This window comes from Grammomys surdaster, unplaced genomic scaffold, assembly GCF_004785775.1.
Source record: "Grammomys surdaster isolate TR1022 unplaced genomic scaffold, NIH_TR_1.0 660, whole genome shotgun sequence".
NCBI classification, from domain to species: domain Eukaryota; kingdom Metazoa; phylum Chordata; class Mammalia; order Rodentia; family Muridae; genus Grammomys; species Grammomys surdaster.
Genome location: NW_021605079.1, coordinates 1 through 51,218, shown reverse-complemented (window position 1 = coordinate 51,218; position 51,218 = coordinate 1). Strand labels below are relative to the sequence as shown.

Below are 51,218 nucleotides of genomic sequence, written 5' to 3'. Positions count from 1 at the left end.
AGTTTCTGTAAGGCAAAGGACACTGTCAATAGGACAAAACGACAACCAACAAATTGGGAAAAGATCTTTACCAATCCTTCATCTGATAGAGGGCTAATATCCAATATATACAAAGAACTCAAGAAATTAGACTCCAGACAACCAAATTACCCTATTAAAAAATGGGGTATAGAGCTTAACAAAGAATTTTCAACGGAAGAAACTCGAATGGCCTAGAAGCACCTAAAGAAATGTTCAGCATCCTTAGTCGTCAGGGAAATGCAAATCAAAACAACCCTGAGATTCCATCTCACACCAGTCAGAATGGCTAAGATTAAAAACTCAGGTGATAGTAGATGCTGGTGAGGGTGTGGAGAAAGAGGAACACTCCTCCATTGTTGGTGGGACTGCAAGATGGTGCAACCAATTTGGAAATCAGTCCGGCGGTTTCTCAGAAAATTGGACATAGCATTACCTGAGGATCCAGCTATACCACTCCTAGGCATATACCCAGAAGATGCTCGAACATATAACAAGGACATATGCTCAACTATGTTCATAGCACCCTTGTTTATAATACCCAGGAGCTGAAAAGAACCCAGATGTCCTTCAACTGAGGAATGGATTCAAAAAATGTGGTATATTTACACAATGGAGTATTACTCAGCTATTAAAAACAATGAATTCGAGAGGTTCCTAGGTAAATGGATGGAACTAGAAATTATCATCCTGAGTGAGGTAAGCCAATCACAAAAGAACACACATGGTATTCACTCACTGATTATTGGATATTAGCCCAGAACCTTGAAATGCCCAAGATGCAACTCACAGGCCACATGAAGCCCATAAAGAAGGAAGACGAAGTGGGGGTGATTCAATCCTTCTTAGAAGGAGCAACAAAACACTCAAGGGAGCAAATATGGAGACAAAGTGAGGGACAGAAACTGAAGGAGGGGCCGTCTCAAGTCCACTCCACCTGAGTATCTATCCCATGTGCAATCACCAAAGGTAGATGCTGATTTGGAAGTCAGGAAGTGCATGCTGATAAGAGCCTGATATGGATATCTCCTCAGAGGTCTTCAAGAGTCTGACATATTCAGAGGCAGATGCTCACAACTAGCCCTGGAAATGATCATGGGGTTCTCAATAGAGGATTTAGAGTGAAGACTGAAGGAGAGCTGAAAGGATTTGTGGCACCATGAGGAGAGCAACAATACCAACCAACCACAGCTCCCAGGGTCTAAACCACCAGCCTGGGAGCACTTAGGGAGGGATCCAGCACTTGAGTTGAATATGTAAGAATGGAGGGCCCTGCTGGGCATAGGTGGAAGAAGAGAACCTTGACCACATGAAGGCTGGATGCCCCAGGGGTGGGAATTTTGATGGTGGGGAGGTGGGAGTGGGGGGGTAGATAGAGGTTACATCCACAGAGAAGAAGGAGGAGGGGTGAGGGGATTGGTGGTTCCTGGGTGGGTGGGGGATGGGGTAAGGGGACAACATAGGAAATGTAAATAAAACATCCAATAAAAATTAAAAAAAAAGAGAAATACTGGAGCTAATAGACATTATTTATCATATAGAGCTAAGAATATTTATAGAAAATTTCACCCAAGCAAAAAAGAATATTAATTCTTCTCTACACCTCATGAAACTTTCTCTAAAACTGAACACATACCCTGACACAAAGCAAGTCTCAACAGATATAGGAAAATTGAAATAACTCTGTATCCTACTAGAGCACCATGGATTATACATAGATATCAATGACAACAGAAACCTTATTCATGAAAACTGAGTACCTTTCAGTTTAATGAAAATGGGTTGCCGGGCAGTGGTGGTGCATGCCTTTAATCCCAGCACTTGGGAGGCAGAGGCAGGCGGATTTCTGAGTTCGAAGCCAGCCTGGTCTACAGAGTGAGTTCCAGAATAACAAGAGCTATATAGAGAAACCCTGTCCCAAAACACAAAACAAAGCAAACAAACAAACAAAAAACAAACAAACAAACAAACAAAGAAACTGGGTTAAGACAGATGGAAAGAAATTCAATCTCTTCTTAATTCAATGACAATGAATACACCACATATCCAAACTTACAGGACACAATGAAAGTGGTGGTAAGAGGAAAGGTCCCAGCACTACTACATACCTATGTGAAAAAATTGGAGATCTCATACCAGCAACTTAATAGCACATCTGAAAGCTCTAGAAGAAAATTAACTGAGCACAACAAAAATGAACACATGGCAAGGACTGAAATCAATAAAAGAGAAATAAAAAGAATAATACAAATAAAATCAATGGAACAGAGAGTTTATTCTCTGAGAAAATCAACAAGATAAACAAACCCTTATCCAAATTGATTAAAAGGCAGAGAAAGACTATCCCCATTAGCAAAGTCAGAAACAAAACTGGAAAATTTTGCAGAATATTTGATCACACTGTGGACCCTGATATTGTATTATTTACTGAAAAAGTCAGTTTCTTGTTGTCAGCCCTTAGCACAAACCTTTACTCCCTCTGGCTAGAATACAGGCTTGCCCTTAGCATGGATTTAGTCTCAAACAATGTAAGTCAAGTAAATTTGTAGATGGAAGCATGCATGTTTAAAAATGATGCCTAATTGAATGGCAAAGTGACAAATCAGAGAAAAATTTGACAATAGGATATGCCCAACTCTCTAGAGAAGAAAGAGGGAAAAGGGTTCCTTAACAAAGAGCAGGGAGAAAAGAGAATGGAGAAGAAGGCATTTTTACTGGAAGAGTTTTACAGATACAGGTTGAGAACAAGCTAGACACAGGTAAAGACAGAACAAGGCAGAGAGTGAGAAAGAACCAGATTTGGACAGATTGCTAGAGTTAATTTCAGGTCAAGTAGATCAAAAAAGACAGAAGCTGAGAGAAGGCCAGATTGAATCAGTTAGCTTGGAGTGGAGTTTGAGCCAGAACAGCTAAATTGAACCATGCAGCCAAAGCTCATAAAGAACTAGAAAGGTTGATCTTATTAAGCAATAAGTCCACAGGCTGAAAACATTTCTAGGCCTAGATAAGGTTCTCGGAAGGCTAGAAGCTTCCAGGATGAGGCCTCCGCAAATCAGCAAACAGAGGCAAGAAGCCTTCATAGACAATAATTATGTCAGGGAAATAAAAGTTACTTTTATGGGAATATAACAACAGACACCGAAAAAATCCAAAGAATCATACTTTAAAAGCCTACATTCCACCAAACTGGAAAATCTAAAAGAAATAGATAATTTTCTTGATAGATACCACTTAGCAAAACTAAATTACAATAAGATAAACAACTTAAGGACTGGTGAGATGGCTCAGCAGTTAAGGGCACTGACTATTCTTCTGGAGGTCCTGAGTTCAAATCCCAGTAACCACAAGGTTGCTCACAACCATCTATAATGGCATCTGATGCTCTCTTATGGAGTGTCTGAAGACAGCTACAGTGTACTTACAAATAATAAATAAATAAAAACCTTTGGGTTCAAGCAAGTAAGGCTGGAGCAAGAGGGAGAAGGGAAGGAGGAAAAAAAAAACAACTTAAATAGACCTTTACCCACTAAGGAAACAGAAGCAGTTATTAAATGTCTACCAAACAAATAAACTTAAGGTAAGCTGGTTTCAGTAAAGAATTCTACCAGACTTTAGAAGAAGAGTTAATGTCAATGCTCCTCAAACTATTCCATAAATTAAAAACAGAAAAACATCACCCTATTTATTTTATGTGTCCACAGTTACCAAGCTACCCAAACTCCACAAAGACTCAACAAATAAAGAGAATTACAGGACAATTTCCATTATGAATATAGATGTAAAAAAACTTAATAAAATACATACCAAAATGCAAACCAAACCTAAAGTCACATTAAAAGTCACATTTCTACCACTGCTGCAAAACTTCCACCACATGAGCTGTGCCACTGAGGCCCCCACGTGGTGCTCTGTTGTGTGGGCTGGGTAGCCAGACAGGTCCACATAGACCCCCCCAGTTCCACCTTTCCTGATACCAGACTGTACAAGCTCTCAAACACACACCGGCATATTAATTGGTAAGGAGTTTTCATTTGGTGGGAGGGACTCCAGATACCCAGTTAGTGCCTGGCCAGCATTTCCTGGACTAAAGGGTTAGCTTTTCATGGCCCCAGTCCATATGACTGGCCTCTACGACTTAGGACATTGACCCGTTGGGTAATTCCCCTCTCGGAAATAGCTCCCACCCTCCCCCCAAGCTCTCGGAGCTGCTGGAAATCCTAGTACCAGGTGGCTATTTCCTGGTAGACTAGTTTCTGGTGGAATAGCTCTGCAGAGGCCCCTATATATTCTTGTGACGACTGGATTATCTAGGCTGAGCCTGATTTTCATTGCCAGTTTTTCTTTCTGGATGCCGACTGATAACTGATAACAGCCCTGTCACCTAATGGGCAATACATTGTCTTTGTTTGTACCCACAGACACCCCACTGGGTTGTCTACTGAAAAACCTCAAATCTTTAAGATTAACACCTGAGTTGATGCCTTCCAAATTGATACACCTCTCCAATAATGTCTGGCTTCGATACCCTCTAGATAATGAACTAAAGTGGCCACTTAATGGGACGCTAGACCCGATCATTTTAAAAGGTCTTAACATATACTGCCAGCAGTCTGGTAAATAGAAAGAGGTTCCCTATATTCAAGCATTCATCTAACTTCACTCTAATACCTCCATGTGTTCTGCCTGTTCCCCACCCCAGGTTCTCTTAGCCATGAAACCTGCTCAACCCCATACCTTTTTCTAATTTTTCTTTTTTAATTAAACCAAAAAGGGAGACTCTAGCAGATGTCTGCAGGTTTACATCAGACCAGCTAGACTTGCTTCCCCACATTCACAACCATCCACACAAAAGGCTTGGCTACCCGAGCATGCAAGGGAGGCATTCCATCTCCCTCTCTGTCCAGGACCTGTAAAGTGTGTGCTAGCGGTGCTTTCCACTTCAAAAACAACTAACATGAATGTTGCTGTGATATGGGACACACTTGCTTTTCCTTGCCCACTGCAAACTCTAGCTGCTAGAGACACTGGGCAGTGACTTTTGGCCTCTAGCAGGAAGTCCCGTCCTGCTGCGGCTGCCACCCAACACCACCCCCACCCCCGCGATCAGCCATACAATCCAGCTTTCTTATTCTGGTCCTAGCCAAATGTTTCTTTGCTAATACAAAAATGTGCTTTTCCCTGCCTATACAACCCACCAAAGTTACTTAAGACAGGATAGGACTCTGTCATAATAGATTTTTACTACTGCTATTAAATTCTATTCAGTTACAACTAATCCTTCTGGCTCTCAATCTTATCAGAAGTCTGCTAATAGTTTATTTAAGTTTATGGTCAACAGAATTCCCAAAGCCTCTAACAGTTGACCCAAGATGGTTTCAGAAGACGTGGACACCAGACACCTAGAAGATACAGCCTGGATTGTATGTGATGAAATAGTCACTAACAAATGCAGTGGGCTACACTGGATGCTCTAAGTCAAATGACTTAGCTAAGTCAAACCAAGGTAAGTCGTTTCTCATGTCATGTATATCCATTCCACAGAAAAAAGCCCTGCATCTTTTGTGCTTGGAAGCCAAACTGACTTCACCCAAGAGACTATGGAGATCATGGGAACTGTTGGCTAGTGAACTCTGTCATTTTTTAAAATAATATATAACTGGTAGATTATTGTTTACTCTTTCTCAGACTTCTGACTACATTTGCAGCTAAGCTTTCACAGATTATCTGTTACTTCATTACCTAAACTCGATTGCCATCAATTAAATGCTTCATATTTCCTCTTCTTGCTATGACTCTGTCCTAATATTATCTGAGTTCCTATAAACTTGCCTAACTCTAATAAAACATTCCACTATATGATCCAGCAAAGGTTCATCTTAAAGACTGCTTGTGTTGTTAACTCATGCTGTTATCTCTTTTGTAAATTTATAAGCTACAGGAAACCCACTCAGATCTACTCATGGACCAAATAGACACCATCCAGATCTTGTCAAGTCCAGGCACATCCAAAACAGCTCCAGAGAAGCAATCTCCAGATGCTCCACCTCCTGTCACACACAGAGCTGCTTCTACTGGACCTGTTCCTTCTGACCTATCCTCAGATGGCTCGCTCCCTAGACCCTGGATAGCAGGAAACAGCCAACTCTCCTAAGACCAAACAAACATACTCCATACTCATTCTTCTAGGTTCCCCCTAAAGACATGTTGCCCCCAATGCAAGCAGGAAGTAGCCAGATATCACGACAACCCTATTCCTGCTTCGCCGTCACCTCTTTCTAATTTTTCTCTTTTAATTAAACCAAAATGGGGGAATGTTTGTGTTCTGTCTAAACTCCACCTCCACAGTTATCTGGCAAAACCCATGTATGCTCCTCTCCACAGTTACCTGGCAACAGCCAGGTAGGCCTGCCCACTATAAAAGGGGCTGCTTGCCTCCTCCTCTCTCTTTTATGTTCTCTTGCTCTCTTGCCTCTAGCTTCTCTCTGTCCCCTCACCTCTCCCCTCTTCCCTTACCCCTCTCTCCACGAGGTCATGGCTGGCCTCTACTTCTCTTCTTCCTCTCTCTTCTTCCTCTTTCCTCTTTCTCTGCCATCTTCTCCCATTTCTTTCCCCACCTTTGCCCTCTGCCCTGAATATACCCCCCCCCTCTTTGGAACCATTTGGTCTGGTGTTGTCTGTTCTAAGCTGCGAGCCAAAATCTAACACCCATAGTCTACAGCAATCTCTAAATGTTAAAAGTCTAAAGTTAAATGTCTCCTCTGAGATTTATCTAATCATGTAACTGTAATTCTCAAAGCAAGACAGGAAGCCAACTGACCAATCTCCAAACTCTGCGTCTCCAAGGCTGATGTCAAAGCAGGCTTCAGATCTCTAACTCTGTTTTCATCTTTGTTACCTACAACAAACTACTTTCTTGTGGGCTGGTTCCATTCCCTGTTAGCAGCTTTCTTCAGCAAATAGCCCACAGGTTTGGCATCTCGAATATCTTGGAGTCTCCAGGGAAACTTCAGTGTTACATCTTCTTGTTCCAATGTATAGGATCAACACATGACTTTCTGGGCACTTCCTAAGGTCTGGCATCACTTCTTCAGCTCTGCCCTCTTTAGCACTCTAAGCTCAGGTTGGTCCACTCCACTGCTGCTGTTCCCCCTGGTGGCCATCCATGGTACTGGCATCTTTAATAGTCTGAGGTCTTCAGCTGCAGCTTGGTGTCTCCAATAGCCTCTCATAGACACTCTACATGGTGCCAAGCCTAAAGTCCTTTGCATGATCCCTTCATTCCTGGGCTGTCAACTGCAACTGAGGATGCACCTTAGCAGTGGCCTTCCCTGGCCTCTCACAATGCCAAGCCTCAGCAGCTTTTCATGACCCCTTCATGCCTTCAAAACCAGTACCACTTGGGTGAGTCTTACACATTATCAAGTACAGCTGCAGCATTAGGTACAACATTGGCTATCTCTGGAACACATCTTCTTTGTGTTCTCAGAAGATTTCATCTCAGTGATGCTGCTCTCTTCTTAATTAACACTAATTTCTTAGCTCCAACTAACCAGCATCAGTTGTCCCAGTAGTACCTTCTATTCTAGACTCTAAAGCTGGAACCACATGGCCAATGCTGTGAGTTTCTTCTGCTTGCTGGGGCTGGAACATGGGCCCCCTTATTCTATTACCAGCTTTCTGTTTTCCTACTTCCTCACTGCCTAAGCTTGGCTGTCCCAGAACTTGCTTTTTAGATTTAACTTTGAACTCAGATCTGCATGGCTCTGTCTCCTGGGATTAAATTCCTGTACCACCACACCTGGACCGAAGTTTCTCTTCACCTAAAATTTGCCCTGTCTCAGGCTGGCCTTGAATTTAGAGATTTCCTTAATTTTATCTCCTGGGATGAAAGGTGTACACCAACATGCCTGGATCTAAACTGACAGGGGTACAATTTTGCCCCAAAGTCCCACTCCCTTAATTCAATTTAATATCATAAAACACAGGATTCAGCTCCATTTTACTTCCTGGTGACCCTTTAATACTCAAACCATGTATTTTATATTTTTGCTTTCTCAGCTTACTATGTTTGCATAAAATCCTCCTCATGATACTTAACCAGAGAACAAAGTCTACAAAGGTTCTCTCTTACACTTCCTTTGTCTGTGCAGTTAATCTGAGTCTTTTCAATTTAGCCTCAGGCATACTCTTCAGACAATGGCAAAAATTAGCCACATTCTTCACCAAAATACCACAAAAACAGTCTCTAGGCCACATACTGAAATATTCATCTCCACTGATACCTCTTGGATCAGGTTAGCACAGTTCAAATCACTCACAGCAACAAAGTCATCCATATTCTTTCTAGGATAGCCCATTAAGCCCCACTTATGGCATTCCAAAGCTTTTGAAATCCAAAGTCCCCAAATTCACATTTTTCCAAACAAAAGCATGGTCAGGCCTGTAACAGAAATATCTCAGTCCCTGGTACCAATTTCTGTCTAAGTTAGGGTTTTACTGCTGTGAACAGACATCATGAGCAAGGCAACTCTTATAAGAACAACATTTAATTGGGACTGGATTACAGGTCCAGAAGTTCAATTCATTGGCCAGGCCAGTGGTGGCACATGCCTTTAATCCCAGCACTTGAGAGGCAGAGGCAGGCAGATTTCTGAGTTCGAGAGTTCGAGGCTAGCCTGGTCTACAGAATGAGTTCCAGGACAGCCAGGGCTACACAGAGAAACCCTGTCTCGAAAAAAAAAAAAAAGTTCAATTCATCATCATCAAGATAGGAACATGGCAGCATCCAGGCAAGCATGGTGCAGGAGGAGCTGTGTGTACTACATCTTCATCTGAAGGTTACTAGCATAATACTGGTGTCAAGACAGCTATGATAAGGGTCTTAAAACTCACACTATCACTTGCAAAGCTACTCCAAAAAGGCCACACCCACTGCAACAGAACCACACCTTCTAATCCTGCCACTCTCTGGCCCAAGCATATACAAATATTACGGGATGTCTTCTGTGGAGGAAGGTCAACTGGTATTTTCTCTGCTCCTCTGCACTAGCAGGCTTTCACTCAGCATCTGGCTGCAGACCCTGACACTGTTATTGATGCCATGGTATACTTGCAGACAGGAGCCTAGCATGGCTGCTCTCAGAAAGGCCCAACAAGCAGCTGATCAGAGAAGAGAGGCATTCCAGCTGAGCAATTCTAAGATCCTGAGTCCAATTACAAACATAACGTGAGATGTTATAATGTTTGCATACTGATAAATATACAGAGACATGTTGGGCAGAAGACAGATGAAACTAAGGTGATGAGAAAAGGCTAGCAAGAGAGAGAAGAAATCTAGAGAAAAGAGAGAAACTATGATTGGATGGCTTCCTTCTGATGTCACAATTACTTTATTCAACATTAAATGTAGAAATTAGGGAACAAGCCCCTCACCTAGTTGAAGTAGAGATGGGGGGTCCCATGCCTCAGGGTTGCTGTCAAGCGGACATTCCAGTTGGAAATGGAATACTGGTATGTTACATAAATCGGCTTTTAACCCAGGTTTTCCAATTTAGCATCCTTCTTCCCTCACCATTAACACATACATTCAGCCTGTTACTCTGACACTTTGCCAGCATTAACTGTCCTGGTTCCTTTCCTTTCTGTGTTCTCAACACTACTTCAATGACTCTTGTGACCCACTGCCTCTACAATCTCTCTGACACTCTCTTTTTCTGATGTCTATTATCATTTGATGATACCATTTCCTGAAAGGTAGCTAACCAGCCATTTTCTCATCCCTAATCAGGGGTCAGAAGTAAACCAAACTTTTGGCTGACCTCATTTTTCTGATCTTTAGTCTCTTTTGAAGTCATTTTAGTATATTTGCATTCTGTTTGTACCCTTCCTGCAAGCTGAGCACTGAGATCTTCTGTTATCTTTTCTGAGGGTGGAAAAGGCTGTCCTTTAAGTTTAATGTTCACCTCATCTTTGACCCTCATTTCTCATATTACACGTCAGGTTCTTTCTCATCTCATATCCAAACCTTCAGAAGGCTGCAATGATTCGGCAATCCAAACCACAGCTGCTTGCCACCTTTTCCAGCATTCTTCTAGCTACTGTATAGAGAGCATCCATATTTGACTAAAGGCAATGTTCTTTCTAAAACAACAATCAGATCACTCCAAAGCCTCCCTTTAAACTTAAAATCAAAATTCAGACTTCTAACAGCAGTATCAAAGTTGACATGATATAGTTTTAAACTTCACCTTCCTTCATGGGAAACCTTCATCAAGAAGATAAATGTTAAACTAGCACATGTAGACTAGGCAACCCCATGTTGACAGATCACCAGCATCACAAAGAAGCAGACAAACCCACTGAAGGCCCTGTGAGACCATGCTTTCCTGGTGATGGTACTGAAAGACCCCCAAGAGGGAAGACCCTCCCTCCAGTCTCAGGAGATCATGGCCACCCAATGACTCACTAGACACCATTCTCAATGCAATCAGGAAGAGGTATACATCAGGAAATCAGTAAGCTGAGTTTGAGACTTGTAACCCACACAGGAGCAGAAGCCCTTGACCCACAGCTCAGGGAGAGTGGGGTATTTAGAGGAAAAAACCACAAACCAAGGGGAGTGAGGGGGGCACTGGAAAGTACCAGAGGAAAGTCCCAGCCCATTATTCAGCATGTGACAGGGTTCAAGGAACAATCACGGGGAAGTACAGGCCCTTTTTCTCAAGAACCCAATCTTTTTTTTTTTTTTTTTTTTAATTGGATGTTTTATTTACATTTCATATGTTGTCCCCTTACCCCATCCCCCACCCACCCAGGAACCCCCAATCCCCTCACACCTCCTCCTTCTTCTTTGTGGATGTAACCTCTATCTACCCCCCCACTCCCACCTCCCCACCCTCAAAACTCCCACCCCCTGGGGCGTCCAGCCTTCATGAGGTCAAGGATCTCATCTTCCACCTGTGCCCAGCAGGGCCCTCCACTCTTATATATTCAGCTAAGGCCCTGGATCCCTCCATAAGTGCTCCCAGGCTGGTGGTTTAGACCCTGGGAGCTGTGGTTGGTTGGTATTGTTGCTCTCCTCATGGGGCCACAAATCCTTTCAGCTCCTTCAGTCTTCACTCTAACTCCTCCATTGAGAACCCCATGATCACTTCAATGGCTAGTTGTGAGCATCTGCCTCTGAATATGTCAGACTCTTGAAGATCTCTGAGGAGACATCCATATCAGGCTCTTATCATCTTATTCAACCGTATCATCCACCTTGTGGTCAGTCAAGTTCCTGGAACACAAAGCCCCAGAACTAGCTGACCCGCTCTCTTGGCTCTATTCTATCTGCTAGTCTGCTAGGGGGAAAAGTTCTAGTAACCCTTCAGTACCAGTGTGCAAGTCTTCAGATGAAGGAGACAGTGTGATATGGTGAATAGCCAAGAAAGCCTTTGATTTCCTTCCGAGTATTTTCTAGGAATCCCCTAACAAAAGGAAAATATAAAGAGAGAGTACCTACTAATTTTATATTGGAAATGTTTGTTGGAAAGTTAAATAATATTGTACTTTTATTTCACTGAACTAAAAATGTTTTCATTAAATAGATATTCCTCAGGACCCACTTGGTTGAAAGAGAACAGCCTACTTCATTTAAAGGAACAATAATACCTGTTATCCCAGACACTCTAACCAACCCCCCATTTTTGGGAGTTACAGTGTCAGTAATTAGGATTCAGTAATACTTCTGTGCTAAAATCATAAACCACCTTAGAAATGGATTCTAGAGTCTTGCTAGTCCTTTTCAGTACATATTATCCACCATGAAGAATTATTTTTCTCCGAATCTAACAGGCTTATCTAACTGCAAATAATTAACACAATTTTTCTGATGATTAGACGATAAAATTATAACAGACTCTGGATTTGACCTTGAAAAATATCTGAAAAGATCAAGGAAGGAAGGAGAGAAAAGGAATAAGGGTGATCAAAGTGGGATCCAACAAATTGGGATGTAGCTGACTCAATCACTGCTTTTCATTCTGTACAAAATCAACTGTGTTCAATGCTACCTATCCTAAGCTCCAAAATACGTAATCTGCCCTCAAAAAACATAGTTACCAAATTATTATTTACTAATAACAGAAGAGTAGGTTTAATTTTGACATTTGAAATAGTAAATTTCTCTAATATTTCTGGATCTAAAGGAACAGAGCAGATAAAATAACATGTAAAGTTAACAAGGGATTTATTAGGTTGGATAACAGTATGTGACCAGCGTAGTACAACAATAGCTGTCTCACAACCAGAAAGCTGAGAATCTAGTAGTTGTTTAGCCCATGAAATTGGATATCTCTGCATTAACAGTATGTCCCTGGGGTCCTGGGTGATTTCTAAAAACTTCGTTGCCCTCAGTCCATGAGCTAATCTTAATGAAGTTGAATTTAATATTGGCCACACCAATAAGATAAACAAAACTGCCAGATGTGAAGGCAAGCAGGCATAAAGCAAAAGCTTCTTCTATTTCCTTTCATGTGAGCTGCCACCAGGTTTGATCCAGATTTAGACTGAGTATGTCTTCTTCAAATTATCTGATTAAGAAAATTTCTTACTCAGCTAGGTGTGGTGGGACAGGTATTTGATCCCAGCACATGGGAAACAGGCAGATATATTTTTGTGAATTGAAGGCCAGCCTGGTCTACATAGTGCGTCCTAGAACAGCCAGAGGACAGGAAGGGAGAGAACTCCTTACTGGGGTACCCGCAAGCTTAGATTAAACTGAACCAAGAATCACCATCACAGAAAGTTTCTTTGAATTTATTAACACCTCATCGATGAAAGGACCTATGCTAGACCTACATCCTCCATCACACAACAGAAAAATAGCCAGAAGACTAAAACTACAATGAATGGGCCCAGAAGGCTAGAGGAGGAGTTTATAAAAGGTAATTGAATCATGAAACTATGTAAGGGCTCCACCTTAGGGCGGGGCTTCCTGTTCTCCTATATAAATCCTTCCGAACTGAAAAATGCATTCAGTTCAGAAGGACACGGTGGTTACCTACTTTGAGCCACAACTGTTATCTAGAGAGTCCAGAATATACAGCATCCCTGAAGCAAGGGGCAGATTTTTCTGCAGGAATTGAGGAGACCAGGGGATCTGGACGTAAGTTGAAATCCTGAGTACACGAATTTATACTTTTTCTAACTTCAAAGATTCTCAAGTGAAAGATCTGGTTATAGTTAATAAGGAGGATGTTACTGTTTTCAGTGTCTTGTTGAAAACAAAATTTAAATCTATTATCACTTTAAATCTAAGATTAACATGTTTTTTTCTATTTATTTTATGTTCCTTGTAAATATGAATTTTAAATGTATGGCCATACCGTGCATTTCTATTTCTAGCATGGTATCCAAACGATGTACATTATTGGATTCCTAGAAGTCTGTGTGTATAAAACCTTCCACAGTAAAGGAAGTTATAGACTTGTATCTCATATGCATGCTTAAAGTTATTTAAAAGAATATTTTATTGGTGTCTCATTTTGCAACACACTTGTCTAGTGATATTGTATATTTAGTCAGCTCCTTCTGGTGGGCTCAGGTCACTAATAGGTTGCCTAGCACATGCTGTTCTTTGTCCCAGCACTAAGAAAGGGAATAAAAAGTAATCAAAACCACTCAGTTTTGCTACTTGGATGATTCAGGCAGGAAGATCCTGAATATGAAGTAATCTTGATGATAATGTTTATTTTGACTCAATTTAAAAATTAAAGGTAAATTTTCTATTTAGATCCACATGATGCTGAAATCAGTTCTCCTTGTAGGGGGCTTTTAAATAACAGGTATTTTTATAGTTTCTGTATTCTTTTACTTAAAAATAACTCACAGCAATCTTCTCAAATATTCAGAAGTTTACTCTTAAGATTTCTCCCTCAAGAGAATGAATCTCTCCCAGGGATGAGCCCGCTTATAGGTTCTCCAACACAGAGCATTTTTACCTGAAACTATTTATACACAAACAACAGACTCAGCAAATTACTTATAAGTTGGATTAGCTAAGTTTCAGAGCACAGCTTTTGAAAAAAATAAAACAAAACAAACTATGGGAATATTCAGTGTTCTGTTGACCTACATTTCAAGGAAATTACACTAGAGACAACAATATTAGTGCAAGAATAGCAGCCCTCAGACTCTTGCTATGTGTTCAAGTTCTAGGCTCCAGTTCCTTTACAGAATCTTTACAGAACAGTTGATGCTTTTAATGAGGCTTATGTCTGTAGAATGAGTGACCAAATAAAATTTCAAATGCATGTTTGAAACCTACTCAAGATGATTCAGCATAAAGCTCTTATAGACGTACAGAGCCCTATAGACTATATAAATCCATCCTTTGTTATAGATTTCACATTCAAACATGGAAATGCCACAGGTGGATGTCTAGGGAGTTTAGTGTCTTGCCTCCTGTTTTCAGCTCATGTGAATGTAAATGATAAACATCTTGGTTCTATTCTTTTCCTTCCAGTCATAATCATTTTCTTCTTTTTATTTTGAGCTTTTATTCCATCCTCAGGGCTACTTTTTTTCTTTTCTTTTCAATTGTTTTTTTCTATTTTCTTTCTTGTCAGCCTGGTGTTTATTATATTTTCTTTTATTTTCTAAGTCTCACTTTGTAACCCTGATAGTGTTAGAATTTGTGACATACACCAGACTGCCCTTGAAATTAGCCTTCGTAGTGCTGAGATTAAAGGTGTGCACCAGCAAAAACAACTTCATTCCTTTATTTTTTAGGCAAGTTCTAGTAAGATTTCAAAAGAAAGTGAAAGACGGTATAACTGCATCATATATAAGCAAACAACTTTTATTTGAAAAGGAGAAATTATCCATTTACACTGTTAATAGTAAATTTATTGTATAAGCAACACATTGTAAAGTGATATTTGTTTTCTTTTCAAAAAGTCTAATAATGAAGTCTAACATTCTTTTAGTTTCACCTCCAAAATACAGATTCACACAAACTGTGGAATTCAGAAGCTATCTACAAAGTGCTCTCTCTCTGTGTGTGTGTCTAATCAGTTCAATCGGCTGTGGACCTGTTTGCACAACTGAGAAATTAGTGGACACAGAAGTTAAGCTAGTAATGGAATCATCTGATAACCAAGCTCCATGGTCTGAAATAGACATTCTGAACTTACTGAAATACATGCAGTATAATATACCATCAGATGACTTCAGAGAATTCAAAATCAGCCAGGCCGACCTAGACTGGAGTAAAGTAGCTTTTGGACGGTTTTCAGGAGAAATGTGCAAACAGAAATGGATGGAGATTTCTTGTAAGTTAAGGAAGTTCCGCACACTGACAGAGTTGGTGCTTGAAGCCAAGGAACTTATGAAAAAAACTCACAAAAATAATCCAGTCAAGAAGCATCCTGACCGACCCAAAAGACCCTTGACTGCCTATCTGCGCTTTTACAAGGAGCAGCGACCCAAATACTGCCAGATGTACCCTAAGTACAGCAATGTGCAGCTGACCAAAATCCTGGCTGACAAATACCGTCAGCTACCAGCAGAGATAAAGCAGAGATATATCCAGGACTTTAAGAAGGAGAAACAAGAGTTTCAGAAAAAGATGACTCACTTCAAGGAAAACCATCGTGTTTCAAGGCATCCTCAGAAGTCTGTGGTGCCCGGAAGTCATCAAACCAAAGTCTCTAAGAAGTCACAAGGAGTTACGAAAAACATAAAGTCTCTTCGTAAAATGGAATTTCACAAAACATTTTCCTCAGAGATGACATTTCATGGAGAACCCAGGAAACCCCCTATGAATGCATATCACAAATTTCACCAAGATTCATGGTCAAGTCCAGAACTGAGGCATCTGTCCTTTAGGGAACGCTTCATTAAGATTAGCAGGCTTTGGCATCAAGTCCCAGAAGACATGAAGGAGCAGTATACCAGACAGGCTGTGGAGCTACAGAAACAATACTGGGTGGAGCTGGACCTCTGGCTCAAGACATTGTCTTCCGAGGAATATGCTGCATATCAAGAGGCCAAGGCCATCCGTAGTAAGCGAAAGAACATGAGCATGTCTGGAGGCAGAAGCCACAAGTTTAGACGAACAGATGATCTTCAGTCCTCCTCAGAAGAAGAGCTTCAAGTGAACCCGGGAGAGGGAGAGGAGCTGCTGGACCCTGGAACAGATTCCCCATACACTAACCAAAGTAATCATGGTGGCTCCCAGGCATGGTGGCATCTGACAGATGATAGCGAAGAGGAAGACTCTAGCACCTCTTCAGATTCTAGCAGTACAGATGAAGATGATGAAAATCTTCCTCTTGGGGAACCCACAAGTTTAGACTCTGTTTAATCCACTTTCACATTGTAAATCGTTGTTTACAACCATCCAAGCAAACCCCAGAATATTCTAGACAGACAGGGAACTGTCCTCTCTGTTTTTGTACTCCCTTGCTTTTCTCTCCTACACTCTTTACTTTCTATATACAAAAGAGTATAGTCTGGAGAGGAGGGAGGTTGCCATAGTACTGCCTACATCAGCTTCCTAGGCTTAGGAAGAGACCCGACTGAATAGCATGTACCATCTATTTACGTTTTTTGAACTAAGTATAATGTCAGTATTACAAATTAAGCACTGCATATACAACTGGTATAATTTAGTTTTAGGAAGGTCTCTTATTTGCTGTTGCGAAAGAAAATCTCACCTCTGATATTCAGAATAAGTAGAAACACAAACACGTAGATATAAATAAGTCCTAGTTCATGACCTTATCTGATTTGCTTTCAATTCAACTTCAATACCACAGTCCTGCAATTAGATTGATTAGTGGAATATTAAGTATATTGAATGTTATCTTCTCACCATTTTGCTTGTAAATATTCTAAGCTGTTTTCATGAGTATTAGCTATATAGCTGTTGTTGTAAACTTTTTGAGATTTTATATTTGTACCTAAATATTCACTTTGGTTGTTTTAGTTCACATATAAGTTTTAAAATTTGTACATATTAATAGAGCATTATGATGGTTTGATAGATATTTAAAACGTATAATGTATAAATCAGGTAAAATTTGTGCATCACTTAATATATTTTTCATTTATTTAAGTTGAAATTTACATTTTAAAACTTACAGTACATTATCACTCTTATTTTAGTGCATCATTATGCCCCAGTCCCATGGGGCGTTGAACTGGGATCAGAAGACCTGGAAGTGACAACTGGAGGACAGGGGCACACAAAGAACGGCAGCCTGTCTGGAAGTCTGATCAGGCTGTAATTTTATTTTTTTTCATACAGACATTAATATACATAGAAGCAGGATGTGGAGAGGGGGATGACGTAGGGTCTTCTTTGTTTCTGGGGAGCATAGGTGTTCCCAGGGGGAGTACAGATGTCTTTCAGAACAGGATATTGAACAGTTCACAGAAGAATCAGGGCAGAACAGGTCACTATGTACCTGTCCATAAGATCTATTATTCATTTATTCTTATCTAAGTTAGTACTTTCCCACTAAAGCTACCTGTCTATAAGATATATTGTTCATTTGTTCTTATCTAGGCTGGTACTATCCCACCAGGGCTACCTGTCTACACGATCTATAGCTATCTGTTCTAGGGTTAGTGCTTTTCTACAAGAGACCAAGACTTTGTGTCAGCAGGCATGAATGGTTGACTTAGGCTTTTAGCTGGCTTAGGCCTATGGCTGACTTAGGCCATTAGTGTATAAGCAAGATTGCTTATACAACATTATTTATTTGTTCTCCCAAGGAAACAATTATCTTCATGAATATTTTGCAACATTTCCTTTTTCTGTACCTCTCTGGTTTACTTAGGTTTCTAAGGATGTTGGAATAAGTATATGTAACAATATCCAGCACTTGGGAGGCACAGAGGCCTGAATTCGAGACCAGCCAGGACTACACAGAGAAACCCTGTCTCAAAAAAACAAAACAAAACAAAAAAGATAGTAGTGATAAATTTGTGTCTTTTTATTAATATTAGCGAAAATTTTCAGGATTTGCTACCATACATTTGTGTTGATATATGATTCTGATTCAAGCTATAGCATCTACTTACAGAATTTAGTTATATAATTTACTTATTTAACAACTTAAATGAATGATGTTTCTTAATTTTGTCCTATCATTAATCATATAATGATGGAATTTCTCTGTAGTGTACTCTAGAGATACACAGAGATTAAAAAGTCGATGGGTACATGCTGAGAACTGTAATTATGGAGGTTGAGAGACTTCTCTATCTATTTACTAGTGAGAGTTGGTAGTTGAGTGTAGTTTGAATCTAAAGGCCTGGGAATGAGATTGTGGAATAAATTCCAGCCTAAAGTCAAATAAAATAAAATGTCCATGCTGTATTCTGGGTGTCTATCAGCTGCCAGCCTCGGATGGACCCTGCCATCCTTGAGTCACACTAACAATAGCTTTTATATCCAATGTATACTAAGAGTTTCTAGGCTTCTTTCCAGAATTTGGAAGCTTGGCTAGGTGAGGTCTTACCTTGAGCTCATCCTTCCCTTTATTCCAGTGCAAAAACAGGCTATTTTTTTTTTTTTTTTTTTTTTACTATTGAGAGTAGGTTTATTTCCCCTCACATACTCTATTGTGAATGTGGTTTCCTCTCTCTCTACTCCTTCCAGTTCCTACCCAGATCCACTCCCATCCAGATCTACTCCCTTTGTTTATGATTAGAAAACAAGCTTCTGAGGGACAATGACAAAATACCATAAAATAAAACAAAAACTATCACATTGGATTTGGACAAGGCAAACAAAGGAGATCAAGAGAAGACACAAAAATCAGAGACTCACTTGTGACCACACTCAAAAATCTCATAAAAACACTAAAGTGGAAATCACAACATGCCTGCAGAAGACACATGCAGACCCATGTAGGTCCTGTGCATGCTGTCACAGTCTCTGTTAGTTCAGGTAAACTTTGAGTATGTTGATTTAGAGGGACTTGTTTTCTTGGTGTCCTCTACCCACCCACTCTTGTTCCCATACTCCTTCTGCTTCCTCTTCTGTTCTGCTCCCTGAGCTCTCAGGGGAGGGATTTGAGAGAGACATCCAATTTAGGGTTGAATTTTCCAAGGAGACAACCTTTTCTTAATGATGATAATTTCCTTAACAAATACAACTTCTTTTCTAGCACATGCCTTATCTGTGTCATTAAATTTCCTTGTACTCCCAACCAAAGAATACACATGGACAGATCCATGGCTCCAGCTGCATAAATAGCAGAGGATTGTTTTATCTGGCATCATGGGAGGGAAGGCACTTGGTCCTGTGTAGGGTTGATGCCCTACCATAGGGAATTGCTAGGGCAGTGAGGCAGGAGTGGGTGTGTGGGTGGTTGAATACCATCATAGAATCAGGTGTAGGGAGGGATGGGATAGGGGGTTTTTGTAGGGGAAACTGTGATGGGAATAACAATTGAAATAGAAATAAATAAAATAATCAAATAAAAAATTAGAAAAATTTCCTGGTGCTCTTATTTTTCCCTAGTACATGATTTATTTCTTTTTGTATTGCCATACTTTCTCCTTTTTACTGTAGAGTGGTATAAGTATTATCAATAATAACCACACCACAGACTCAACATCCTAGAATCTTTTTGTTTGATTTTGAGGCAAGTTTTCTGCATTTCACAGCCCTGGCTATCCTTGAACCTGCTATATAGGTCTGGCTTACCTTGAGCATAGAGATTCACCTGCTTTTGCCTCCCAAATGATAGGATTAACATAGTGTTTATCACCGTTCTTGGCATCATTATGTAGTCTTGACACTTTGTGTGCCTATAGAAATTAGTTCATTACTTTTACATTTCACTGCAGGCAAATTGTTAGACCAAGAGCAGAAGGCAGCTAGATTCTCTTTGAAAACATGAGAACTCTCCCCAGTCCGGTTATGAATATTGCTTACTATTGAAATCTACCTCTGGAGGTACAACTCCAAAGTTCCCTTGTGTTTAGCACTACAGTCTTCTAGGCTCTACTAGAACAGCATGCCAGGCTTTGCTGACAGTGTTCCACCAATTTCCTAGTCCAAAATTTCAAAGTCTTGCATAATCCTTGGTGGGCAGGGGGAGAGAACCACAACAACAACCACATAAAAAACAACAACAACAAAAGCACCACTGTGGAAGAAGTTTTCTGCCCAATATATTTGCATCAGGAGCCCTGTCACTGAACCAGGAAGAGGGAGGAAGAGCTAGGAGTTGGGGGGAGAAGAAGGAGGAAGAAGCAAGATGTTGGAAGATGTATACCCAGATGTCTCTAGCAGACACAGGTCAAAAGGTTAGATAATTGGGATAAAAATTCTAATTATGTGGGCATCATGTATATTAAGTATTTGCTGACATATAAATACATTGGTTAACTTTAAGCATCTAGAGTTTTGATTTACTTGGTTGTTGGGTGGGGTGGCAGTTGACTGTGAGGTGGACTACCATCGTGTGGGGCTAGTGTGGCCCCACCAGAGAGCCTGTTGAGATGTGAACACCTAGCTGGGCCAAGGTAGCCTGCCTGTAGTGCTCAATTCTGTCAACATGATGCCAGAACCTGGAGCTGGCGGTCAACTTTGCCCCAGGGGTGCCGTTATTAGTGCGGGAACTTAGAGCTGGCAGCCAGGCAACTTCTGACTTATCTAATACCTGCTGCAACAGACCACCACCACAAACGAAAACAACAACTTGGTCTCTGGTACTAATTTCTGTATTAGGTACTTTTCTGTTTCTATGATAAAATACCATGACAAAGGAAAGGTATAGAAGGGCAGATGGGAATGATTCTGTACATCAGATGTCCTATTTTAGGAAGCTGGAATGAGCTACTTCTTAACATGTATAGGTTTGTTATATTTTCACATATTTTTTTACTCATACTTACTTGTCGTTTTCTCCCTGGTGATCTATTAAGCATAACCTTCTACACCTTGTGGCTGTGGTTCAATGATTGTACAGTATCTTTGCATATAGTTGTTCCTGACAAAATTTCAGGGCAAGAAATATACTGGATCCTTATAGCTTCTTGCATGCTCATTGGGTGATTAACCTAAACTGCTAAAAATTCACATTCTAGGCTCTTGAGACATATTTCATGAAATGAACTCTGTTATGTGCACCACAGTGACAACTGCACAGGGGTTTGATTAGTGTGTAAGAATGGGGCCGACAACAGTGGATTTCATCACATTCCTATCATTATTTGGCTCCCTTGCACTGTTTAAACAAATGGAGGCTGTGGCTACTAAAACTATTACAGTGGATAATGAAAATGCCATGCACATAGTTTCCAAATAGAGCATATCAAAATCTACCTGAACCTGGGAAGCCTACCACGACCTTCTTAAAATATTACAGGGTTCTTGCAAAAAAAAAAAATGTTGACTTTCTTAAATAAGTTACAAAAGTAGTCATGTCCTAGTCAGTAGGTATCTTAATTAAACAATTGGTTTTTGAAAACATTAATATGTATGCAAGGAGTTTTGTTCATATTTTGGATGAAAGGGCACTATCAGTAATCACATCAGAATAAGCCAAATTGTAACGCAGCAACATAAACAATGCCTTTGCTTCAACAGTATGGAAAGCACTTAGACTGGATAAAGAAGCTTGCATTAATAGTGGGAAGCTAAGACACCTGTGAAAAGGTTGTAACAATGTCCTGTGGCTCCAAGACTAACAGGAAGTTTAATATGCCCAATTCTGTACCTCTCCCACCAGACTTCGTCCATGTGCCATAAGGAGACTCACTGAGCTAATCAATGTCCATCTGAACTGAATAAAGATGTACAACCACCTATGGCCCCTGACATTGAAAAATAGCTTCAAGGGCTCTCTCTCAGGGTCAGCAACAATCCAGGGCTATAGCCAGTGTATAAAAGAGTATTTTATCTTTCTCACTGGCAACCCTGGGGTGGGTATGCAGCACTAGACTTGCTAGGTTCTAGAAATGTGGTTCTTACAATTGCAGTGGGCGTTCAAGCCATGTGTACAGGAATTTGGGGATCTAGTGTCTTAGGGACAGGGGGATTAACTTGGGGAAAAGGAGTCAAAGTTAAAAGAGAGTTACTTCTTTTCCTAGTGTAATTGATGAAGATTATAACCAAAATAATTTTAAAATAGTAATATCTTCAAATTATATATCAGTAGAATATTTTCAATTGACAAACAACGTTCTATTTTTCAATGGCTGTTAACTCTCTGTTCCCGAGAACCAAGAGTTTAGAAAGAGGACCAGAGAGAAATAGAGGATATGTCGCATTACATGGCCACAGCACAAGGGAACACCCTTTTTTAACTCTTTACCTAGAGTACAAGTCTTTTTCTGGTCTTACCAATACTTTTGCTGGTAATACTATTATTGTTTGTCACTTAGGGCCACAAAAATGACCTTCACAGTTACCATCTTCCATTTTAATTGGCCTTTGATCACCACTCTGGATAAGAAAATGTTCTGAAAATACTAAAATAGAGAGATGAAAAACATACTGGATCCATACAACCATTTGTAATAGACATTTCTATAAAATATGGGAAAAATTTGTTGTCTAATATAAAAATTATTATCTTTCAATAGAATTAAGGTACCTGTGCTTCTAAGATTGGAAAAGGTTGAAGATGGTTTAGAGTTTTGTAGGTTTGGTATATGATAGCCAAATTTATACACATGAAAACCGGTAATTTCCCAATAAACATCCATGCTATTTTTAATCATATGATTGACTGATTCCCCTATTTGAGTTGTCAGTGGCCAATAAATGGTGAGCAACTGTAACATCTTAAAATGTCTGCACAGCAGCAATTGGATGTCCTAACTACTTAAGTGAGCCTAGTAATCCCTCCTTGTATTTAATTTAAATGTATTCCCAGGCAAGAAACTTCCAGAACAACTCTACGATCTCAGTTATCAAAAAGACAGACGAGATCACAGTCTTGTAGCACAGGCTTTTAATCCAAGAACTCAGGAAGCAGAAACAGGTGATTTTCTGTAAATTTGGCATCAGTTTGGTCTGCAGAGCAAGAACAAGACTAGCTTCCAAACAGTAAGACCCTTTGTATAAGTCAGCATTCTTTAGAGGAACAGAAATGATAAAATAGTCAAGTTATATTTTTACAGGATATTTACTTATTCATTTATTTGGTTTTCAACAGAAGTATTTTCTGTGTAGTCCTAATTGTCTTAAAATTCATTCTGTAGACAGAGGTAGCCTCAAACTCAGAAATCCACCTGCCTCTGCTTCCCAAGTGCTAGATTAAAGACATGTGCCACTATGTCTGGCATAAAATGGGATTTATTAGCAAGGCTCCCACACTGTGGTCTGAGTAGACCAACAGTCACTGTCTTCCAAAAGAAAGGGCAAGAATAAAAAGGTTGTTCAGCCGGGTGGTGGTAGCACACGCCTTTAATCCCAGCACTTGGGAGGCAGAGGCAGGTGGATTTCTGAGTTCGAGGTCAGCCTGGTCTACAGAGTGAGTTCGAGGGCTACACAGAGAAACCCTGTCTCAAAAAAAAATAAAAAATAAAAAAAAAAATAAAAAATAAAAAAATAAAAATAAAAAGGTTGTTCAGTAGTTCAGTGAGTGTGAAGAATGCCTTAGCTGATCTTCAGTATTCACTGGAATTGTGAAGTAGTCTTGTGCCAAGGAAGTGTTAATGAACCCCAAAACACCAAACAGGAGCCAATCTGAGGCAATCACATTGGGGCCATTATTAAAGCTCAAGCTTGGGCTCTACCCATTGCCAACATGCAGGACTGCTTGATGGAGAGGAACTCTGAATATCTATTAGGTAATGTTTTTTTAGCAAATGGGAGTGAAAGTGTTTCTAGCCTGACAAGCATCTAATTTAAGAGTTACTATGGTTTTTAACATAATTAGCTGCTGCTGGGAGTAAAACCTTAACCTTAACTTCTTCCCTCTGCATTGGTCTGTGTTTGTTAGGCAGGGTGATGGCTTGTAGGGGATTAACCTGGAAATGCTGGATTTGTTGGCACAGATTAATTTAGAGAGGCAAGTCTTGTTGTAGTTAGCCTAGCAACTGGAGCTATGCTCAGGTTTTGTTTGAGGATAATTTAGAAACTAGTGCTAGATACAAGCATGTTAGTTTACTTGAGTTTAACTTCTCTAAAATGGAATCTGAACTTGGTATCTCAGTCACTAACACCAGCTAAGAAATGCCTCAGGAGGAGGATACATTAACTTGGCAGTGAGAGTGAGGAAAAGAAGGAGTTAGGAAAAAGCAAAAGCTTTCTTCAATGTCCTTTTATGTGTGCTTCTACCAAAAGTTGGGATACAGATTAATTTATGCTTGGTCTTACAACCTCAAATGAGCAGATCAAGAAAAATCCATTTCTGGGAGGTGGTGGCCTCAGGTCATTCATTGATCCTTGCACTCAGGAGGCAGAGGCAGAGGCAGAGAGGAAAGACGGAGGAGAGGCAGAGGAGAGGTAGAGGCAGGCCCATCTCTGAGTTCAAGGCTAGCCTGGCCTACATAGTGAGTTCCAGAACATTCAGGGCTATACATAGAAACTTTATCTTGAAAAACAAAGACAAACACACAAAGCAAGAATAATCCATCATAGTTTTTTCAAAATATTTGGGTTTTGGATGATTCCAGATGTGGTCAAATGACAACCAAAATTAGCCATCAGATTCTCTATAAAAAAAAAAATTAAAAGGACAGACAAAAATGGTAAGATGGATTCTTAGCAATGCTTTGAGCTATAACCTGAGAGTTATCAAAATATGACACATAATTAATACTAAGACACAATTGAGAAGGTCACACTCACTGCTCTGAGCATCTCTCCTTCTCTTAAACTGTGTGCTTAAAATATGTTAAACATAACTTTTAAAAAATGTTTGGCACAAACCTTCAATCTCAGCATTTAGGGTGCAGAGATAGGCAGATCTCTGAGTTCCAGGCCAGCCAGATCTAGTGTATGTGTTCCAGGACAGTTGTGGTAACAGAGGGAGACACCGGCAAAAAAAAAAAAAGGAAAGGGGTACACTGTTATCCTTCTTTGGTAATCTCACAATCACAATCCTCCTCTGGAGTGTGTCATGCCTCACTTTCTTATAATTCCTGTGCTTAAAATCTATTTCAACTGCATCCATGTTTCATATTAACTTGTCCTGAAACTATCTTTTGAGCTGAACCACGAATGCTGTATTTGCTGGTGTCAAGTACTCTGAAAACAATTGCCTTAGGCACATACATAACAGATTCTATCAGTCATTGCCTCTGTTGGAATCAGAGCAATGTTGTATACCTTCTCCTCACAATTCAATAACCAAAAATGTATCCTGGTATCATAAAGTGACTTCATAACAGGTGAGGTTACTTCATTTTGGTTCAAACCTAGAGACATTTTATTTCACATTACTGGGATAGACAGGCCTACCTGTGGTGAAGACAATGGCTATCTGTAAATGGGGTGCCTGACACCTAGAGCTGTGTCCTTACTCTAAAATACTGTAAGGCATCACCAAGACTGCAACCTTTTCTCAAAGAAAGAAAGAAGGAAAATGGAGGTACTTAATTGATACAAGACAGTAGAGGTGAGGTGGTCAGGAAACTCCAGACTTGTAACTATGGTGGCTCCTTTGGCAACTGTTACCCTCAGTTTCCTGAAAAGGCCTGGGAAGCAAGTGTGAGCATCCCCATATCTTTCAGACAAAGTGTTTGAAGAGAACAGAGGTATACTATATATTCCAGGCCTGAGTGCTAGCTAGAAGTAGGGCTGTTGAGTCTTCCCTCCAGGTTGGCCTCATTCTATAAATGTCCCTGCATGAACATTCCCTGGCCTATTTTCCTCTGGCTGGCCCACAATGGCAGTATCAGAGAGAGAGAGATGGGATACTATCAGAACAAAAGTCCATCAGTCCTTAGTTTCAAGCTGCCAGACATTTGTCAGAGGAGGAAAAAGCTAGTTATCTTAGAAGCTTGCCATCTTTACTACCTAGCCATGGTCCCTTTCTGTCTGCATCTCAGGGAATCTAACTCCTAGTCCCTCACTACTGGGACCTAGCAGGAGAGGAACCATAGCCATTTGCTTTTAATTTAACAAGTTTTGGAGTGTCTTGGGGACTACTTTTAAACTCCTTGTGAGTTACTGTTTTCTAGTAATAGGAATATGCTCAATTAGCAATTTCCTAAGATTGTGTCTCATGTGAAGTGTACGGATTTGTCAGAGTGTAGAAGAAATCCTGGGGTGTTTGGCCATGCCCTCAGAACCCAGAGACCTAACATGCAGTCTCACCTCCTATTAACCTCCATGGTGGGTCATGTAAGGTACAGATAGAAGATGTGACTAACCTGCCTCTGTCTCGAAATTTACATATTAATGAATTACCTAAAGGCCGAGGGGGCATAGATAACTAAATTTTCATCATCTCCCTAGCCCCTCCTCTTTCCCCACTCCCCAATATAATGGGGCCCCTCCTGGCATTGTAGGGAAGAGCACTTCATCCAGATACATCATCATGGCCAATAAAACTTCCATGTCTTCGATTCCAAGTGTCTCCTGGAACTTTGGACTCTCTTGTGTAAGTGGGAAACTCGCCTCCCCTGCGTTCCCTGTTGCAGCTGTCCTTGGGGCTCCCCAGCAGCAGTGGCCTATGCACCTGCGCCTTTGCGGGCTGCCTCCATTCCTGTTCCAGGGACTCCCTCCCCCACCATCAGGCCACTCTGGGTACCTGCGCCCCTGGTCCCGGGACCCTGCCATCACTGCGGCCGAACAGCCACCCCCCCCCCCACCAAGCACGCAGTGCATGCGAGTTCTTTTCCTTGACCTGTGGTTCGCAGGCGGCTTGTGCCACTGAGTCCCACGGACTGCCGACTACACCATGGCCCTGGGACTGTCCCCAGACCTGTCCTGTGCCCTTCAACGTGAGGCACAGACACCCACAGACTTCAAGAATGAACCAGCCACTACCGCCAAGCAAGTACTTCCAACAGGGCGAGGAGTCTAAACTCTCCTGTTTCCTCAGTGAACCCCATGCATTCCCTGCCTCCATTCTGCTGCAGCGTCCATAGACCCCCAGAACAGAGGCCAATATCAGCATGCTGGCTTGTCCAAGCACAGCGCCACATGCCCCCCACCGTCTCTGTCCTGCTGTGTTTCCCCCTCATTGTGTTTGGGGCCCAGAATAGAGATTCCAATTCAAGAGCCTGCGCCCTCACCCACTGAAATCTTGCTGAGTTCATTCCCGCCCAAGTACGATTCCTGCTGCGTCTACTTGGCACGGTGTGAGATGAACACAACCAAGCTTTCTGTGCCCGCTTCTGCTCCACTGCAGTGATCTCCGCCTCCCTGAGACATCTGCTCCAGACAGAAGATGTGGACAAACCCCTGCCCTTGTGCTTGCGTTGCTGGGGCCATCATATTCCTCCCTGCTAGCAGTGGACAATGTGTGCAGAGCCAGCTCCAAAAGCGCTCCCCACTGGAGCCTGTGAAAACTGTGAGTACAAGTCTCTCTGTCCGCCTCCACTCTTTCTCCTTCTCGTGTTCCTGGCTAACGTCTTTTCTCTAACTGTTAACTACAGTCTAACTCCTGCCTAGTTCAAAAAGACTAGGTCTCTCTCTCCACGTGTCCTCCAACACAAAGACAAGATGGCAGAGACTCCTTAATCTCCATTCTTTTTCCCTCCCCCTTCATCTTTCTCACAACTGAAAGCGCCTGAGCTCTGCCTGCCAGCTTCTCCCAGGAGCTGCTGGCTCCATGCCAGCCTCCAGGTGTCTCCCTCCCGTGTCTCAGACCTTGACACAGAATCTCACTCCTTCTGACTCTCTTATCAAGCCCCTATGTCTCTTGCTTTGAGCTTTTCTTCAAAGTTGGCCTTTCTTCTCTTTCTCTAAGAAAAACAAAGGGGAAATACCCTGGCTTCTAGCAGGCCCCTCCCCCACTGCTTTTAAACCCTTCATTAATACTTTTCTCCCAAACAGGATTACTTACAGTAATGTTTGTGCTTCTAAACCCCAAATTTTCTTGCTTTTATTTAAATGTTTTCTTTTTTCCCTAACAGGAATCTCTAAAACAACAATGGTCATGATTTTCAATAAAAAATTTTGCCTTTTGTTTTAATATTTCCTTTTCTCTCTAATACTTGTTATATATGTCCAACACTTTCTTCAACTTTTTAAAAATTTCTTCAAGGTTCAAAAGCCATCTAAATCTACTTCCACAGGTTAAATCAACATGCTGATCACCATCTTTCAGCTTTTAATTAACAACTAATTTCCTTTCACAGACAAACTGTTGATGCTTATCCTAGGTACATGATTAACACAATGTTTTTCTCCTCCAGCCATCCAAAAACAGACTCAAAGATACCTTCCAGGACTAAAATTTCCTCAAACACCTTTGCCTTTCCAAAATGTACATGCTCCCAAGTAATTTAATGCTCAATATCCAGGCTTTCCAGGCATCTCCCCACCAGAGATGCTGCTTCCCTGTGATTATACCCACAGATCCAGCAGAGACAATGCCATCTTCTGGAACCTGCCTGAGAAGCCAAGCTGCCTCCCCTCCAGACATCTCAGACTGCAGACTCCAGACACATGCTGACACTGAGACCCAGAGACACCACCACCTTCTGGAACCTGCCAAGCTGCCTTCTCCCAGCCATCTTGCATGACTGAAGACCCAGAGATGCTCACTAAGAGACAGAAACACACGCTGAGATGTAAGACAAATCCAGACCTTCCAGCTGCAGATGAACTCTCTTGCCAAAGTCACATAGCTGAAGTAACATGTTAATGAGGAAAACTTAATGTTTATTTAGATTAATCAGATGTCATTACTCTCGAATTGTACAATATGTATTTAATATGTATTTAATTATTAATTATTTAATTAATATGTATTTAATATGTATTTAATTGATTCCTTGCTTTCCCAAACTTCAATTCCCATTACCCTTGGCTTGGTTATGCTACACCCCCCGGCCTGTGTAGTGTTTTCTTTTGACTTCTTCATCCAAAATTTTCACTACAGATGACACCTCTCCTAATACAGGGAATTATGGGTGGTGAACTATGAGAAAAGGTCAGATGCCTGGTAGAAGAGTTTTAGAACCCTGGCACCCTGGGGATACCCACTGGGATGGAAGGTGATTCAAGCTCTTCCTAGGCCTCCGACTCTCTCAGCTTCAGCCCTCCTCAGTCCCTCCCATAGAGAGACCCACAGTCATTGGTCACATGGGAGTAACACCCACACATGTGGCCTACCTATATCTCCTATAAATGGCACCTTCAGAGATGCCCCCTTTTTTTTATGAAAGAAGAAAGTGGGATGTCGGACCTGTCCCATGCCCCACGAGAGTTTTAAACCACAGGGATTTGAGGCATGCACTCTGTTTCTGACCCACATCAGTTCTCTTTAAAAAACACTAATACTTGTGTGGTGGATAACAGCACATGACCTGCCAGGCAGAACAGAGTAGGAAAAGACAAGACTAATGTCTGGTGCTCTGGTCCCTGGCTGCCAATCGACCCCCCCCCCAAAACCCTGATGCTCACTGATGTTCCTCAACCCTGCCTGAGTACCAGGCTTCACATCCATAGCCTGTCCTTCCATTTTCCATCTCCTATTAAAGTTACATACCTGTATTTTTTTAAAGACTTTTTTTTTAATTATCTAAGGTTTTTATCCTCTCAAGGGTTTTTAGAATATCTGTCCTTTAAACCATCAGTTCCTTATTGTGACAAATTTATAGACCTGGGCTGAGAATGGCTTAGTCAATGTCTATTCCTGTGAAAAGATACGATGATGACCAAAGCAACTTATAGGAAATATTTTATTCTCTACTTGTTTACAGCTTCATAGGGTTAATCCTTTAAGATCATGGCAGGAAGCATGGCAGTACGCAGGCAAGTACAGTGGTGAAGTAGTTGAGAACTTTACATTCTGAGCTGCAGAAAGCAGTCTGAGAAAGAGACTCTGGGCTTCTAAAACCCCAAAGCCTCTGTTTCCCAGGTGGCAATGGAAGAATAAAGAAATTCAAATTGATTTTAAGATACCTAGTGACTTCAAGGACAGATTAAACTCCAAGAGACAATGTCTCAACGAACAAACAACCATTAAACCCCAAATTTATTCCAGATAGTCTCACTAGAAAAGGAAGCTTCTTAGCAAAACAGCTTCAAGAGAACACAGGCCAGTATTGGAAGCATCAGGAGTCAAGGTGGGCAGCTCTTCTAACCTTCTAACTTCTTGCACAAGGACACAAATAACAGCACAGAAAAAGAAGTTTGCATATCCTGAAGTCAGAGGGACTAAATGTTGAGAACAAATCTATATGTCTCCCTATTGCAAAGTAAATGTGGCAGGCCTTAACTGGTTTTAAATGTCTCTGCTGTAGAAAAAAACAGAAAAGAGCTGGATTTTGGAGTTCAGGGTATCACCCAGGTTCTAAGCGGTAAAAGAATCATTATCCCAGCTGTGAAATGAGAGTCTTGGGATTTATATTTTACAATATGTACTATCAACCCACAACCTCTACATGTCCACAAGAGTTACATTCATGCTGCATTTCACTGACATTTCAAGCTAAGGTCCTATGTGTGCACTGCCACATGGAGGAAAAACTTTTGGCCTCTCTTTCCATAGAGAGTCGTATCTACTTTTTTGTTTCTTTTTTTGTTTTTTGTTTTGTTGTTTACCATGTAACAAAACCTTTATTAACATTTATAACAGAAGTACAGCTATTATTGAAACTTGTAATTTCTAAACTTAAATTAGGGCAAATGGCTAGAGTGCAGAGCAATGCCATCATTGCCCACTGGGAATCCAGACTGATAATTAATAGCCACTCCTCAGATGGAGGACCAGGTGCAAGGTCGACTCTTTCTGGATGTGGTAATCAGAGAGGGTGCTGCCATCTTCCAGCTGTTTGCAGGCAAAGATGAGCCTCTGTTGATCAGGGCTCTTTATCCTGGATCTTGTCCTTCACGTTCTAGGTGGTGTCACCTCTAGGGTGATGGTCTTGCTGGTTCAGGTCTTCACAAAGACTTGTATTTTGACCTGTTAAAGAATGTAATGAAAGCACAAACCACCCAGTGCTTCGAAACACCCTCACGGAAGGACTGCCAAAAGGGACAAAGCCTCTTGTCCTACTTTTTCTTTTATTATTTTTTCTGAGACAAGGCTCAGACTGTCCTTCAATATATGTTGTAGTTCAGAAGCTCTTCAGGCTTGTGATTCTCCAGTGTAAGCCTCCATACTGGTGAGATTAAAGGCATTCAACAGCTTGCCTAGTTTCCAATTGTTTATTAATGTAGGAAGAAGGTTTCAGTCTTAAATGTCCTTATAAACTTTATTTCACTATTTCTAACTTTCTACTTGCAATTAATTGTAAATACATGTTTTTTGTTTGTTTGTTTGTTTGTTTGTTTGTTTTGAGACAGGGTTTCTCTGTATAGTCCTGGCTGTCCTGGAACTCACTCTGTAGACCAGGCTGGCCTCAAACTCAGAAATCAGCCTGCCTCTACCTCCCAAGTGCTGGGATTAAAGGCGTGTGCCAACACCACCTGGTCATGGTTTTCATTATAACATCTTTTTCTTTTTTTAATTTTATTGAAATTACTTTTCATACAATATATGGTGATCACAGTTTCCCTTCCCGTAACTCCTTCTCAATCTTCCCTACTTTGCCACTTCCTCACCCACACAACTCCATGGCTTCTATTTTTCTCTCTCTCTTTAGAACACAAACAAAAGCATACTAACTTTAAAAATACAAGAAACTTGTATATGCATGTTCACATACATACACAAAAACAGGATCCATAAAAACACAAGATTGGAAATTGTATTTAGGGCAGCAAGACAAAAAATACCCAAGCAAAAAAATATGAGACCAAAAAAGATCTACAAAAATACTATTGAGTAAAAATACCTTTTTTTCCTTTTGTGATGGCCACTTACTGCTAAGCATGGGCACCTACCTACCCTTAAAAGTGGTTAATATATCCAGTGAAACTCTATTGGAGAGAATTATTTTTTCTTTTTCATGCAGATGTCAATTGGAGATAGCTTCTTTGTTAGGGGTGTCAGCCTGTGTTTAGTTGCTCTTGTCAGTGTTAGGAGCTGTAATGACTATTCCTAGTTGTCAACTTGACTGTATCTGGAATGACCTACAATCCAGAATTGGAGTTCACCTCTGATTCAGATCTTGAGGCTGGAAGACACAAGTTTGTGACCCGGATCTTGCCTTGAAGTTCCTGAGGCATAGTGGCCATGAAAAACTTATGCCTAGGAAAGTAGTACATGCCTTTAATCCCAGGGGACTAAGGCAAGGAGATCTCCGAGTTCAAACTCAGCCTGGAGCAAAACAAATACCAGATCCAGGGCTGATGGTACACACCTTTAATCTGGGCCACACCTTCTGCCAGAGGCCTATATAAGGACATTGGAAGAAGTAAGGTACGTTGTTCTTCCCAGCTTTCATTTCCTTCTCAGCACATTTATTGGAACATACTTTTGTGGTGGACCAGCTAAGACAACTAGCCTTGTAGGGCTAGGAACTACTAGATTCTTAGACTTCTAATTCACAGCTGACTGTTTCTCTGGAAGTGAACTACAGACGGTAAGTCATCATAATAATTTCTCTCAATATGGAAAGACATTCCATGCTTTCTATGACTCTAACTAAGAACAGAACCTTATTTGACTTGAATCTGTGGTGACCTTTTATATGCTATTCTAGTTCCTGTGAGTTCAAATGTGCAACAGTCATGCTATGGCTGGAAAACAGTATCCTTAGAGTCATCCATTTCCCTCTGACTCTTGTACTCTTTCTACTTCCTCTTCTGCATGAGTATGTATATTTTGATGAACATTAAAATAGCTATATCTGCTTAGTTTGAGTCCATTTGCTTGGAATGCCATTTTCTATCCTTAGACCCTAAGATAATATCTACTCATGATGGTAGGGTGCGATTCGTGAATGCAGCAGAAAGATAGGTTCGGTTTCTAATTGAATTTTCTAGTCTTTGACTTTGGGGGGGGGAGAGGGAGATTGAGACAATATTGAGAGTTATCAATGAGTAATGTATTTCTGTTATTTTTGTTTTTATGATGTGGAGCTAGTCCCTCTTTTTTGGTTTACTGGTCTGGGATTGTTTGTTTTATTGGTTATGGTGTAGTGTCAGGGAAATGTTAGCAATCTCCCCGAAAATCCGATCTAATTCAATCACAGTAAGGCCTTTTTATTTTAGCTAGCTAGGGCCCCTCAGGACACCATAGAACCAATGTCATGCAGGATGGTTTGTTTTGTTTTGTTTGTTTTGTTGTTGTTGTTGTTGTTATGAGGAGCCCAAAATATCTATTGGGGCAAGACTTTATAGTAAGCAGCAAGTCCAGGGTGAATGTGCAAACATCTAATTGAGAAGTTACTGTAGTCTTTAACAGAATTGCCTGGTGCTGAGAGTCATATCATTCATTAATTTCTATTTTTCTCCAAATTGGTAGTCATTAGGCAGGGTCTGGGCTGATTGCCTGGGAGCGTAAATCTGTTTGTGGTAATAACCTGGGAAAGCAGTTGTTGTTCAGGGTGTAACCTAGAGACACAGGTCTTGTTGGGGGTGAGCCTTGAGACAGGAGCTAGGTTTGGGTCTTATTGGGGGTAACTTTGTAACTAATGCTAGGTACAGGCCTGTTAGTTTACCTGAGTTAAAACTTAGGTCAGAATCTCTAAAATGGAGTCTGAATATAAAGATTTGACCTCTCAATATTTAGCTCTTCAAACTGAAGTTTTTCTTTTAGTTTTGTTGTTGTTGATGTTAGTTTTGTTTTTTGTTTGTTTGTTTTTTGTAGAGCTGGATTTTTGTATCGTTTTGTATCTTGATAATCATCTTCTTAAGGTTCTAAAAACTGTCTTTTATGATTTTTGTTGAAAGTATTTTCTGTGCCTTTGACCTTGTTTTATTTCTTCTATTATTAGGATCAAAAATAAGATTACATACATGCTTTTCAAAAGATATATCATTAGACGAGAGTTTTTAAATTGTTTGTATTCAGGTGTGTGAAAGATTAATGGCTTAGTTACTAGGATAAGAACATAGATCCGTGTGTAATTATATCATGATTATATAGAGAAAAGTAGAATATGTAATTCTAGCTGGGCAGTGGTGGTACATGCATTTAATCCCAGCACTCAAGAGGTAGAAGCAAGCAGATCTCTGAGTTGGGGCCAGCCTGGTCTACAGAGTGAGTTTCAGGACAGCCAGGGCTACACAGAGAAATTATGTCAGAGCAGCCAAATATGTATATAATTCTAAATTAAACCAATATTGACAAAGGGGTTCATAAGTGGTTATGATATGAGCATTATTTACCAGAAATGACATGAGATTTAACATCTCTTTTAACATCTATGTGTTATATTAACACACGTATGTGATTTTTATAAAGTCTATAGTGTTTCAAGTATTTTATTGATAAGCTTTCTATTTAAAATTTGGTTTGTTTGTTTGAGAAAGGGTCTCCAAAGTTAACTCTGGCTTGTCCACTCAGATAGATCTGCCAGTCTCGCCCTCCATGGTGCTGGGATTAAAGGAGTATACCACCACTACCAACCCTGACAAACATAAAAATATTCTCTAACTTTATCCTGCACAAAAATGATCACTTGGTGATGAAGGCCATGTACACCTTTAATCCCTACACTGGGATGACAGAAGCAGGAGTTCCTGTGAGTTCCAGGCAAGTCTAAGCTCCACAGCAAGAATATGTATGAAAATATTTCAGCAAAACTGTGTATGGAAATATTTCTATACAGAAACATTTATTTATATTCTTTTAGAGTACATTTGGAGCTGTTAAACCATAGAGAAAAAAGGGATGATATATAATATTGATACAAAAACTTTGAGATAATGTTTATGCTGAGTAGATTAGTTGTGTCTTTGTTCAGTATACATATATCAGAATATTCAATCATTCTTTATAGACAATTATTTATGTGGTTTTGTGTATTTTTGTTTTGGAGACAGGGTTTTACTGTGTAACCGTTTTTGGATGTCCTTGAAATAGCTCAGTTGACCAGTCTGTCCTCAAACTCTGAGGCATACTAGCCCATACCTCCCAAGTGTGTGGGATTAAAGGTGTATCCACCATGCCAGACTTATAGACAGCTTTTTTTAAAGAGACTATTGTCACCTCATTTAAAAGTTTATTTCCCTATTAACAGTATCAATGATATGTTTGCTTTTGTTTAAAGACTTAGTACTCCCAAAATCCCGTGGGTATGAGAGAGGATCTCCTGTGGATTGCCAACTGATCATTTTATCCATATGAGTAAAATCTATTGCCCAGCTTCTAAAATGGTTTGGAATATCTATTAGATGATTTATTCTCTGAGAGTTTTATACTCATTAGTTTATCTGTGGGTTAGATTATATGATAATTATCTTATCTCTTATTATAAAAAAAAGGATTAGGTGAGAGAGAGAAAGAGACATTGCCATTTCCTGCAACTCAAGCCTTGTCTGCATCTCTGACGTGGAGTCTTTAGGACAAACTATACAACCATGGAGAGGCCTTCGGGAAGCTCAGTCTCAAGCCAGCCTTTAATAGTGAGTACTCAATTCACATTGATTGTGGGATGTCCATCCTTGTTTTTTCTTTGTATTTAAACCTCCTTAATTTAGTGCAATGTTGTACTTGACATAAGTTGGTGTCCTGTGGATAGCTATTATAGTATTTGATGGAAGAAATGTAACATGTACTTCAACAGACCATAATGACCAGGCTTTGCTCTGTGAAATGCATTGTTGGATGACTTTTATCTTTGTATAAACAGCTAGTGTTCTTGTACAAACTTAAATCATATATTTCTGCACTAGTGATGTCAGTGTGTTACTGAGGTAGGGTTGGAGCATCAGCAAACAGTAATCATAAGAAAGAAAAGAATAGCATCCTTCAAGGAAGATGGAGGGAATCTATATGTAACTTCTTTGATAAAGAACCTCAACTTCCTATCCTTGATAGTCATATGAGCTAGATGTCCTAAAAGCCTGGTAAATAGTGTTTATTTCAACAGTCTTAGGGAGCTAGCCCATGTTGTGATTTGAGACCTATTAATTCAGAGAATGGATATTAGAAGATCCATAAACCTAAAAAAAAAGTAATCCCCATAACCAGTAGTGTATTTCATTCTATGTTTAAACTTCACTTTGTTTTCAAAGGGAACACTCACAAGAAGTATGTTACCCTATAAATTACAGAAGAGAAGAGAGACCCTGCGTGCCAAGACCAAGATAAAGGCCAAGCCCAAACACAGATCTGGTGTTACTCCCAAAGATCCTATAAGGCTGACTAGTTGCATCTTCCCAAAGCCTGTGACCATAATAACTGCACACCCTGGGAATAAAACCAGGTACAGGAAAGGTGAAGAAAATCTGGAGAAACCCCAGCAGCTCTGTGCACTGAACAGACTCCAGAAACATCTAGTTGAAGACAGAGAAACTTCATGTCCATCGAAACTTACAAACCCTGTAGAAAAACCTGCACTGGGAATACAGGATGAAGCCAAGGACCAAAACAGTGTTGAGGATCAGCTCAGTTGTGGAGAAGTCACCTCTGTACAACCCCCATGCTTGGAAAACACTGAACAAGTAGATCTTCAGCTGTCACCATCTTTCTCCAGTCGAGGGGTAACACTGCCATTGCCTCTTCATCTGTCACCATCTTACTGCATACAAAAAGTAACAACTTCAGACATCCAGAGACAGATCTGGAAGGTAAAGAAAGCCAGGAAAAGACTGGCAGAGGCCTTGGAGGCAGACAGGCTTGCCAGAGAGGAAGAGAACATGAGGAAGTAAAGATGAGAGACCTGTTGTAGCTTCTGAAAGTTCTTGAAGGAACTTTTTTGTTTAGGTTTTGTTTTTTTTGTTTTGTTTTTTGTTGTTGTTGTTGTTTTTGTTATTGGTTTTTTTTTTTTTTGGCGTGGCTGTTTTTGAGCTTACTCTGTAGACCAGGCTGGCCTTGAACTCAGAAATCCACCTTCCTCTGCCTCCCAAGTGCTGGGATTAAAGGCGTGCGCCACCACCACCAGGCTGGTTTTGGTTTTTTAAGACAGGGTTTCCAGATGTAAATCCTGGTTGTCCTGAAATCATGTCTCTGCCTCCATAGAGTTGAGTTTAAGGGCAAGTGCCACCAGCACCCAGCATGTATGTTACTTGTATGTCTTTAGATAACAAATTTAATGTACTCAAGTCATTCCTTTTTATGCTTTTGGAAAGGCATAAAACATAATCAGTAGTATTTTAAATAATGGTGTTTCCAGTTTGGATAGAAATTCTGTAAGAGAGCTAGCTCCCAAACACATAGACCCTTCTTTCTCATCTAAATTCTATAAAATAAAGTGTTCCCTTTGCTATTTGGTTTGCTATCCCAGAGTTCTACTGTGGATCACAACTGACCAAAAGGTAGTTGCAGATGAATTTTTTACAGCTAGCTTTGTGAAGCTACTAGGTAGTTACAAAAGCTTAACTTAGGCTAGGCAGGCCTTGTGACATTGGCCTTGCATTTGATCTTCTGTTGCTCCCTCCCACGGGAGTGCTGCTTGCTAGGTGTTTAAGACTGGACCTCTGGTTGCCTCAGGCCTGTCAAGGGAGATAAGAATCAGCAGGTATGCTAAGCCCCTTCTGTACAGCTGTTACTATGATTTAACAAGTAGATCAGTTCATATTAGCTTTTCTTGGAGAAAACTTCTTTACTCAAAATTGTTCAATTTCAGGTTACAATTTTTTAAAATTTGGTCACTATAGGAGTCGCACTGGGTGGGCCAGGTAGACCTTGAATTTGATCTTTCTGCTACAGCCTGGTGAATATTATGATTACAGGCAAGAATTCCATACCCAGTTGTAATCATTTTTATTCACTTTCAGTCCACAAGAATAATCTAGCCTAATGGGTTATTTACTGTTTTATACTAAGTGTTTAAATTATTATCCCTTATATTAATGAACGGTGACCCACGTGCTGCAAGCTTTCTACACTATTGTCTTGGGGTTTGTTTGTTTTTGTGGAACTCTATAGCAATCCGAAATGATCAATAAAGGTTTCCATTTTAAATATAAGTCCAGAGAATTGTTTCAGTGACAGTAATTTAATATCATACTAGCTTTCTATCATGGGCTACTCCTTCATGTCCAATAGCTAATTTAAAACAAATTCAGTTTTCTTGAATTAAATAAGAGTTAAATAAGGTTATTTGCATGCAAGATCATAACACAGCTGTGTGTGGTAGCACACACACACCTTTGATCCCAGCAGTGGCAGGCAGATCCCTGTGAGTTTGTGGCCAATGTGATCTACCAAGCTGGTCCTAGGAGAGAAATACTTGACTCCAAAACCCAATAATGCACTTTGACATATTACTACACTATGCTTCTTGTCCTACAGATCTTTTTCTTACAGTCATTTCCACTTCAACTTTTAAGTTCCCATTACATTTATGATTCAGTGTATCAATAAATCTAGGGTTCACAAAACATGTCTTTGAGACTTCAGTATCCAAGAAGACATTTTTCAGTGAGACACCTTGATATCAGGACCAATGCCTTCATCCCCACTTCAACTATCTTTCTCTATATAAATGAGTTATTTAATGTAATGAATCAGAGTCCAGTGGAACAGCAGAGTCCTAAGGAGGAGAGTTTGAATAACCAGGAAGGGAAATGTAGATGTAATGCCATGGTTATTAATGGTTAATTTGTTTAGACAGTGAGCTATAAGGCATTTTGATAGAAGTAAAAAAACAACTTCTGAAGCAATTCTTGGATGCCCATGAGGTCATTTCCAAAGTTCATTGGATCCTGGAGACTTTGTCCTAATCAATGGATGAATGCATGAATGCATTCAAAATCTGAATAGAAGTAGATTACTAATGGTTTATTTTGAACATCATCTCTTTTTTTTTTTTTGGCTTGGATTTTGTTTTTGAGACATTTCTCTATGTACTCCTGGATGTTTTGGTATTCATTCTGTAGACCAGGCTGGCCTGAAACTTGAAGATTCTCCTGCCTCTCCCTCCCCAGTTCTGAGATTAAAGGCAAGTTTCACCACTGCTAGCTTGAAGATTACATCCTGACAATAGCTCCTACCTCTTACCCTCTGACTCCTAAGCACCACTAGGTGATCATGTCTTACCTATACAATGCATTCCCAACCTTTCGACATTGTCATGTTATTTTTTACACAGTTCTTGTTCAAGAGCTACAACTGAGTTTTGTAAACGCATTAGAAAGTATTTTAAGTAACTTTGGAAATTTATGTTGGACTAAATTCATAGCTCTTCTTAGCTACATGTACCTACATATTGCCCTTGGTCCATAGGTTGGACACAGCTGTCAGTGATCATACACTGCTCCCATGATGCTTGTCACACCACTGGTCAGGAACAATGAAGAGATCTAATTATGGATGTGAACTTCTTAAACTGCCCCAAAAAGACTTCCTTTCTCCTTTGAACCATATATATATATTCACAGTAGTAATGTTGTGCATTTTTGCAAGCCTGAAGAGAGCACCAAAGAGCCAACTCTGATGTAATCGCGTAAGGTTTTCTTTATTAAAAGCTCAAACTTGGACTGTCTGCCAACCTTGAAAAAGCAACACAGGAAGGTTAGCAACCTCCAGCCCTCATCAGGATAAGGATGTAAAGAGAATGGCAAGCAAGCAAAGGGCTTAGGCCAACAGGTGTGCACTTTGAAGCAAAACTATGGTTTGAAAGTACATCTGAAACAATCAGGATAATCTTTGATTGTGCTAAGAAGTAGCTAGGGAATAACTGGCCAAGAACAAGCCATGGGATCCGTCGTGGTACTTGGATAAAGCTTGGGTTCAGCTGAAGGTCAAATTATCAGGCTTATTTTCTGTTAAGATGGAGGCTGGTCCCAAGATTGAGTAGGTTTGGTGTCTCAGTAAACTAATATAGCAGGTTTGGAAGGAGGCATAATTTTTTGGACTTAGCTAAAGATCTTTGGAATATTCGCTGCTATGGTGACTGGAGTAAGCCTGATTATAGTGGGTCAAATAGTGAATAAGAAGAGAAGCAAGAAAGAGGTATACATTGCACCTCTTATAACAGGTTCTAAAGGTGCCTTATGTATAGTTCCTTACCAGTTCTATGGGTTTTGAGTAGGGATTACTCCATCCCTAGTCTGTAGTGGTTTGAACTCTCCTTAGGTATCTGCTGTGGTCTTTCCCCTCTCTTTTCTTCTTGTATCAGTAGGTAAGTAGGTACCACTGATAGTCAGACCAAAGGATAAATTTAGTCTTATCTAACTCCTTCCTGTCTGACTCCGAGTACACAGATTGACATATGGTATGAAACCCCACCCCATAAACCCTATAAGATTAAGAAATCTATTCCTTCTTACCTGAAGTTTCTCTCCTAGGGCTTCTGTCACATTGTCTGCTGTAATTTAATAAAGAATTGCATCTGAAGAGCAAACTGTCACTTCAGAATTGTGTAATTTTTATGGGGCCCCTTTCAAATAAATTAGAAAAAAATTCAGGATATGATTGTGTATTACACTTATTTATCATAATTAAACATAGGGAAAGAATCTTAAAGTACATACTGTTGGGTCATGTGACTATTAAAGGCTTCCTTCTCTGTAGTCAAGTAAAAGACTCTTTGTACAAGATAATGTATCCAGGCCAGCAAAGAGTCTTTTTATTCCTGTTAGGCTGCTCCTTTTGTGGTACAAGCATTAACTCTAGGAACCTAGAGATTTAGACTAGTCCTTAAGTTTTCTGGCAATGGTTGCCTTCTACAACCACTTCACACAAAAACCATAGGTGGGAAAAACCCCTAGGATTTAAGTGAGAGTATTGGTACTTGGGCATCACTCAAGGTGATACTGAAGTTAAGGTTCCTAGGAAAGAATATGACCTCTCTATTCAGATGACAGACACAATTAGACAGGATTCTGAAATACAAAAGGATACCTGAGATTTCAACCTGGTGTTCAGCTAGATCATAAAAGCTGCTGCCTCACAGGGTGGTCACACACCCTGGATGCTTCTCCACCTCCACACTGTTGCAATTCAATCTTCCAGTTGTTTCCATATCTGGGCTCTTAGAAGGACTTGAGAACATTTTTCTATTTTTATTAAAAGTAATTAGATTTTTTCCCCTCCTGAAAGTTGTTTCACAAGGACTTGTGTTTCCTGAACCTCCCCTTTCCATCAATTAGGTAATTGCTTCAGAATATGAAACTCAGCTTCCACCAATAAAATAAAGTGCAATGAGCACTTTAATTTGGGATAAAGACAGAATTTATCCTGGCCAAGTTCCTATGCTAGTTCATTTTAAGCTTAGTGGACCTTTTTGGATTTTTGTTTTTGTTTTATGTTTTATTTATTTATGTTCTTTATAAAAAGAATTGTCTTCCTGGGATACTTTTGCTTTGCTCATATGTTCTTTTGTATAACACAGAAAATTATTTTTTTATAATGGGATGGACCTCTGAAGGCTTGTTTTTTAAAATTTTAAAAATTATTTTCCTAAATTATAAAAAATAAAGGATTAGAGTGTGTGAAGTGCACATGTGCCAGTGTGTATGGTAAAGGTCAGGAATTCTGAGGCAGGTAAGGTCAGTTCTCTTTTATGGTGGGTTCTGGGGACAAGGCCTACATGGCAAGTGTTCTTGCTAAGCTGTCTTGCAAAACCTGTTCTTTTCTTTATCCATTGTTTCCTGATGCCTGATATTCATGAGTACCTTAGTGAAAGCCCAAGTGCTGCTTCCTGCAACCCCAATGAATGTTGAGCCATCATGTGTGGCAATACTTTTACATATCTATATCATATATACCTTTTATTTTCTCTTATGTAGATACCAACTCAAGGAAGACGTAGTAATCATGGTACCTCAGTTTCTATGGTTTCCACTTAGATTAATAATCTCATCATTACCACAGCCTCACATGCCAGACTTCCACAGTATTAGTCATTTCTTGCTTTAAGTCTTCTCTAAGCAGTTCAGATGCAGTTTTCTGTAGAAGACAATGGAGGCACCCATCTGCATGCTAATACATGCTTCTTCTATATTAAAAGTTAGACCTGAAGGATAAATTCTATCATTTCTGCTTTTTCTCTTTCCTTTACTGTTAAATTCTTCTCATAGATTGAAACTTCTGTGACCCCAAGAAGGTATCTATAGCACAGATCTAGTTAGTAGTCTTCTTCCCCATGGACCCGGCCAGTTATAATTGCAAGCCACACCTGTATTTCATCCACAACTTTGTTTCAACTTTGTTACTAGCTAAGTAATAGTACTGATAATAGGGAGAACAGGATCATGTTTTGCTCCATGTAATTTCCCTATTACATGGGCATGTTCATTATAGTTCATTATAGGGAGGCAGTGGAACTTGTTATGCCTCATAATCCATACACAAGGGCATACAAATGACATAAGCTGCTTACACTTGAACTCACAGTATGACTTTTGGGAGTTCTATGTTCTCTAATCCATTGGCATTTTTACTAGTACACACATATTGTTGTAGTGGATTCTATTAAGGTGTGCTTCCTCACCCCATGAAGAAAAAGACTGTCCTAATTACCTTTCTTCATTTTCTTCATCAGGTTTACAAACTCAACAGTCCTCAGACAAGAAAGACTCAATTGAGGAATTGCCTAAATAAAATTGGCCTCTTGAGAAGTGTCTTAATTGGTGGAAGAGAGCCCAGCTTACTGTGACTGGTGGAAGCATAGGCAGGTGTCCCATAGTTAAATAAGGTAGTTGAGCATGGCCTATGATTGAGCCAGAGTGTGAACAAAAAAGAGGCATTCCTTTATGGTTTCTGCCTAGAGTTCTTACCCTAACTTCCCTTAATAATAGGATGTATAGCATAAGATAAATCCTGTCCTCTCTTAAGGGGCTTTTGGTCAGTGTTTTTCTAACAACAATAGAAATCTAATTCAGTCACCCTGGAATTCTTCCCCCAAATGCTCCACTTTCAGATGGTACAAACTTGGTTGCTTGTCTTAGCACTCATATCAGGCACCATGAAACTACTACTAAATCAGGGAGGCACACTATCTACTACCACATGGGAAACCCTTTCCAAGACTGCCTAAAATGGGACCTCACTCTCTCAAGGATCAGCTTGAGGTGTACATCTTAAGTCCCATAGAGAGCTCATGTGGCTATTTCTCATTCCAAAGACATCTTGGATTGTGTCTGTCCCTGTATGGTGGCCCTGTTTGTAGGATGTGACTTTCAGTGCAGATATAAACAAATGTCTATATCCCAGAGAAGGCATCAGACCCAGATCAAGGAAACAATTCCATCAAGCCTGGTTTGACAAACCAATTAACAACTGAAGTTTACTTACACCAGTATGGGTGACTCAGAGGCAGCTCTAACACCAAACACCCTACCCCAGCTTGGGAGACAAGAAAATAACTGCATCCTTGGAGTTCCTTTTCCACTCTATGGGCATCTTTCCATACAAGCTTCCGATTTAGAAGCTATCATAGTCTAGGGGATGACTCTTGAAAATTTTGAATCCTGATTGTTTGATGATTTTCTTGTTTAATTAGCTTCCTCTCCCAATGTCATAGAGGTCATTCTTGTTTTCCATAGGATAGACTATTTCAATTTAGCAACTACCTACACCACAGTTCCCAGAATGTACTCAATAGATGAGATAGTATTAAGACTGTCAATTGTCTTATTTGCAAATCAGGGCTATACTTCTATTGGTCAGAAAACTTAGCCAAGTGACTAATGTATTCCATATGAACTTCTTCATTGGTAAACTTGGAATGATAACTGAACACAAGGATGCTAATCCAGCATACTCAGTAGTTACCTGTAAGGCATTCCTGCTTGTCTATGAGAAGAACTACATAGTGTTTGACCATTTATTATCAATGCATTATAGTACTTTATTATGAAAAAATGTGTTTTCTATAAAATAAGGAACACTTCACAAAAAACACCTACATGTTATATGCACCTAGGTACAGAACTACAAAATAAAATTTAAAAATGGCAAAATCAGAAGAATGTTAATCCATAAAGACAGTAGACTACTTCTATGGCTCTACCACCAAATCTGTTTAAAAGAAAATAATTTGTACATACCATTAAAATAGACTACATTGATGTGCATACATCCTATATAAACATGGTAGAGAATATATATTACAATCAAAGAACTCTGGATATCATTTGACAGATAGGTTTATCAGTTAGATATAGCATTTAGCCTGAACTGATGTCATTTCAAAAACAAACAACAAATCATGTTGTTCATGGGTTTTGGAGGAAACTAAATCATTGTTACTGCTCCCTTGTTTATGTCATCATGATCAAGAAAAAACAAAACATTTCATATTCCAGATGTTTCAGCTAGTTGTAAAGAGAAAGTGTGAGAAGAGAAAATGAGTGAAAAGTCAGGCTTTCCTTTCAGCCTCCAAATTTCATAGCACCAGTGTTTAGCCTTCAAGAAATCCTGATATATTATTATAATACTCCTTAAATATTTAGAAAAAGTATTTACTTGGTTGTTGGGCTGACATTTGTGCTGATGTTAGAGGATAACATCTAGAAATCCATTCTCTCCTTTCACTGTCTGGGTTATAGGAACTAAACTGAGGTAATCAGGATTTGTGGCAAAAATCTTCACCCACTGTCGGCTTTAAGTAGGACAAAATAGAGACTGGGTACTTACAGGAGTGAAAGAATAAAATGGATAAATATCATACTCTGATACAGATACTATGTCAGCCAGACAGGCTGGCATCAAATTCAAAATCCAACTTGTCAGTCTCCTAAGAACTATGAATACTATTGTGTGCTATCTTTCCCAACTGTTCAGAAGATAAGCTACAAGTACACTGCACTGACAATTTGGAAATGTTAAGGGATGTTTAGGTGGGGTGTACAGTGAGGTCATGCACATAAACATACATGTTTGTAGAACAAAATTGAAAATTAATAATCTGGAAACTGAACCTACAGATACTACCTACTGACAAAGATAACTCCACACTCATCCATTTCATTTTCAGTATAAATTATTACACAAATTACTCAGTAGAGAGCTGATGCTAAAGGACCCTGACATGTATTACTTCAGTTTCCTAAGGTGTGACTCTTAATTATACACTTAGAAGAAATCACTACAAACTATTTCCTCCATCAGAGGATGCCTTGAAGGCTTGCCAATGACTTTGAGCTCAAGGGGCCTTTTCAGAAACCATTCTCATTCCTCTTCAAGAGAGGAAAATAGTCAAAGGTTTCCCATGACCACTGAAGAGCACCTCATTAGTTGAGGTCAGTAATGTGAATACTTTGTTGTACAGTTTTCTGAATTTCTTGTATTCCTCTGTTGTGGGACTACCCACCAGAAAGACTGAAAAGATTGGGATTACCAGAGGCCATTGACACATGCTCATCATTCTTCTGAAAAGATTTCCCGAGCACCTCATCTTTGGGGCATATAACAAAAAGTGAACTAATAAACTCTGTCACATAGATATTTTTGAAGAGATTTAACAATTAACTGCATGTCATTTCATACTTATGAAAACAATGAAGATATAGTGAACCTAATTTATTAATTTCATTGCAAGTTTCTCAAATGGTATGTAGAGAGCTGTCTGCTGGCCTCAGTACTTCTGTAGTTTTCTCCCACACAGTATCCAGGTTGGTCTGTGACTGAGAGTATAACGGGGAAGAAGGGAAACAATGTTCTGGAGCCAAGGTAATAAGCGATGCTTCTTTTTTAATTGGCTCTCTTGGAACACTTACTTGGGGGTGGGGAGTTGTTCTTTTGCCATATTGTAAAGATACATAATCACACAGAGAGGTCTACATGGTGAGGCACTGAAGGTTTCCTGTGAAATAAATAACAAGTGAAAAATCACTAGGCATGTGTGTGAGACATCCTAGAAGTGGTTACTTCAATAAGTTTAGAAGACTGCCATTCTAGTTTATGTCTTGAATGCAAGCTTATTAGAATTCCTGAGAAATCACTACAGAACTAAGGTGCCTTCACATTCCCGACCTACAAAATGTGAGGTATATGTCTGAAGCCATAAAATTAGGGAGAATGGATATATAGAGCAATAGATAATATGTACACCTGATGCAAATTCTCTCAAATAATCTTAAGATCAACAAAGCTTTTGCAAAAGAATTCACCTGGGAATTTCTCACCACAATTCATATCCACCTATTATGTACTCTTTTGTGCACAGAGAGGTAGGAGTTACTGGTGAAATATTTTCCACAATGGTCACATCCATTGGAAGTTTGTCCAGTATGAGTCATTAAGTGCTTCTTCACGGCTGAGAGATTATTAAAAGCTTTTCCACAGTGACTGCATTCATATGGTTTCTCTCCAGTATGTATTCTCTTGTGTACAGTTAGAGAAAAACTACTGCTGAAGGATTTCCCACATTCATTACATTCATAGGGCTTCTCTCCAGTGTGAGTTCTTAAGTGTTGGGTTAGATATGAGCTCTTCCTGAAGGTTTTCCCATAGTCCTGGCACTCAAATGGTTTTTCTCCAGTATGAATGCTATTATGTCCAGTGAGTGAGGACCTTGTACTGAAGGCCTTTCCACACTGAGTACATTCATGGTGATTTTCTCCCCCTGTGTGAATTCTTCTGTGGCTTTTGAGGTTACAACTGGTACGAAAGACATGAAAACACTGGTTGCACTCATAGGGCTTTTCCCCAGTGTGAATTCTTACATGAAGTCTGAGGGATGAGGGATCATTAAATGCTTTCCCACAGTGGTTGCATTCAAAAGGTTTTTCCCCATTGTGGATTCTTCTGTGAACACTAAGATAAGATTTGCTTCGGAAGGATTTTCCACACTGAGTACAGTCATATGGTTTTTCTCCAGTATGAATTCTCTTGTGCTGAGTAAGGTTAGATTTTGTGCTGAAGACCTTAAAACATTGATTGCATTTATTGACTTTCTTTCCCTGATGAACTCTTTCCTGTAAGTTATGAGATAAATGGTAAGTATAATTTATAATAATATTATTATTATACCATGCTATAATAAGATTCCCTCTCCCACAAAAATCTATGGCATAATAAACAGTTTGGCTCTTTTCGGAGTTTATATATGACTTCTGCTTAGTCTGAGCTTGTTCAAAGACATAGACAAATGGCTATAAATCCTTATACTAAAAACAAATTCTGATAAATTTAGGAACACTTATGTGTTTAACCAGATTCATCCTTAATGAAATGCAAACTTGTGGGAATTCTCAGTCAAGAGATATATTTAAAGTTGGCTGAATCTTTTCTCTAAAAACATAGTTTCACAGTATTTTCCCAGAGGCATCATTTCCACTGACAGCACATGTAATATTTCCCTGCAATTTAAAAGAATAAAAAACAAAAAACAAACAAACAAACAAACAAACAAAATCAAGGAAAATGTACTTGCTGTCTCCTAAGAGTCAGGGGCTTATGCGATGGAACCTGATGTGTAGGATAATCCAGAGGGAACCTGGAGTAAATAAATGAATTGATATGGAAACACAAAGCTGGGCTTTTGGTTTGTGTGGAATGAGCTAGGAAAATATCTTAGCAGTTCTTCTCTAGAATCTTTATTCCTACTGGAGAGCTGAGCTGTATTGAGGTCTCTAAAGATCGAACAAAGCTCTTCAAGAATTTTTTTCAATGTGATTTTTGTTTTGGCTGGAAAATCCATGGACATTAAAGAGTTTTTTTTTCCATAGCTCTTTTACAGTTTTTTTTCTAACAGGATTTCTGTTCAGAAATCCTAAGAATTATTTAGCAAAAAGATACAGCTCCTTTACAATATTTTCTAGAAGCGATCCAGAGATGGCTGTCTGAAGAGTGAAGACAGCTCTTTTTAGAATGTGTTTTGGCTTTCCTTATTTTATCACAAAATCCAAGAATTACTTTTAGAATTTTTGTAACCGTGATTTTGACTTGGTCAGAATACTCAAGCATTTTTTTATAGCATTTTTTCTTACTTTGGGCAGAAAGCCCATGAGCTATCCAGAAAGCTGGATAGCTGAATTTTTACCAGCAGAGAGAGTTGTCTCAAGCAAAAGGCTAGCTATCTCAAACAGAGAAACAGAGAATTTTTAGTATAGCAAGAAAAAGCTGTCTATAGCAGAGCAGAACACACACACACACACACACACACACACACACAGAGAGAGAGAGAGAGAGAGAGATACACAGAGAGATAGAGATAAAAGAGATATGTAGAGATAGATAGATAGATAGATAGATAGATAGATAGATAGATAGATAGATGATACATTTCAGCAGAATCAGCTTGGACCCATGGTTTGTCTTTGAGTCTTTTGTTTTTGACAAGTCTATCCCCCCTCCAAGCTAAAGCTGGTCTTTGGCAGACACCCGAATGAAGTCTGAGTAAATGGGGTCAGGTCTTTTTTAATACACGCACACACACACACCCCTTCTGTTCTAGCTTTTTTAACTGAAGAGGAGCAGAATAGAGCTTAGTCTATATTTTCTTTTGGCCTCCAGGGACTTTCCTTTATTTGCTTAACTCCACTCTCTGAGACACATATGATTAACACATTTAAAGGACAATATACAAGAAAAAACTTGAAAGGGCCTATTCATCCTAATATTATCTCCACTCAGAAACTAAACCATAAGCTTCTGCTCAAGCAGCAGACCCCAAAGTCTAGGAACAAGACAATAAAGTGCCCTACTCAAAGAACAGCCTAAAGATAGCCACCTAAATAGGAAATATCTCAGAACAGGCCGTCTGTGCTGGTCAGCCCATCCTGTAGTTAATCATTCTGCGCAGGAATGCAGCCCATCTGGGGTATCCCAGAACTCATTGATGAGGTTTTAAATTATAATAACATGTTTGTCTATTTTACACCTAAGTCATTTTGTTTCTGTAGCTGACCAGCCTGTCTGAGTTGTTATGAGGCTGGAAGCTGAGGTCTCCAGTTTAGCACCTCCATAGTAAAACAGTGGGGTATTAGGTAAAGTAGTCTTTGTTCTATCTCTTCAAGAACTGCAGATTTTAAGTTGAAGCCTACAGAAGAAAAAGGGGAGGGATGCCTGTCTGTACACTTTCTTCATCTTTCAGAGTGAATGATCACATGGTAAAAAGTTTACTGCAAGTTTGCATATAAATTCAGGTCATAAGTGAAAGAAGTTTTCCAGCAGAGAACGTTTACATGTGTATCCACTAAGGGTAATTATCTAAACAAACACTCATTACTAGCTCTATGCATTCATGGAGAATTAAAGACCATAACTAAGTTATCCTTGTTGTTTTGTTTAGATAAGCCCAGTCAATATTTATCTTTTGTTCTTGCATCTATAGTAAATCCATAGTACCCTTCTTATGACCTTTTGTTAATGGTTTTACAACCTCTTGGAATATGCTCTAGGTTTGGGATGCTTGTTTACTATCTTAGAAGCAATTAACTCATGATACTTGAAGACTTGCAGAGTTCTCAGTGCAGTTTTGTCATTAGAAAAGATTTAGAAGCAGTCTTATTATAAAAGGGGCTTGAGTGTCTTTTTCTGGGTTAACATTTTGAAGTGGTGGTGATCCCTATTTGCTGGGTGCTTCTACAGAAAAAACACTCTTTATTGTTGCATAATATTTGAATCTGGGGTCTTCCTTCAGTGATTCTCAAACCCTAACAAACTGCAGACACAAACAAGAACTAATAAGAAAGAACCCAGGAGGAAAATCAAACAAAAAGATGTTTGCCTAGAAGAGTACTGGAAAGATACCTAATGTTCTCCAGAACCAAGATTGTTACAGGTATAACCATGGCAATAACATACACTCATAAAAGACCTTCCAAGGGTGTAGGTTCACATTTTTGGTTGATCTCTGATGTGGCATGAGATAAAAAAAAAAGGTGAAGGCAATATTACACCATCTCACATAGTTTTAGTATTTATATATACTCATGCAAATACAAAGCTCATTTGAAGAGATTAAGAGGTTTAGTATTTTTGTTTTATGACTTGAAAGAAATAGCTAAAAAGTTACCTGTGTCCACACTTGATAAATACTGATACTGGAAACTTATTTTTGAAACATCGGTAGTGCTGAATACAATGAAATAACAACTCCAAAGATGGTGAAAAAAACAGACTCCGTATTTACTGCAGACTGAATAACTTAATGTGAAATTCTAAACCTAGTTTTTAAACGTTTATTATTAATAACTACAAAAATAAATACAATAAAGTATGATCATATTTATATTCTCCTCAGTATGTCCCTCTCTCAACTTCTCATTTCCCAACAACTGCCATTAACTCCCCAGGCAGCAGTGGGATGTAGATATCACTCATCCCAATTAAGAAGGAATGTGACTGGCTTGATTTTATGCATGTTTTGTCCAAGCAACCATAGCTGTTCATGAGTATACCAGCCATGTCATACCCAGAAATCCATATTCCCTAGCATTTTTCCCTATCTTCCAGAGTTTAGATTCTTCCCACTTCCTACTCTATGGTGTTCCTTAAGTCTTAGGTGGAGCAGTGCTAATATAGATTTCCCATTGAGTACTGAGTACTTAGCCTCTTATTCTCAGAATTTTGACCAATTATGCATCTCTCCATTGATTGTTTCTCACTGCAAAATGCAACTTCTTAAACCAAGGATGAAGGTAGCCCAGGTCAATGGGTGTGTACACAAGTATTTAGAAGGCAGCATGACCATTTAGCAAATAACAAGAATAGGTTCCATTCAAGGACCTATGATTTCTCCAGCCATAGGCTTTTTACTAATATACTATTAATATATATTTTTAAAGAAAGTTTGAAGCTAACCTGTTCTTCATAAAGACCTTAGGACATAGGAAGACTGTCGCAAAACAAACATGCAATCAAGCAACCACTCCTACAGCTTAAAGCACATATTGACTCCCACACACTGATAGTGAGTGCCTTCAGTAGTCCAATCTCACCTATGTACATGTCATCCAGACAAAATATAAAGAGAAATACTGCAGATACACTGAAACTAATAGAAGAGAAGGTGAGGAAGAGCCTCGAATACTTGTGCACAGGGGAAAAGTTCCTGAACAGAACTCCAATGGCATACGCTCTAAGATCAAGAATTGACAAATGGGACTTCATAAAATTACAGAGTTTCTGTAAGGCAAAGGACACTGTCAATAGGACAAAACGACAACC

The 51,218-nt window shown here is 39.7% G+C and overlaps 3 protein-coding genes across 3 annotated transcripts; 2 read left to right on the top strand and 1 right to left on the bottom strand.

The window, feature by feature from the left end:
- Nucleotides 1-15,139: 15,139 nt before the first annotated feature.
- LOC114633446 (upstream-binding factor 1-like protein 1) lies at nucleotides 15,140-16,366 on the top strand. Its single transcript, XM_028782016.1, has one exon. The coding sequence runs from the start codon at nucleotides 15,140-15,142 to the stop codon at nucleotides 16,364-16,366; it is 1,227 nt and encodes a 408-aa protein (XP_028637849.1).
- Nucleotides 16,367-35,569: 19,203 nt separating this feature from the next.
- LOC114633444 (methyl-CpG-binding domain protein 3-like 2B) lies at nucleotides 35,570-36,862 on the top strand. Its single transcript, XM_028782014.1, has 2 exons — nucleotides 35,570-35,614; nucleotides 36,227-36,862. Exons 1-2 carry the CDS (start codon nucleotides 35,570-35,572, stop codon nucleotides 36,860-36,862), a joined length of 681 nt encoding a protein of 226 aa, XP_028637847.1.
- A 9,372-nt stretch (nucleotides 36,863-46,234) lies between these two features.
- On the bottom strand, nucleotides 46,235-47,020 carry LOC114633445 (zinc finger protein 558; the record flags this gene model as incomplete). The annotated part of the gene is made up of 1 exon (XM_028782015.1): nucleotides 46,235-47,020. A coding segment is annotated over one exon (786 nt), but the record flags the coding sequence as incomplete, so codon positions are not given.
- Nucleotides 47,021-51,218: the final 4,198 nt, after the last annotated feature.

Coding starts and splice junctions, on each gene's coding strand:
- LOC114633444 (XM_028782014.1), top strand. CDS start 35,570: ATGGAGAGGCCTTCGGGAAGCTCAGTCTCAAGCCAGCCTTTAATA. Junction 35,615..36,226: donor TCTCAAGCCAGCCTTTAATA/GTGAGTACTCAA, acceptor TTGTTTTCAAAG/GGAACACTCACAAGAAGTAT.
- LOC114633446 (XM_028782016.1), top strand. CDS start 15,140: ATGGAATCATCTGATAACCAAGCTCCATGGTCTGAAATAGACATTCTG.